The 58,603-nt window shown below is 40.4% G+C and overlaps 2 protein-coding genes across 8 annotated transcripts; one reads left to right on the top strand and one right to left on the bottom strand.

Annotated features, from left to right (window-relative positions):
* The first annotated feature begins 6,806 nt into the window (after positions 1 to 6,806).
* On the top strand, positions 6,807 to 29,432 carry znf408 (zinc finger protein 408). Of its 5 annotated transcripts, none has more exons than XM_043706254.2 (7): positions 6,807 to 6,910; positions 8,342 to 8,439; positions 9,243 to 9,517; positions 15,646 to 15,719; positions 21,596 to 21,792; positions 23,174 to 24,115; positions 24,899 to 29,432. In XM_043706254.2, exons 2-7 carry the CDS (start codon positions 8,358 to 8,360, stop codon positions 26,149 to 26,151), a joined length of 2,823 nt encoding a protein of 940 aa, XP_043562189.2. In that variant the 5' UTR covers positions 6,807 to 6,910; positions 8,342 to 8,357; the 3' UTR covers positions 26,152 to 29,432. The 5 variants fall into 5 exon arrangements, with proteins under 5 accessions (XP_043562189.2, XP_043562190.2, XP_043562188.2 ...); XM_043706255.2 differs by having other exon boundaries at positions 6,835 to 6,955; XM_043706253.2 differs by lacking the exon at positions 6,807 to 6,910 and adding an exon at positions 6,985 to 7,210.
* Positions 29,433 to 39,626: 10,194 nt separating this feature from the next.
* LOC122557960 (uncharacterized) lies at positions 39,627 to 53,679 on the bottom strand. 3 transcript variants are annotated; one of them, XM_043706239.2, is made up of 6 exons: positions 53,648 to 53,679; positions 50,160 to 50,256; positions 46,095 to 46,366; positions 44,154 to 44,209; positions 43,811 to 43,998; positions 39,627 to 41,396 (listed from the first exon to the last, which is right to left on the bottom strand). In XM_043706239.2, exons 2-6 carry the CDS (start codon positions 50,215 to 50,217, stop codon positions 40,378 to 40,380), a joined length of 1,593 nt encoding a protein of 530 aa, XP_043562174.2. In that variant the 5' UTR covers positions 50,218 to 50,256; positions 53,648 to 53,679; the 3' UTR covers positions 39,627 to 40,377. The 3 variants fall into 3 exon arrangements, with proteins under 3 accessions (XP_043562174.2, XP_043562175.2, XP_043562176.2); XM_043706240.2 differs by lacking the exon at positions 53,648 to 53,679 and adding an exon at positions 50,342 to 50,477; XM_043706241.2 differs by lacking the exon at positions 53,648 to 53,679 and adding an exon at positions 49,855 to 49,991 and having other exon boundaries at positions 50,160 to 50,237.
* Between the last annotated feature and the right edge of the window lie 4,924 nt (positions 53,680 to 58,603).

Here is a 58,603-nt window from a genome sequence, read left to right as displayed (position 1 = left end):
GAGGATCAAGAGTTATTTGGTTCATCATGTGTTGAAGATGATTCAACAACTTAACAGGGCGGATAGAAATAAAAATTCCTCCAGTAGTGAAGTCAACATCAATGAGGCATAAACTTAAACTTAGAACTAGGCCATTGAGGGTGATGTCAGAAAACACTTCTTCACACAGAGTGTTAGTGGAAATCTTCAACTCTTCATCCCAAAATGCTGTTGAGGCTAGTGGAATTTCAAAACCTGAGAATGATCGATTTTTATAATGCAAAAATATGAAGGGATTACAGATGAGCTGTGATCTAATGAGGTACTAAATGGCCCATTCTTGTTCCTATTAATGAAACACTGACCAGCAGCTCATCTGAGAATCAACAACTATCCACTCAAGAAAATAAGATCAGAACCTATTTTCCCCTGGCTGATTCCTATATCTCAATTACAGATGATCGTTATTTTTTAAAATGTTGTCTTTTTGTCTTTCTTGTTTTTTTTATTGCTGCTTTATAAATTCTTTTCCAGGGTTTCTTTCTCTACACTTGTGACTGCCATTTCACCTTTTACACTAAGTCATGTGTCTTAAGCATGTGCAAAAAGCTGTATTATTGAATCAGGCAAACTGTTTTATTTTCTTGTAACTATTTAGTAACTTAGTTCTGGTTTTGTAGAAATCGATACTCTATGCACTTCCCTTCGACACCATCCGCAATCACTTGCTAATAAGTGTGATTGTCCAACTTGGAAATTCCATGTCACTGGTAGTGGATTCTATGGGCCCTTGTTTCCTGAAGGTGGAATTGGACCTTGGTTTTGAGATCCCTGGCATTCCTTTCTATGATTTCTTTCTACGCACTTCCATGTCCCTCTGTTGAATCACCACAGTAATTCCCCCAAAATAGTAACAGTTAGCTATACTGCCTTTGTATGTTGTTTTTCCCAATCTACATCACTTTGCAATAATCCATATTAAATTGCACCTGCAACTAGGCTATTATGAGGTTATGTATGTTTTTTAAAGAAAGAGAATGTTACCTTTATTATTTAATGAACCAAGGAAGGAAGAGTGATACATTGAGATACAATGTTACAGTCCCCATTGTCCTCACCTACCATCCCACTAGCGTTCACATCCAAAGGATCATTAGCCGCCATTTCTGATACCTCCAGCAGCATGCCACTACTAGACACATATTCCACATCCCTCTCCTGTCAGCCTTCCACAAGGACCATTCCTTCCAGGATACCCTGGTCCACCCCTCCTTCATTCCCAACACCTGTCCCTGCCCCATAGCCCCATGACACCTTCTACTGCAACCTACCTGTTTACTTCCTCCCTCCCCAGTATCCACGGGCCCAAACACACCTTCCAGGTGAAAGCAGTGCTTTACCTGCACTTCACTCAAAAGTGACATCTCTCAGTCAAGTAAAAAATATTATTCTTCAAGTGAAGAATAGAAGTGATACCTCATTGGGATTCAGTGTCTGTAAGGGATATTGCTGGGGGAAAGACTGAATTCTTTAATTCTGCTCTTTCTGATAGAATCTTTAAACATGGTCTTATATATGTACATACCTTTAGCCCCCTGTTTTTGTGTAATAAACTTACATTCTTTTGTTAAAAGTACTCAGTTTTGATTATGTTCAATAACTAGCCACCACAGCGGGCGGCACGGTAGCACAGTGGTTAGCACTGCTGCCTCACAGCGCCAGAGACCCGGGTTCATTTCCTGCCTCAGGCAACTGTCTGTGTGGAGTTTGCACATTCTCCCCGTGTCTGTGTGGGTTTCCTCCGGTTGCTCCGGTTTCCTCCCACAGTCCAAAAATGTGCAGGTTAGGTGAATTGGCCACGCTAAAATTGCCCATAGTGTTAGGTGAAGAGATAATTGTCGGGGAATGGGTCTGGGTGGGTTGCTCTTCGGAGGGTCGGTGTGGACTTGTTGGGCCATTGGCCTGTTTCCACACTAAGTAATCTAATGAAATGGAAAGAATTAAGCTTATAGTCAAACACTCTGTGATTGGATTTGTCCAGTTTTACTATCAGCTAGAAACATAGCAAAATATGGGCTTTTGGCTGGATAGGGACATGTTGAAGTCAAGAGACATTCACCAATCTTTTAAAGAAACATGCATTTTGAAGAACCAAGCACAAAACAGGAAGAGTTGTTGAGAAGTATGACTGGAACAGAAACTAGACTAGGACTTAAAAATATCTTTGACTTTTGTTTTACTTTTCTGGGACTAGAAAATGTAACTGAATTATTTTAAAGTAGTGTTCATCTACACTTGCTCCTCAGCACCACCAAATGCAGCCTTATTTTAAATCATTGATTAAAGTTAGCAGATAGATTGAAAGTAGAAATAAAAGCAGGATCTTGGAACAATTAAATGGTTAGAGTAATTAGCCAGCATTTTACCAGTGAGTCAGGAAATCACAATCTCAAGTCTCCTGGTTATTAGGAAAATACAGGCTAAAATACTAGGACAATTTTATTGATCAAGGTTTCATGAAAGCATGATGAAATTTTGTTTAGCATGCCATACATTTGCTATTTATTTATTGACAGAGTGACGGTGTCACTGACTTGGCCAGCATTTTTTGCCCATCCCTAATTACCCAGAGGGCAGTTGGGAACCAACCATATTGCCATGGGTCTGAAGTCACATGCACGTCAGACCAGGTAAGGATGGCAGTTTTCTACCTTCAAGGATATTGGTGAATGGGGTTTTTTCCCAACAATTGACAATGGTTTCACGGTCATTATTAGACTCTTAATTGAGGTTTTTTGTTTGTTCTTGAAACCAGACTCCAACATCTGCCAGGATGTGATTTGAACGCAGGTCTCTAGATCATTACGTGGGTTCTATGGATTAATAGCTGAGCAGTAATCGCCCTAGGCCATTGTCTTCCCTTCCATGTCAGATAGTGGGGAAACACCAACTATCAATTAATCCTGTTCCATTAATTCTGATACCTGCCAAAGAACTATTTAGCAGCATCTTAATAGATTATGTTAGATTCCTAACTAACATCAAGACTGAGAATCAGTACCTTTTAACTATTTCAGATGTTTCAACAAGATTTCCTGAAGCAATGCCTTTGGTGAAAATTGTAGCAGAAAAATGAGTTTTTTTTTATTGGGTATGAATTATTGTCAAAGAAGTACAATCAGATTAAGGTCAAATTTTATATCACAAATATTCAAATAAATAATTCAAGCTTGGGAATAAAATATTTCAGGTCTTCAGCTTATCCTTTCTTTATTTCTTTAGTTTTTGACCTGTTCTATGAAGTAATGCTTAACGTTTTAATGAGAAAACTCTCATTTCTCTTACTACATTTTACCTCGGTTTTTTTGTACCTAGGTACCTTGGTACCTAAGATGGCACCATGTTTGGTGACATTATGCACTTTTCACGGTACTCCTGTACTTAAGTACACGTGACAACAAAATCTAAATCTAAAAAAAAATCTATCCACATTCTCAAAGAGCATTGGAAAAATGATGATGTTGAACTTGTTTAAGACCCTTGTTAGACTTCAGATGAAAAGTTGTGTTAAGTTCTAGGTGTCATGATTTAGGAAGAATGTAAACACATGGAAAGAGCTCAGAAGAGATTTGCAAGAATGGTTCCAGGGATGAGAAACTTCAGTTATAAGGATAGATTGAAGAAGTTGGGATTATTCTCTTTGGAGGGAAGAAGGCTAAGAGAAGATCTGATAGAGAGGTTTCAAAATCATGATTCTTTTTCTTCACTTGTGGGACTTGACTCTTGCTGGCAGGGCCAGCATTTATTGTCTGTCTCTAGTTGCCCTTGAAAAGGTGGTGGTGAGCTGCCTTCTTAACTGTTTCAGTCTACCTGCTGTAGGTTGACCCACAATGCCAACAGAAAGGGAATTTCAGGATTTTGCTTCTGCAACAGTGAAGTAACAGCAATATATTCCCACGTCATGATAGTGAGTGGCTTGGAGAGGTGGTGGTTGTGATGTATCTGCTGGTGGTGTCTCTCCCATGTATCTGCTGCTCTTGTCCTTCTAGATAGAAATGGTTGCAGCTTTGGAAGGTGCTGTCTAAGAATCTTTAGTGTGCTGGATAAGGTGGATAGGGAAGAACTGTTTCTGCTTGTAAACGATCAAGAATGAGAAGGTATAGATTTAAAGTAGGATTTGAAAGTGAAGCAAAGGTGATATAAGACAAATCTTGTTCATTCAGCGAGTAGTAAGGGTATGGAACACATTGCCTGGAAGTGTGTCGGAGGCAGGGTCAATTGAGACATTCAAAGGGCATTGGATGATTATTTGAATATACGTTGTGTGCAAGGATATGGGAAAAAAGCAGGAGGTTGACTCTAGATCGTGAAGCTCATTTGAAGAGCGAGTGCAGGCACGATGAGCCAATTGGCCTTCTTTTGTTCCATTAGGATTCTGTGACTTCTTAGGTGGCTTCAAGCTTTAAAGATAAAGATTAGACCTCATTGTCAAGAATGGCTGAATGTTTTGGATAAAGGAATAACCTTGTTACTGTTTTCCGTCCACAAAACTCAGTCATTTTTGATTGATATACAGATATGACTTGGGAGGATTCCCTAAATTAGTTAAAGAAAAAAACGTATAAACTAAAGCCTAGCTCTACAGTTTCAATCTAAGTTTTTGAGAAAAACTAACCAAATTATGTGAAATAGCCAAAAAACATTTGAGAAGTGTACAACAAACAATGAAAACTAGAGCAGATAAAAAGTCAAACCTCGGAATTCCGTTGCTGGAGACGTTATGTGACAAGATGTTATTTGTCTCAGGAGAATCACCAGAGGAGGTTGGAAGAGAGCTGGAGGCCAGTGAGAGGAAAACAAAAGGTAAGTCAGGGAACATTGGGAAAAGCAGGAAAGGCACCAGAGATAATTTATTAGAATTACTGGGGACAATTCATGGGAGCTGAAAATGTGTTGCTGGAAAAGCACAGCAGGTCACACAGCATCCAAGGAGCAGGAGAATCGACGTTTCGGGCATGAGCCCTTCTTCAGGAACCTTTTTCAGGAACAATTCATGGGAGATCATGATACAACTTAACCCCAGTGCACCTACTATTGACCCCCTGTTCTTACAAAATGCTGCCCTATTTTCCACTTCCATTCCTCTCCACAGAACTTACTGTGTTGTTTCCTTCTGAATCTGAACCTTCCTAACCTTTCTGAAATTACATTTTGAACTCCTCCAAATAGCATATTTTAAATGGGAACAGTTGTAAACCACGCAGCCTCTTGAACCTGCCTGTTATTCTGTACGATCATGCCTTAACATTGTTTTCCTGCCACTCTCCCATTTCCCCTGATTCTCTGAAAAAAAAACTGTTCATCTCTGCCTTAAATATGTTCAATGATAGAGTATCTATAACCCTCTAGGGTAGAGAGTTTCAAAGGTTTTTGAATGAATAATTTTCTCCTCATCTCAACCTAAATAAATTGGCTCCTTATCATAAAACTGTGTCCCCATGTTCTGGACTCCCCAACCATTGGAAACAACCTCTCATTGCACATTATGAAATTTGAATGTCTCAATGAGATCCACTTTCATTCTTCAAAACTCTAGACAGTATAGGTCCAATTTACTCAGCCTCTCCATATGCCAAATCTCTCATCCCATAAACCAATCCAGGGAACTTTTGTTGTACCACCTCCAGTGCAAGTATAATCTTCCTCAGATATTGAGATGAAAACTGAACATGGTACTCCAGTTGTGGTTTCACCAAAGCATGAGATAATTGTAGCAAAACTTCTTTGCATTTGTACTCCAGTCTTTATGCAATAGAGGTCAATTTGCCATTCACTTTCTATATGTGCATACACACTTTTTGAGTTCTTTGTACAAAGACACCCAAGTTCCATTTACCATTAACATTTACATGTTTCACACCTTATAAAAGTAATTTGCTTTTGTATTCTTGTTACCAAAGTCAAAAGTTTCACTCTATCTACCATCTTGTTATCCATCCACTTAATCTGTCTTTATCTCTTGGAGAGAGATGATGTGTTCAATCACATAAATGCTGGAGGTAAGTCAAGACGAATAAGGAGGGATGGTTGTCAATGATCACAGTTACACAGGACATTATTTGTGACTTTGATATTAAGGCCATTTTAGCGTTGTGGCAGTATAGAAATCATGTCTACATTTGTTGACATGCTAAATGAGAATGCAAGATGCGATAAGGCTTCAGAAAGACTGAAAATAGATACAGAATCAAAGAAGGAGCAATTCTTCTTCTGCTAAGAATTCTAAAAGACTTTGACATAGAGAAAGATTGATAGTTAGGGAGCTGTTTTCTTCAATGATCAGTACTGAGATTATAACAGGTAGATTTCAAGGAAATAGTGTTTCTTTCTAGACGAATGTTGAACATATCACATGTCAACCTGTTTTTTCAACTCAGAACACAATTCCAAATTTTCATCTCGGATTATTAATATAAGCACTCTTCTTTACATCCAGGAATATAAATACAAATTCAAGATTCCGGCCTTGTGACTTATTAGTTTCCTGAATGTTTTTAAAAAAAGTAAAACTGTCACTCACTAGCAACAAAACATGGTGGAAAATGATGAAGATATAATTTGTCTGACAAGTAGTCCTCATTATAACTGGTGCCGTTATTTATTTTGGTTTAAACCTTAGCAAGGATATAAAGCAGAAAGTGTGTATAAATGCTAATTCCAGGTGATCAGTGCACTTCACATTTGCCAGTTCTTGGGATAGAAGTGGGCAGGGGCCGGAACGTTTCTTTATGCGTCAGTGTTGTTGCAGGGAACCACAGCACGGTCGGTTCCATCTCGTCCGTTCAAATATGAAGTCCCGCGGCGGTTTGCCTGCTGATGTTGGTGAATTCAGTTTAGGGATGGAGCCTTATCGCCTTTGACAGCAAATCAGGTCAGATCGCGCTCTGAGGGGGAGGAAGAGGGAAGTGTCAGATTGGTGAGGACCAGCTGCGTTCGTCAAACTATCGTCCGGGTCGAGCAGCGGAGCACAGGCCGCATAACAAGCAACAGATACATAAAGAACCTGTTGTTCTTAGGGGAACAGGATTGCATTCTCACCGAGACTTGTGTATTGACTCCATGTTAATCTTGATTAATAGGATATCCGTCGAATTTGAATAGCTATTCGATGTTTAATAATGACTTCCTGTGTTACTCTTGGAAGACAATTAAAAACTATTTTTTTCCTTGGGTAACTCTCCGAAATTATTTGTCTTCTATCCTTGTTTTGTTTTATCCCCCCCTTACTGTCTCCAGTTGGATGCCGAACATTTTCTTCTGTACTCTTTATCTCTTTATGTACGTCTCCCACTTCGGGTGTCTTGCATTCTCTATCTTTTTGTGCATGCTGTACCTGGTGGCTGCAACTCACCAATTTTCCTCTTGCCTTTGTAAAGAGATTTGGTGACAGACTCGAGGGTCCATCCCTGTATTCCATATGGAGCTCGTGTTGTCTGTAAGCTGATACATTCATAGCTTTCTTCTTGGGTATTGGTATGCTTTAACTGCACCTTTCAAATGATGGCCATAGCAAACTGCACCTATACGTTTACATGCCTGACTGCATTTGAAGGGAATCAGATTGAAATATTCACATTATGTGTCATACATATGACTTTGTGTTTATGAGGGTCTGTGTGTGTAGGTATGTAAACAGTTTAGTTGTTTTGGATTTTATAGCATTTAAAGTGAGCACAGTATTAACATGTTACATGTAGAACATTACTGAAATCCATCATTAGAACTAAGTTTCTCAGATTTCTTTGAGTCGAAAGTCCACTCCGTCTGAGTGCAGTTTTGCTGACATTGTCAGTGATATCCATTCCTGTGAAATAATAAATAAAATTAGACTGTCCTCTTTTTCACTCATTTGTTTTTGGTACCTGCATGAAGAGATCCAGTTGACCATATATAACAACATATATACTCTGGGTAATTCCATCATGCAGCCTCTTTGCTTCCAGTAATAGGTTTCTAGTAACTTGTGCTGTGTGAGAAGTGAGGGGTAAGGGATGATGCTTGGTGTGTTGGACTATGATATTTTCCACCCAGGAAGCAGACATGTCCTCCACTTTAAAAAAATCTCAGTTTAACTCTTATCCGTTGCAGTGATTTAATGAGGGGGGCTTGGTTTGAGCTGAACTTTTTTTTATTTAAGTGTAGTTTCCTTTGACAGAAGTTAGAATTCACTAAATATGAGTCATTATGACTAGGGCAAGATTCAGTTAAGGTTTCAGGGAGGGGGGGCTGGGGGGAATGATATAGGCAGGATTTGTTCTGTTTGATTTTACTTGCTTTGAACTAACAGGAGTCCCCTTTATAGGTATGTTCCCAAAAAAATGCCACAAGTAAATGAAGAAAGTGTGGAGCTAGGGCTAACTGAAGAGGGCCTTATTCCACCAGGTCGCAAGCAGCAGTTATGTAAGTAAACACTTGTATGTGTTTTTTAAGAAAAAGCTATACCTTGTGTCATAACTGACTTCGATTATGGTGTCTAATTCACAATTTGTATGAAGTTAGTAGATCTCTGGTAAGGCAACAGTTGAAACTGCTATTGCATGTCTCAGTATCCCTAGGCTAAGAGGAAAGAGGGAATATAAACCAGTGTTCCCATTCTTGCCTGTGATCAAGCAACTGTGATGGAATGTCTCATACATGAACATTACTTGAGATTACGTCGCAAGATTTGAGCTCTACTACAACAGTATTGTGCATTCCTCCAATGCATTTAACACACATGAAACCTCCCAAGGCACTACATAAAGCACTCAAAACAAATGGAAATGAGTGTTGACAATGCAGTTTCTTAGTTATTTTCAGCATTCACTGTGTTGACGAAATGGAGCAGAAGAAACCAGGATATCATCCAGCAGCAGTATACAGCCTCACCAATGCTGCCGTTGAATAGTTGGAGCTACACAAAAGATAATGATCACAATAGATTTAAAATAGTGTTCTCCATGTTTGTTCCATTTTGGAGCTTTGTGTTATATATGCAAAGTTGTGCTGTAATCGGTTAGTGGGCAGGAAACTACACAACTTTCATTATTCTTGGTCTTTCAAGGCAGCATCGTCAATATCTGTATAAAGTGTCTTAGCACTAGCTACATTTGACATTTTAGCACCAAGACTGAGTTTGATGAGCTTTATGCACTAATCTTGGTTTTTGTCTTAAAATTTACACAACACTTAAAGTTTAATGTTTCTTTTTTCATTTTCTTTAGTCTGTGAAGAATGTCAGGAACTCTTTGAAAATACATGTCCAGTGCATGGCCTGCCACCTTTTATAAAAGATACGCCAGTCGACCTTGCGTCACCTTGCCGAGCCTTCTACACGCTCCCCCCTGGTCTGGCAGCAGGGCCTTCCCAGATTCAGAAGCAAAAGCTGGGTATCTGGTGTGTTTCTAAGGCACTTCCCAGAGGTGTTTTCTTTGGACCTCTCGAAGGAAAACTGGAATGTGATGATGTAAATGGAATAGCATCATTTATTTCAAAGGAGGTACAGAGTATGTTCGTAAATTCTACTTCCCTGAGACATTATAGATGGGGGATAATAAATCGTAACATTCATCAGTCCAAATTGGTACTTAAAGTTCAGAATGATGAATCTATAAGTTAAGGTAGAGATCTTTCATTCTCCAGCATATTGTTCATTGCCGTTTGTTCATTGACATCATTGTCTTTGCCTTGCTGCTTTCTTGTTTTTGCAGGTGCTTTGCAGTTATTTTAAAATAATGATCCAGAATCAAATCCCATTGTAATTGTCAGTATGTTAGAGTTATAGAGATGTACAGCATGGAAACAGATCCTTCAGTACAACTCATCTATACCGACCAGATATCCTAAATTAATCTAGTCCCATTTGCCAGCACTTGGCCCATATCCCTCTAAACCCTTCCTATTCATGTAACCATTCCGATACCTTTTAAATGTTGTAATTGTACCAGTCTCCACCACTTCTTCTGACAGCTCATTCCATACACACACCATCCTTTGCTTGCAAAAGTTGCCCCTGAGGTTCCTTTTTAAATCTTTTCCCCTCACCTTAAACCTATGCCCTCTAGTTATGGACTCCCCACCCCAGGGAAAGGTCCTTGTCTATTTACCCTACCCACGATTTTATAAACCTTTATAAGGTCACCCCTCCGCCTCCAACACCCCAGGAAAAATGGTCCCATCCTATTCAGCCTCCTCCTATAGCTCAAATCCTCCAACTTTGGCAACATCCTTGTAAATCTTTTCTGAACCCTTTCAAGTTTCACAACATCCTTCCTACAGGAGGGAGACCAGAAAGGCACACAATATTCCAAAAGTGGCCTAACCAATGTCCTGTACAACTGCTACATGACCTCCCAACTCCTGTTCACAGTGCTCTGACCAATAAAGGAAAATACACTAAATGCCATCTTCACTATCCTATCTACATGAGACTCCACTTTCACGGAACATAGAACATACTACAATACAGCGCAGAACAGGCCCTTTGGCCCTCAATGTTGCACCGACCTGTGAACTATTCTAAGCCCATCCCCCTACACTATCATATAATTATCCATGTGCTTATGCAAGGATTGTTTAAACCTCCCTAATGTGGCTGAGTTAACTACATTGGCAGGCAGGGCATTCCACACCCTTACCACTCTCTGAGTAAAGAACCTGCCTCTGACATTTTTAATTATATCCCCTCGTACAAGCTGACTTCATCATCCTAAGAAAAAGAGTTTCACTGTCTACCCTATCTAATCCTCTGATCATCTTGTATGTCTCTATTGAATCCCCTCTTAGCCTTCTTCTTTCCAAAGAGAACAGACCCATGTCTCTCAGCCTTTCCTCATAAGACCCTCCCTCCAGACCAGGCAACATCCTGGTAAATCTCCACTGCACCTTTTCCACTTCCTTCCTGTAATAGGGCGACCAGAACTGTACACAATATTCCAAGTGCGGCCACCCTAGAGGTTTTGTATAGTTGCAACATGACATTGCAGCTCCGGAATCAATCCCTCTACAAATGACAGCTGACACGCCGTACGCCTTCTTAACAGCACAATCAACCTGGGTGGCAACTTTCAGGGATCTATGTACGTGGACTCCAAGATCTCTCTGCACATCCACACTAGCTAGAATCTTTCCATTGACCCAGTACTCTGCCTTCCTGTTATTCTTCCCAAAGTGAATCACCTCACATTTAGCTGCATTGAATTCTATTTGCCCAACTCTCAGCCCAATTCTGCAGTTTATCCAAGTTCCCCTGCAACCTTCTTCCACATTGTCAACTACTCCACTGACTTTAGTGTCATCTGCAATCTTACTAACCCATCCATCTCTGCCTGCGTCAAAGTCATTTGTAAAAATGACAAACAGCAGTGGTCCCAAAAAAGATAATTGTGGCACACCACTAGTAACCGGACTCCAGGCTGAAAATTTTCTATCAACCACCACTCGCTGCCTTCTTTCAGAAAGCCAGTTTCTAATACAAACTGCTAAATCACCCTCAATCCCTTGCCTCCGCTTTTTCTCCAACAGCCTAATATGTGGAACCTTATCAAAGGCTTTTCTGAAGTCCATGTACACCACGTCAACTGCCCAACCCTCATCTACATGCTTGGTCACCTTCTCAAAATACTCAGTGAGGTTTGTGAGAAACGACCTACCCTTGACAAAACCATTTGGACTATCTGAAATCAAATTGTTGCTTGCCAGATGTTTATAAGTCCTATCTCTTATTATCCTTTCCAAAACCTTTCCCACAACAGAAGTAGGGCTCACTGGTCTATAATTACCTGGGTCATCTCTACTGCCCTTCTTGAACAAGGGCACAACATTTGCAATCCTCCAGTCCTCTGGTACAAAATCTGTAGACAATGACGATTCAAAGATCAAAGCCAAAGGCTCTGCCATCTCCTCTCTAGCTTCCCAGAGAATCTTCAGATAAACCCCATCTGGCCCAGGGGACTTGTCTATTTTCGTTCCTTCTAGAATTGATAACACCTCTTCGTAACTAACTTCGATCCTTTCTAGTCTAATATCTCAAATCTCCTCTACAAGGTTCTCCTTTTCCTGAGTGAAAACCGATGAGAAATGTTCATTTAGCACCTCTCTGATCTCCACAGGGTCCACACTCAACTTCCCACTTCTGTCTTCCTTTTAATCCTCACATACCTATAGAAAGCTTTAGGGTTCTCCTTTATTCTACCTGCTAAAGAGTGCTCATGTCCTCTCTTTGCTCTTCTTAACTCCTTTCTTTAAATCCTTCCTAGCTAATCTGTAACTCTCCATTGCCTCATCTGAACCATCTTGTCTCATCAACACATAAGCCTCCTTCTTCTGCTTAACAAGAGATTCAATTTCAGTAGTAAACCACGGTTCCCTTACCTTATGACTTTCTCCCTGCCTGACAGGGACATACCTATCAAGAACACGCAATATCTGTTCCTTAAACCAGCTCCACATTTCCATTGTTCCCATCCCTGCATTTTGCTACCCTATTCTATGCATCCTAATTCTTGCCTAATTGCATTTTAATTGCCCTTGCCCCATCGATAACTCTTGCCCTGTGGCATGTATCTATCCCTTTCCATCGCTAAACTAAACCTAACTGAATTATGGTCACTCTGTCCAAAGTGCTCACCTACAACTAAATCAAACACCTGGCCTGGATAATTACCAAGCACCAGATCCAGTGTGACTTCCTCTCTTGTCGGCCCTTCAACATACTGTGTCAGGAAACCCTCCTGCACGCATTGGACACAAATTGATCCATCTGATGTACTATAGTTATTAGCATTTCCAGTCAATGTTGGGGAAGTTAAAGTCCCCCATAATGACCACCCTGTTCACTCCTACCCAGAATTATTTTGCCAATCCTTTCCTCCATCTCCCTGGAACACTCCAGAGGCCTATTTTAAAAATTCCAAGCAGTGTGACTGCTCCTCTCCTATTTCTAACCTCAGCCCATACTACCTCAGTAGACGAGTCCTCGTCAAATGTTCTTTCAGCCACTGTTATACTGTCTTTGACTAACAAGGCCACACCTCCCCCTATTTTACCACCTTGCCTGTTCTTAATGAAAGATCCAAACCCTGGAACCTACAACATCCATTCCTCACCCTGCTCTATCCATGTCTCCGAAATGGCCACAACATTGAAGTTCCAGGTACCTATCCATGCTGCAAGCTCACCTACCTTATCTCAGATACTTCTGACATTGAAGTAGACACACTTCAAACCAGCTTGCTGTCGCCAGCACATTCCTGTGACTGTGAAATCCTGTCCATGTCCTCCCTACTCACATCCTCCTGTGCACTGCAACTACTCCTCAGGTTCCCAGCCCCTTGCTGAGCTAGTTTAACCCTACCCAAAAGATTTCCCACCTAGAACTATGAATCTGCACCCCAAGGTCTCTTTGTTCAGCAGGACTCCCCAGGACTTTAGTGCTAAGTGTATAAGTCCTGCCCTGATTTGCCTTTCCAAAATGCAGCACCTCATATTTATTTAAATTAAACTCCATCTGTCACTCCTCAGCCCATTGGCCCATCTGATTACTCTGATGTAACTCGCTGTCCACTCTACATCCAATTCTGGTATCATCTGCAAAACTACTGACTATACCTCCTATGTTGAGAAAATGAGGTCTGCAGATGCTGGAGATCAGAGCTGAAAATGTGTTGCTGGAAAAGCACAGCAGGTCAGGCAGCATCCAGGGAACAGGAGAATCGACGTTTCGGGCATAAGCCCTTCCTGAAGAAGGGCTTATGCACAATTCCTGAAGAAGGGCTTACGCCCGAAACGTCGATTCTCCTGTTCCCTGGATGCTGCCTGACCTGCTGTGCTTTTCCAGCAACACATTTTCAGCTCTATACCTCCTATGTTCACATCCAAATCATTTATATAATGATGAAAAGCAGTGGACCCAGCACCGATCCTTGTGGCACACTACTGGTTACAGGCCTCCAATGTGAAAAGCAACCCTCCACCACCACCCTCTGTCTTCTAACTTCGAGCCAGTTCTGTATAGAAATGGCTAGTTCTCCCTGTATTCCATGTGACCTAACCTTGCTAACCAGTCTACCGTGAGGAACCTTGTCGAATGCCTTACTGAAGTCCACCGCTCTGCCCTCATCAATGCACTTCATTACTACTTAAAAAAAAAACTCAATCAAATTTGTGAGACATGATTTCCCAGGCACAAAGCCATGTTGACTATCCCTAATCAGCCCTTGCCTATGCAAATACATGTAAATCCTGTCCCTCAGGATTCCCTCTAACAACTTAGCCACCACTGACATCAGGCTCACCCGTCTATAGTTCCCTGGCTTGTCCTTATCATCTTTCTTAAATAGTGGCACCATGTTAGACAGCCTCTAGTCTTCTGCTCATCAAGGGGCCCAGTAATCACTTCGCTAGCTTCTGACAGAGTTCTAGGGTACACCTGATCAGGTCCTGGGGATTTATCCACCATTATGCATTTCAAGACATCCAGCACCATCCTGTGATATGGACATTTTTCAAGATGTCAACGTCTACTTTCCCACATTCTCTATCTTTCATATCCCTCACCACAGTAAACATCGATGCAAAATATTCATTTAGTATCTCCCCCCATCTCCTGCGGTTCCATACATAGGCTGACTTGCTGCCTTCCTATTTATCCTTTTGTCCTTAATGTATTTGTATTTGTAAAATCCCTTTTGGATTCTCCTTAACCCTATTTACCAAAGCTATTCCATGTTCCATTTTTGCCCTCCTGATTTCCCTCTTAAGTATACTCCTACTGCCTTTATACTCTTCTAAGGATTCACTCGGAGTCCTTGGTGTTTAACATGGATTCCACAGTTTTAAGACTTGCCAAGTTGTTGCAGTAAGTTCAAATGAAGAAATTACTTGTCAAATTCATAACCACCCATCTCACATCAGATACTAGGTCCTGTCTGACAGTGACGAGTAAATCGAGATGTAGAGAAAACTACAAAAACTGTTCGGCAGGAGTGATTTTTGTCACTCCTGGTCGACTGCATCCTAATATTAGTTTGTTAGTATTTTGCAAGATTACTTCCATTCAAGTGAGCAAATTTAGGATGGATATCCAGCAGTAGCTTCTACATTGTAAAGGTGTTCTTGTATATGATGTTTTGTTAACAAATGGATATAGTTGAAATGGGTTGGATTTGTAGCATGTATTTGGGAGAAGTATTAGTTTTAATTTTGGCCTTTATTAAATAATCACAAGGGTCTTGACTTAACAAACCTGAATTATATAAATAATGTTAACATCCTTATTGAAATAAGTTGCACAAAGATGCAGTACGGTGTAAGTGCCAGGCAACTAGACTTTGTGTGATAACCCGTGCCCCAGAAGGCTGTGGAGACCAAGTCTCTGGATACTTTCAAGAAAGAGTTGGATAGAGCTCTTGAGGATAGTGGAATCAAGGGTTATGGGGATAAGGCAGGAACAAGATACTGATTGAGGATGATCAGCCATGATCATAATGAGTGGTGGTGCTGGCTCGAAGGGCAGAATGGCCTACTCCTGCACCTATTGTCTATTGACTGTGAATATACAATTAATCTGGGTGTTTTCATTCTTGCATCCACTGTGACTGACTGACTGACTTATCTTCATTACCACAGTTTAGAGAAAATGGTGACAAAGTAGAATTACCAGAATTACAGAGGGTCAACCAATCATTCTCAAATTGGATGAGGTAATATAGTCTTTATGTATGCATGTAATACACTCAGGCACATTGTTAGAGAATCATTATTATTACATTTTGCATTATCCTGAATACTAATTGTGTTGCTAATTGGTGAGGATTGAAATATCAAAGTCCTGTAAAGGTCTAAGAGGGTCACACCTGATCTTGGTGTAATATGTATGTTGGCACCTTATCCAGTACAGTGAGTCACTACCTCAAACTTGAAAGCATTCAACAGAGTAATTGTTTCTAGTTTGAGCACTCTCCTAACAATGGGAGCTTCCAATGTTTTTATCTGTTGAAATCATTTGTTCTGTCATCAACGTAATTTGATATTCATGATTTTAAAAATCACTGGACTATTAAGTTAAAAATCACACAACATCAGGTTATAGTCCAACAGGTTTATTTGGAAGCATTAGCTTTCGGAGCATTACTCCTTCATCAGATGAAGGAGCAGCACTCCGAAAGCTAGTGCTTCCAAATAAACCTGTTTGACTATAGTTCTGGATGTAGATTTGCTCGCTGAACTGGAAGGTTCATTTTCAGACATTTCGTCACCATACTCAGTAACATCTTCAGTGAGCCTTTGGACAAATCATTGCTGATGTTTTTTGCTTTCTACTTATATGTTTGGGTTTCTTTGGGTTTGTGATGTCATTTCCTCTGCCCTCATCAATCCTCTTTGCTACTTCTTCAAAAAACTCAATCAGGTTAGTGATACCCTGTACATAATTTCTCACACACAAAGGCCATGTTGACTACCCATAATCAGTCCTTGCCTATACAAATACATGTAAATGCTGTCCCTCAGGATTCCCCCTAACAGCTTGCACACCACCGATGTCAGGCTCACCAGTCTATAGTTCCCTGGCTTGTCCTTACCACCTTACTTAAATAGTGGCACTACGTTAGCCAGCCTCCAGTCTTCTGGCACTTCACCTATCGCTGATCTAACTATCTCAGCAAGGGGCCTGGCAATCACTTTCCTAGCTTCCCACAGAGTTCCAGGGTACACCTGATCAGGTCTTGGGGGCTTTATCAACTTTTCACACCTCCAGCACCACCTCCTCTGTAATATGGACATTCTTCAAGATGTCACCATCTATTTCCCCACATTCTATATCTTCCATGTCCTTCTCCACAGTAAACACTGATGTAAAATACTTGCTTGGTATCTTCCCCAATCTCCTGCAGTTCCACACATAGGCTGCTTTGCTGATCTTAGAGGGGCCCTATTCTCTCCCAAGTTACCCTTTTGTCCTTAATGTATATGTAAAATCCCTTTGGATTCTCCTTAACTCTGTTTGCCAAATCTATCTCATGTCCCGTTTTTGCTCCCCACTCTGATTTCCCTCTTAAGTGTATTCCTACTGCCTTTATACTCTTCTAAGGATTCACTCGATCTCTGCTATCTATATGCTTACTCCTTTTTCATTGCCTTCCTCAGCCAAGCACTCAGTGAGTCCCTTTCTCAATGTCACAGTGCCGTGAACTGTTCAGTCCTCCACTGCAGTTTTTATGTCTTTTTTTTTTGACTAAACCCTCAATTTCTCTAATCACCTAGCATTCCCTACACTTACCAGCCTTGCCTTTCACCTTAACAGGAACATAATGTCTCTGGACTTTCATTATCTCATTTTTGAAGGCTTCTCATTTTACAGCCATCCCTTTACCTGTAAAAATCTGCCCCCTGTCAACTATTGGAAGTTCTTGCCTAATACCGTCAAAATTGGCCTTCCTCCAATTTAGAACTTTAACTTTTAGATCCTGTCTATCCTTTTCCATCACTATTTTAAAATTAATAGAATTATGGTCACTGGCCCCAAAGCACTCCCCTACTGACACCTCAGTCACTTGTCAGCCTTATTACCCAAGAGTAGGTCAAGTTTTGTACCTTCTCTAGTAGATATGTCTACAGACTGAGAAAATTTTCTTGTAAACACTCAACAAATTCCTCTCCATTTAAACCCTTAATACTATGGCAGTCCTAGTCTATGCTTGGAAAGTTAAAATCCCCTACCATTTGTCTAGCTATCACGATTGTTAACAGCTAACCCGAGAATGCAACTTTAAAAAAAAAAGGGTTTTGTGATTTACACATAAAAGAAGTGAAACTATCACTGTATTCTAACCAATGAAAGGCTTAACAGACAATCAATTCTTCAATGTAGAATTTCAGTTACATCACACTGCAAATTTTTGCTATAAATTCTGTGTTACGATCGAGCCCTCCACAATCACCTGATGAAGGAGCGACGCTCCGAAAGCTAGTGTGCTTCCAATTAAACCTGTTGGACTATAACCTGGTGTTGTGTGATTTTTAACTTTGTACACCCCAGTCCAACACCAGCATCTCCGAATCATTACCATTACCAACGTATTATTCTTACAGATAATGGAGATCTTACAAACTTGTTTCTCAATTTCCTGCTGATTATTGGGGGATCTGGAATACAATCCAAATAAGATAATAATCCCTTTTCCTATTTCTCAGTTTCACCCAAATAACTCCCTGGTTGTATTCCTAGGAATATACTCCCTAAGTACAGCCATAATGTTATCCCTTATCAAAAATGCCACTCCCCCCTCCTCTCTTGCCCCCATTTCTATCCTCCTTATAATATTTATATCCTGGAACATTACACTGCCAGTCCTTCCATTCCTGAGCCACATCTCTAATTGTTCGGATATCCCAGTCCCATGTTCCTAACCATGCCCTGAGTTCATCTGCCTTCTCTATTAGGCCTCTTGCATTGAAATAAATGCAGTTTAATTTACATTGTTCCCTGTTTTGTTCCTGGCTGCCCTGACTGTTTGACTTGCTCCTTTTCCCAACTGTACCAGTCTCCAGATGAACCTTTTCCTCACTATCCTCTGGGTCCCACTCCTCCACCTTACTAGTTTAAATCCTCCCGAGCAGCTCTTGCAAATCTCCCTGCCAGTATATTATCACCTTCCAGTTTAGGTGCAATCCATCCTTTTTATACAGGTTACTTCTACCCCAGAAGAGATTCTAATAATCTAAAAATGTTAACCCTTCTCCCCTTAACCAGCTCCTCAACCATACATTCATCTGCTCTATCCTCCTCTTTCTGCCAAGGTGTACAACTGCCTCCTGTCGATCCCACTCCCCTTTGAGAATATTTTGCATTCTCTCTGAAATATCCTTGATCCTGGCACCAGGAAGGAAACACACCATTCTGATATATCACTGTTGGCTGCAGAAATATCTGCAGTGCCTCTGACTAGAGAGTCTCTTATCACCATCGATTGCCTGGAACCTGACGTATCCCTCGTTACGTTAGACACAGTCTCGGTCCAGGATCTTGCCTGTTTGTGCTACATTCCCCTGAGAGTCCATCACCCCCTACATTTTCCAAAACAGCATACTCGTTTGAAATGGGGATAGCTACAGGAGACTCCTGCACTATCTGCCTCCCTCTCCTAACTTTCCTCGTGGTAACCCATCTACCTGACTGTATCTGTAGGTTTTTTTCCTTTCCTATAACTGCCATCCATCACATCCCCTAGCTCCTGTGAATTTCTCATTGCCTGTAACTGCGCTCCAACCAATTCATGCGATCTGATAGGATTTGCAACCAAACACACTTACTGCTGACATAATCATAATCTCTGACATCAGGAAGAGCTGACATGACGAGCACATCACTCTACTAAAGGCCATCTTTGCACCTTAATCTACAGAAAATATCACAGTCTTACTACTCTTTTTAAAAAAAAACTGCTCCAGGCTAACTTAGTGCATATGTTTTATAGTTTTAAATTTTAATCAAAAGACAGATTTCAATAAAACATATAGCCAAAAATAACCCACTCTACTCACGATTAAGAAAAGACAGCAAGGTTACACTTAAAATCCATGCACTCCTGGGCTATGAGCTCTCCTACATGTGTTCCTCCAAGGTCAGGTGTGAATTTTGCTGTTTTTTAATTTTTCTTAGATGCAGTCTAATGCCCAGAAATACTTGAACTCAAACAGCAATATCAGGGGCTGTGCAGTTTCACTGCTGTGTCAGACAGCAGTGTAGGGCTCTCTCGCTCTCTTTCTCACTCACTCACTGACCATGTGGCCGTTGTCTTTTTTCTCTTCCTCCTTTTTTTAAAGTGCCATGGTTTTGATATTTTACTCCCCAAAGTGCCAACATACTGCAACAGCTTATAAAACAGTAATTACTGCTCCTGGAATTCGAGGATATCACCTCCAAGACCTAAAATACCTCAAAAAAGGAGCAGCTCTTAAAGCCAAAGTTTTTTCCTGACCTCCATCTTGGATTACCCAGAATGCTGGGCCGTTTCTTACTTTTTACTACTTTCACTTGAAAAGGTACTTTTGATTGATAGTGCTTTCTGAGAGATTTACTTTTGAGAGCCATTTTCAGATGACATGTGCTCTCATGCTCAATGGCCGTTGCTCTCCCTAATTTTCAAAATGAGAGAAAGTGAGGACTGCAGATGCCGGAGATCAGAGTTGAAAAATGTGGAGCTGGAAGAGCACGGCAGGTTGGGCAGCATCCAAGGAGCAGGAGAATCGACATTCCCTATGAAGGGCTTACGCACAAAGCGTCAATTCCCCTGCTCCTCGGATGCTGCCTAACCTGCTGAACTCTTCCAGCTCTAATTTTCAAAATGCCCTTCCATATTACATCTCTAACATCATACCCTCTCATTGGTCCAATGTTGTCAATACAATAAAATCAAATTCAATTGTTTTTTGGTAACCTAATTTAAAATAAATGGTTACGTTTCAATTGTGTCAACAGCAACCAAAACTCCGTTATGTTTTTAACAGTCAATTGTTACATGTATCTATTTTGGAACAGCCTTTCACAGACACCTGCTGTCACAATCTCTCAACTCAGAAATGCACTTTGTCTTGAAATGACTATACACTCTTGCGACTTCGTAACAACCTACATCAGCCTTTTAGCATGATCACACAGAATCTAAAGACTGGGTCCTTCCATGATTATTGTTGATGGTTCCAAGGCGCAATGAAGCAGCAAAAGGCTACTTGATTCTTTTTCCTTAATTATTTTTCCCTCACAAAAATGAGAAGCCAGTACAGTCACATTGTTTAGTCTGGCTGCTCAGTGAAGTGATAGAGCAAACTTTTATTTCAAACATTTTTAACTTAACTAGCCCACCTATGCATTGTGCATTGGAAATAATTTCTTTTGAGAGAGAGTGCAAGGATAAACAACTTAAGATGCATGGAGCTTGTAAGATAAAATCAACCTGAGGAAGCCCTGAAATGGTCAAATTGACTGTTTGTCACTCCTGACGCTTGTTTGTGACCATCTGGTCATCTTTTGAATAACATCATTTTAGTATTTTAATATACTTTTTAATAATTCAAATTTAAAAAGAGACTTCAGTACCTTTTTTGTAAACTGATGATTTATTCTTTTCTGCTGATTTACTCTCTCCAATCTACATGTTTCACCGTAAACAAATCTCAAATGGATTACATATGAACTAATTCTAGATGATGTCAAAGGTTCAGATGTATTAGAGGATACTGGAGAATTAGCATAGTCTGAATCTACTCGGAAGGTTCAGAAGGTGTTATAAACTGTGAAATTACTTTGATATTTTATTATAAAATGCCTTGTTTCTCTTCAGACCACATTCCTCTGTCCCTTCTCACCCCTGCCTCACCCTTCCTGCACTTCAAAGATGTCTCTATGCTTCTGCTTTGCGTAAGAATGAGAGTAGTGTGGGTATTTAAAATCAAATATTACACATTACTAAATAGTTCAGTAATCGAAGCTGTGAGTTGTTCAAATGGGCAACTGTTAGTGTCTACAGAAACCTGGCGTTAATTAAAGTTTGCTGATAAACTTGATTTTTTTTCTCAGATATGCAAACAAGGCGAAAACAAAAGAAGAAAGCAATGCAGTCATTTTCCAGTTTTATGGAAAAATCTACTACAGGGTTTCTAAAACTATTGAACTGGGTCAAGAACTTCTATTATGGCCAGAGGAGAATCAAGTTCAAGTCACGTGTGAAGTAAAAGATTCACATACGGATAAGGAGACAGTCAAAGTTCACACTGGTAAATGTGATATGCAATCTGTTTTCAAACTTTGTTGTAAAAACCATGCATGATGGTTTCCGTAATTCAACAAAGAGGGAGTTCATTTTGTTTCTGAAGTTCCACTTGGATACAATGTGGAATCATCATTCATATTTCCATGTGGATGCTGCTATTTTGAATTAAAGCTTACTGTGAGGTGGATACTGGTGTTGTTTACTTTGGAGTACTTCTACAGGGACTGGCCCATGTGACTGTATACATGCTGCATTGAACCATAGTGTGTGGTTCATTCACTCCTTGTCAATTGAACATGCTGTCTGTTTCCACCACTCTTCTGGTCATTGAATTGCAGTGTTCCTCCATTCCCTGTAGATAGAATAAATTCTCTGTTTCTGCCACTCCCAGTAAATAAGAAGAAGTTTTGTTTTTGGTTCCCCTCTAGATAGGACACAGTCTCCGGTTCAACCACTCTTAGTAAGTAAATCTCAGTCTCTGGTTTTGCCTTTTATTTTCAAGGATTAAATAATGGGGACTGATTGCTTAAATTTGGGCTTATTTGATTGAGTTCAGAAGTTAGAGGAATAATTCATCTGCGGTGTTTAAAATGATGGCAGGATTCAATTCGGCCAACATAAAGAACCATTTCTTCTAGTGGAGGATTCCAGAGCATAATATTAAAACTAGAGCCAGATGAATCAGCATGGAAGTCAGGAGCTGGTCAAAATCTGGAACTCTGTCCTGAAAAAGAAACCTTGGTTACTGGGTCAGTTGTAACTTTCAAGACTGGTATCAATACATTCTTGATGGATAAAAGTTATCAAGGGATATGGATCAAAAATCGTTAATGGAGCTGATGTACAGAATAGTCATGATTTGATTTAATTGACTGGATAGGGGTGGAGGGGTTAATGCCTATACTTATACTTGTATTCCATTCCTGCTAGAAAGGAAACCGTCTCTTCCTCAGCCATGTAGAATAATACCTTTTGGTATCATCAAACCCAGCAGATGAATGTTCAATGTCTACTTTTAAAACTCATATCTTTGCTATGTGAACCCATGAATGGAGATGTTCAGATATGGTCAATTAATCTTCAAGATATTCAGCTTATACAAATGTGTTCTGACAGTGTCTCTAGGCACTATTTTAAGAAATGACTGTCACTAAGAACAAGTTAACATAAAACAGCTGATTTCAGCTTCACACATTGTGTTGTGTATCAATACTTGAGTATACTTCCACTTTAACTATTAATTATGCTTAGATAATAGCTTCAGTCTAGAGTTACTGTGGAGACGTTTGTTACTTTATAACCTTTTGCTTGAGTTAGCTAGGTGATCTCCGATCATTACATTCTGCCATGTTTGTATGTTGAATGCTGTGACTCTTCGTTAACAGATGTCCTGAATGAAGAGTCCAAGGACAGTACATCTGACGTGCCAACTGAATCTCCTCTGTCTATGCCATTATGCACCAAGTCACCAATAGCTGAAAAACAGCCAGGGACCAAGAACATAGTGAAAACAGATCAGCCAGTAAAGAGATCACAGCGGCTTCAGATCAAACATAAAGCAAAGAACACATCATCAGAGAACAGAGTGAGCTGGGTTGCTTTGAGACGACAATCAAAATTAAATGGGGCCACTAATGGTGAAAACTTGCAGCTCCCAGCCCCTCTCTCCAAACAGGGTAATAATACTAAGAAACAGCATGACCCTGGAAATGACAAATTGATACAAGATATTGAAGAAATTAAGTCCAAAAGACAGAAGAAAATTAATCAGCGTGGACTTGGTGAGAGGACCTTGAGGTCATCAACGTGTAGCAAGGCCCTTGGACTCTATGCAGCTGGGAAAGTTCAAACGGTACAAACTGGACTCCATTCACAATTGCTGAACCAGCAGCTACCAAAACAAGGCAAGGAAAAGAAAACAATATTGAGAGACAAACAGGAAAATCTTGAAGCAAAAGAGAAATGTTGCACTCAAAACACCGAAGCTAAATCTCCAGGGAGTCATGGAGCAAAAGAGAAATCTGATGGTGATTTGGTCACACCACACCAAGAGGTAGAGGGGCTCAAGCTTCCTGCTGAAAATGGAGAACCGCATCGAGCTGTTGGCAAACGTAAGCCAAAGACTAAATCTGGGAGCAGGCGAAAGTTCTGCAGGCGTGACAGTTCCCAGATCGACCCCAGTGAGAGGAGGTACAGGTGTGACGACTGTGGAAAGGGTTTCATCCAGTTGTGCCATCTGAAGAAGCATCGGTTCACTCATACTGGACACAAACCTTACCTGTGCACTGAATGCGGGAAGAGCTACAGCTCTGAGGAGAGTTTCAGAGGTAAATGGAAGGGGCTACCCGAAATTACTGTGGTAATTTTCAACCAGATAGGAGTTAAACTCTGGACTTTTTTTTTAATGCATTGTCATTCTCTGTGTTATCTGTTATGGTAGACCAGTGAACTTTATGAAGGAAAAGCAAGGGAATGCTTCTAGTTTTACATAGGAAAGTATTATCTATTGATGCTGACTGAAACTATTTTAAAAATACTTCTTTGTGCATTTCAGTGTCGTATTGTAATTAATTTTATGTCAAATGAGATGATGTACAGAATTCACCAAGGATATTATTTCATAAGCAGCCATTTGGATTTGCTTGAGTCGAATCCAGCAATCCTTTTGCATGACTGACACCTTTCCATCTGAATCAGGCTGGTAGTCTTATATCCTTTGTGAACAGCAGGTAGCATGTATTTCTCACAGGTTACATGGTGAGCGGCACAGCTCACTGTAAAATGTATCAGCACTTTGGCATAGTTGATGTAGCCATGACATGAACACATACCATGCCCCAAAGAAGATTTTTCCCACCATTGTAGAGCTTAAGCAGCACCTACTGCACCTCCCAATGTGCTGCAGCACTATATTTCCCCGCAGAAGGTAATGAATCAGTTAAAGGAAAATTGAGGGCTAAAGTAAACCAAAGTCATGCTCCTATTTCCTTAGGTAAGATACATTAATCACAACAGTTGTGACCAAGAAATGACTGACATGCATGTTTTGCTAGATTTTTCTGCACTGTCTGCTTGTTTTTTATTTGTTAACCCCCTTTTTGTTTGAAAAGCCCACCAGATGCTACACAGAGGCGAGCGGCCATTCAAATGTCAACAGTGCGACAAGGCCTACGCATTGAAGCGGGATCTCCGAGAACATGAGCGGGTGCATTCAGGGGAACGCCCGTTCGTATGCAATGAATGTGGAAAGGCATTTGCCAGGCCTCCATCCCTCCGGATTCACAAGAAGCTCCACCGCCTGAAGGCCATGAACCTCGGTAACCCAAAAGCCTGCCGCTGCAGTGTGTGCGACAAGGAACTGGCCAACCCAGGCTCACTGAAGAACCACATGAGGCTACACACAGGTGAAAAACCATTCACTTGCACATACTGTGGCAAAGCCTTCAGGCAGATTGGCAATCTTCGGGGCCACCAACGAATCCACACGGGGGAGAAACCGTATAAATGTGAAGACTGCGGAGAGTTCTTCTCTCAGTTGCCTGAGTTGCGGAGGCACCGGATTTCTCACACTGGGGAGGTTTATCTCTGTACAATATGTGGAAAAACATTGAGAGATCCACACACATTCAGAGCACACGAGCGCCTGCATACAGGTGAGAGACCCTTTAAGTGTAATGAATGTGGGAAGGCATATACCCTTGCTACTAAGCTTCGCAGGCACCAGAGAATCCATTTGACCGAGAAACCATTTAAATGTGATGTATGTGGAAAGGGGTACACCATGACCCAAAGCTTAAAGAGGCACAGGGCGACCCACAAGAAAAATGATACACAGAGTTTAGGAGAAGTTGCAGAAGCTATTGCCTCTTTGGAAAAAGAAAGCCCCGAAGGCAAAACTATCGCTTTGACAGCAAAGCAGGTTAAGAAGGACGGCTTAAGTACCGTCAACCAAGAGACTGTTGATTCGAGTGGAAATGAAAGTGTTGTTTTAAACCTTTATGTGCACACCTTTGAAATGGTGGAAGTCCCAAATACAGAACACAAGGAGAATGCAATGCCAAGTTCTGAAAACCAGAACTCTGGTGAATCCACTGTTACATTCCAGCAAGTGAATAGCACTGAAGGAGTGGATGGTGACCCCTCTCAAGATGTTGTTGCACAGGCTTTGGTAGGAAGTCAGCAACCTTTCAATGAAGATATAATAGAAATAATTATTCCGGACACTGAGGATTATGGAGAACGAGTTACTACTAGAGGTGTTGTTGTAGAGCAGGAGAAATTGGCCAACAATGCTGTGGTTATTGAGGAGGATATTGGATTTAATACTGTTGCTGAGATTATAGAGATATCAACTGGCAGTTGAACTCCAATACCATTGTCTTTGTTAGTGTATCTGACTTTGTATTAAAATGCATTTGTGAATATGGAATGTTACATTTTTAGATCAATTTCACAGCGTATGACTCGTTTGTTTGCCTAAAACTACCCATGTCTGGATAGACATGACAGTGAAGATCCTGGAAGTTGTATCTTTGCACTCAACTCCCATTAATCACTTTGCAAGTGAAACTACTCATACTTTTTTTTTAAAAATGATTTATAAAACACTTTTTTTTCTAATGGATTTCCTTAAAATTCATTTTAAAAGTTAAGCATTGTACTTAATAATGAGCATGCAAAAGAACAGATTCGGAATGGTGTTAGTAGGGTTTATCAAAACTATACCATTCCACTTCAATTTCTTTGCGTAGTTATAAATGTTAAGTGAATAGCCAAGAGTGTAAAAGCAAAATGTTGCAAAACAATCACAAGTAGCTAACTTAGCCGAATGAGGCCAGCTGTCAGGGCAAATGCAAGGTCAAATACCAAAGCGAGCAATAATTCACACTGCATCAGAAAAAAGTGGGTACTAATTGATTGGTAAATGGATTCTGATCCATATGGAATGTCCCAGGAAAGAAGTGACCCCATGCATTTTGTAAAGGTGCAAGACCCAGACATGTTTTTGTTTACAGAGGTTATGCCCTCTAAATGTATGATCTTTTAGAAATGCAAATGAACTGCATTGCAAGCCCAACTGATAAACTACATGAGTTGTTAGTGTAATTTTTCTTATGCCTGATTATTGAGTCATGTTAGCAAGTTGTAGACTAACATTTAATGTAGGACCCGCTTTCTGAGTTTTGTAACTCAGTTTTGTAAAGGCAGTATCCTGTTGGTGGAGATACTGCTTGTGCAATGTTAATTGATGCTAAGTGCAAGTCATAAAACTTTCAACATCATGTCTCCTTACTTCAGCTATAATCAAGTTCTGTACTACCAAGCAATTAAGTAGCTGATTGTTAAATATAATAAATGCTGGAGTTATTCCCTGGTTATGACCTAAAAATAGTTGGTCTGCACTTGTATCAGATGTGTCATAATTTGTTAACAATTCAGTGTGAAAATCATTGTTGTTTGCAAGGTATGTGTGGATTGGTCATCTGTTTCTTCCATGACACTGACAAAACCTGGGTGACTGCAACTCCAAATGTACTCCACAGTGTAGATTTATGGAAATGTGCTGCTGAAATGATTCCAAAATGAGTCCAGTAACAACTATCAGTTAATTTAAATTAATACTACCACTTGATTGGAGAAGACGCTGAATGATCATCACAGGCTGAGCGTTCCAATCCCAACAAGGCAGTTTGCAAATTTTGAAATTGGGTCAAATGTTATGGAAATAAAAACATGGTATCAATAAAAGAGACAACATTGATATAAAAATCCATTAGTTCGCTCATCTTCTAGAAAACAAAAACCTATATTTGGCTGCAGGCCCATGACAATGGATGACTTTCTTAACTGTCCTCTGAAGTGGCAGAGTGAAATGTGGTTTGTACCGGACCATTTGTAGTGTTCCAGAGGGTCTGGCTATCACTTAAGATAACTAAGACCAGTAAATGCCAGCTGTGCAAGTGACATTCACATCCCCAGAATTATCTTTGTTAAAGGTTATCTTGAGGTTATTAGTTGCTCATTAGAGATACCAATATTTTTTTGAAATACTGAGGCATAATCATGTCAGAACATTAAAACAATGGCGCGGAAACAGGAATGATTGAAATTACTTTCCATGCTGTCTAGAAATTAAGATGCAATATATCCTAATTGAAACACACAGCACTCTTTTCACCACTGTGTTTCTTTGCACTGATATGGCTATATATATCAAAAATAATTATCAAATAAAAAGGAACTTGAATCGGGTGTTGCAATACAAGTCTTTTGGAACTCCTGATGGGTGAACAAAATATGATAGCTAATTATTATTGAGCGCTTGGTAAGGCCTCTGAAAATTCAGTGTTTTTTTATTATATTTTGTGTCATTGAAAGATTTAGCAACAGAGCTCAGAATTTTAGTTTCTGTCAGAATTTCCTAATGTGACAACCCAACAACTGATAGCTGTCACACACAATTGGTTAGTTACAGAGAGAAGCAGTATTGACAGAGGAATTCATTCATCTCCAGCCCACAGCACCACAAGTACCACACAGCTCAGGCAAGATGACATATCCTACCAGACAGAACAGAGATTGAACCCCGTGCTGTAGGTGGCACCAGTTTGATCCAAATTGGTTGTTCGGTCAACTTACTCCATAAGGAGTCTGAGATGCTAATGAGAACATGTACTTTAATTTGCATGTCGTGTTCAGGAGTTATGGTCAAGGCTCCAATTTAATTTCCATCATATGGCTGACCAGGAATCTCTTCCTCTTATCTACAGCCTACCATTGGCACATGTTAGAAGGTTTTATAGATGGGTATGAAACCTGTTTGGCCCCATTATGAACCCATTCTTTGACCACCAAGTCTTGAAATGTGACTAAGTCCTCCAAAAGCAGGGATGTCACCATTGTGTGAGCAGATCTGGGGGATCATTAGGGCTATCAAATCTGTGCTAATGCTTTGTGCACATGACCTGACCTAATTCCAATCTACTGATCATTCCTTTTACCTTTTTAAAGGATTTTCCTTTGTGAAAAAGTCTATATTCTAACTGCCCTCTATAAAGATTGGTTTTCTAAACTCCTATTTAATTTTATTCTTTATGATTTCAAAAGATGTTCTTTTTGTTACAGTCCAGTAAAAATAAGCTATCAACGTTTGCCTAATAATAACCCTTCTTAATCTTGAAGCACTCTGGCATGTCAATACTCAGATCCAAGAGAACAGTTTAAAGTCTTCCCATTACTGTAACCCTTCATCCCCCAGTAACATTCAAGTGAATTTGTTCTGTTGATTTTCCTTTAATGTGATTCGTAAAACTATTCATTACCTTCCCAACTGTGTCCCAATTTTTTGAACTAATTCAAATTTACTTAATTGCTTTTGCATTCCATGCCTGTAGGCACTATCCATGTGAATAAATTTGCCTTTTTTATTACATTAGTTAGTTCTGCTATAACTCGTGTTTCTTCAAAATGGATTGGTTTAACGCGATTGAAGAATTAATGACCGTCATTTGTACAACACAAACTTTCCTGACCTGTATCGGTTATAATGTGATTCCAGCCCCACTGGTTTAAATGGCGCGACTATTGCATGATTTTCTAATAAACGAGATTGCACAAGAATGGAACTATCGTGTTATATCAGAATCAACTGTATTGATTTGTTCTTCCACCTTTTCACCTGTTCCTTTTATTTGTAAAAATTCTTGTATTTCAGAAGTACTTTCTTATTCTCCTCATTCCCTCAGGCTCATTAATTTCTCCAAGTGCTTACTCATTTCATTCTTTATTTTAAGTCCAATAGTTTATAAGGTGAGCTGTTCCACTCAATAGTTTCCCAGCTTGAATTGGCCCTCCCTTCAGGTGGTGGAAGGAGGCACTTGTCAACCTCCAGTTCTTCGGTAGAGTTTTGAAGAAAATCCAGTGAGAGTCTCCTGTCAATCTGAAGCAGGTTGTTCAGTAATAATTCACATGGTATAATTCTAATGTTGTAAAGGATATTTTGGCTTATGAGGGAACATGGCATGAATCTATCGGAATTCTACCTGGGCTCCATGGTTAAGCTACAGAAAAAGATTATGTAAAGATATTTCCCATTATTGACAGTGCTTTTCAGACTGAAGGATATGAACAGCAAGCATGAGTGCACCACATTTGCAAAATTCCATTCAAGCCATCCTGTCTTAGAACTATATCACCATTCCTTCAGTCATTGGGTCAAAGTCCTGGAATTTCTTGACAGATGGTATTTCCAATCTTGAATCACTGCAACAAATTCTAGCCTAGTCAAAGATGTCCACATCCTTTGAGTGAATGAGGTTATCTAGTGATTTGACCAAAGTTTTCAAGATAGTGAGGGGAACGTATAGGAGAAATTACATCTGGTTTGGAAATCTAGGACAGTGATTTTAAAGCAGTGTGATACACATTTTCAAAAATATATATTAAGAGGTCTGAAGGTAAGACATTGAGATAACAATTAAGGTTTTAATTGTTTTTAACATATACATATGTGTTACTCAGTTGTCAGTAAGTGGGTGCAAGGATGTTTTTGACAGAGGGAGTTCAGATCGCGGCATTTCTGAGAAAGTTAGGTGGTCTACAGGCTTAGGAGAAAAAGCTAGATATTTTAATGATGCATTACTGCCATTAGTATGGAGCTGCAACACCACAGCTTCTCCAGGTAAGATTTTCCTTTTGCTTTTCCTATGTAAATTCTAGGTTGCCCCAGCTTTGTGAATATGCCATGATTTTGCGCACATCAGCCACACTGAAACTTCAACTTATAAAGAAATAGCTACTAGTATCTCATGTAAGCTCTTTCCTTCACAGCAATAAAAATGTTTTTTTCAATCCACCCTATGATCATCATCATGGTATATTATCTGAACTCATACTTTCTCTCCCCATGTTATCTTCCATTACATGCACTAGCCTAACCACATTAAGTTAATTATAGCCTCTGTACTGGCTAATTTTAGTGAGCTAGGGGCCTCTCTAGCCCGAGGCACAGACAGACATTTCTGTGGCCAGCAGTGAAAAATCAGAGTGGTGTATTGCTTCCCTGGTGCCAGAACCAAGGATGTCTCGGAGAGGGTGCAGAATATTCTCAAGAGGGAGAGGGGCCCAGCAGGAGGTCATTGTACACATTGAAACCAACGACATAGGAAGGGAAAAGGTTGAGATTCTGAAGGGAGAATATAGGGAGTTAGGCAGGAATTTAAAAAGGAGATCCTCAAGAGTAGTAATATCTGGATTACTCCCAGTGCTACAAGCTAGTGAGGGCAGGAATAGGAGGACAGGGTAGATGAATGCATAGCTGAGGAGCTGGTGTATGGGAGAAGGATTCACATTTTTGAATCTTTGGAATCTCTTCTGGGGTAGAAGTGACCTGTACAAGAAGGACGGATTGCACCTAAATTGGAAGGGGACTAATATACTGACAGGGAGATTTCCCAGAGCAGCTCGGGAGGATTTAAACTAATACGGTCAGGGTGGGGTGGACTCGCAGATAATGAGAAAAGAGATCAATCTGGGACCGGTACAGTTGAGAAAAGAAGCGAGTCAAACAATCAGGACAGGCAGGGACAAAGTAGGACTGATAAATTAAATTGCATTTGTTTCAATGCAAGGGGCCTAACAGGGAAGGCAGATGAACTCAAGGCATGGTGAGGAACATGGGACTGGGATATCATAGCAATTACAGAAACATGGCTCAAGGATGGACAGGACTGGCAGCTTAATGTTCCGGGATACAAATGCCACAGGAAGGACTGAAAGGGAGGCAAGAGAGGAGAGGGAGTGGCGTTTTTCATCAGGGATGTCATTACAGCTGTGCTGAGGGAGGATATTCCCGGGAATACATTCAGGGAAGTTATTTGGGTGGAACTGAGAAATAAGAAAGAGATTATCACCTTTTTGGGATTGTATTATAGACCCCCCAATAGTCAGAGGGAAATTGAGAAACAAACTTGTAAAGAGATCTCCGTTATCTGTAAGAACAATAGGGTGGTTGCGGGAGGAGATTTTAACTTCCCAAACATAGACTGGGACTGCCATAGTATTAAGGGTTTAGATGGAGAGGAATTTGTTAAGCATGTACAAGAAAACTTTCCAATTCAGTATGTGGATGTACCTACTAGAGAAGGTGCAAAACTTGACCAACTCTTGGGAAATAAGGCAGGGCAGGTGACTGAATTGTCAGTGGGAGAGCACTTTGTGGCCAGAGACCATAATTTTATTAGTTTTAAAATAGTGATGGAGAAAGATAAACCAGATCTGAAAGTTGAAGTGCTAAATTGGAGAAAGGCCAATTTTGACGGTATTAGGCAAGAACTTTCAAAAGTTGATTGGGGGTAGATGTTTATTGTACAGATAAAGGGACAGCTGGAAAATAGGAAGCCTTCAGAAATGAGATAATCACAATGCAGAGACCCTGTTAGGGTGAAAGGAAAGGCTGGTAGATGTAGAGAATGCTGGATGACTAAAGAAATTGAAGGTTTGGTTAAGAAAAACAAGGAAGCATATGTCAGGACAGGATAGATCAAGTGAATCCTTAGAAGAGTTTAAAGGCAGTAGGAGTATACTTAAGAGGGAAATCAGGAGGGCAAAAAGGGGACATGAGATAGCTTTGGCAAATAGAATCAAGGAGAATCCAAAGGGTTTTTACAGATACATTAAAGACAAAAGGGTAACTAGGGAGAGAATACAGCCCCTCAAAGATCAGCAAGGTGGCCTTTGCGTGGAACCGCAGGAAATGGGGGAGATACTAAATGAGTATTTTGTAGCAGTTTTTACTGTGGAAAAGGACATGGAAGATATGGAATGGTGACATCTTGAAAAATGTCCATATTATAGAGGAGGAGGTACTAGGTGTCTTGCAACGCATAAACGTGGATAAATCCCCAGGACCTGATCAGGTGTTACGTAGAACTCTGTGGGAAGCTAGGGAAGTGATTCCTGGGGGTCTTGCTGAGATATTTGTATCACTGATAAGTCACAGGTGAGGTGCCGGAAGACCAGAGTTTGGCTAATGTGGTGCCACTATTTAAGAAAGCTGGTAAAGACAAGCCAGGAAATGGAAGACCAGTGAGCTGACATCGGTGGTGGGCAAGCTGTTGGAGGGAACCCTGAGGAACAGGATGTACATGTGTTTGAAAAGACAAGGATTGATTAGAGATGGCTTTGTGCGTGGGAAATCATGTCTCACAAACTTGCTTGAGTTTTTTGAAGTAACAAAGAGGATTGATGAGGGCAGAACAGTAGACGTGATCTATATGGACTTTGTTAAAAATCACACAACACCAGGTTATAGTCCAACAGGTTTAAATGGAAGCACACTAGCTTTCGGAGCAACGCTCCTTCATCAGGTGATTGTCAACATATGGACTTCAGTAAGGTGTTCAACAAGGTTCCCCATGGAAGACTGGTTAGCAAGGTTAGATCTCACGGAATACAAGGAGAACTAGCCATTTGAATACATAATTGGCTCAAAGGTAGAAGACAGAGGGAGTTGTTTTTCAGATTGGAGTCCTGTGACCAGTGAAGTGCCACAAGGTTCAGTGCTTGGTCCACTACTTTTCGTCATTTATATAAATGATTTGGATGTGAGCTTCAGAGGTATAGTTAGTAAGTTTGCAGATGACACCAAAATTGGAGGTATATTGGACAGCAAAGAAGGTTACCTCAGATTACAACGGGATCTCGATCAGATGAGCCAGTGGACTGAGGAGTGGCAGATGGAGTTAAATTTCGATAAATGTGAGGTGCTGCATTTTGGGAAAACAAATCTTAGCAGGACTTATACACTTAATGGTAAGGTCCTCAGGAGTGTTGCTGAACAAAGAGACCTTGGCTTGCAGGTTTGTAGCTCCTTGAAAGTGGAGTTACAGGTAGATAGGACAGTGAAGAAGGCATTTGGTATGCTTTCCTTTATTGGTCAGAGTATTGAGTACAGGAGTTGGGAGGTCATGTTGCAACTGTACAGATCATTGGTTAGGCCACTTTTGGAATATTGTGTGCAATTCTAGTCTCCTTCCTATTGGAAAGATGTTGTGAAACTTGAAAGGGTTCAGAAAAGATTTACAAAGCTCTTGCCCGGGTTGGAGGATTTGAGCTATAGGGAGAGGTTGAACATGCTAGGGCCGTTTTCCCTGGAGCACCGAAGGCTGAGGAGTGACCTTATTGAGGTTTATAAAATGAAGAGGGGCATGGATAGGGTAAATAGACAAGGTCTTTTCCCTGGGGTGGGGGAGTCCAGAACTACAGGGAATAGGTTTAGGGTGAGAGGGGAAAGATATAAAAGAGATTTAAGGGGCAACATTTTCATGCAGAGGGTGGTACGTGTGTGGAATGGGCTGCCATAGGAAGTGGTGGAGGCTGGTACAATGCAACATTTAAAAAGCATCTGGATGGGTATATGAAGAAAAAGGGTTTAGAGGGATATGGGCTGGGTGCTGGCAGGTGGGACTAGATTGGATTGGGATATCTGGTTGGCATGGATGAGTTGGACTGAAGGGTCTGTTTCTATGCTGTACATCTCTCTGACTATGAGTATGAATTCCATTTAACCATCTTACACCAAATCAAAATAAAACAGAAAGCTGTGGCACCACATATGAGTGAACATAGACATTTTCTTGTGAGTAGAAAACAAAATAACAGGGACTAGTATATTCAGCTAGGGGAGGTTAAAGTGAACCAAGTGATTAGTTTATCATAGGTTGTTTTAAAGACATTGCTGCTTTATCTGAGAGTAACTGTTTTGGTGGAATATCTTGATTTGCATTTTTTTATTTTGAACTACAAATAAGATCATTCCTATATTTGTTTCAATGGAATTCTCTATATTTACAAAAAATTTTTCATGGATCAATGGTATTGTTCCACACGAGCATTTTATGATAATATATATGAAGAGCACCTTCAGGTGTAATGTCCTATGCCCATTAAAATTAAGGTATTTTATGTGAAATCGTTTATATTATAATACTCCAAGCTATTATACAAGATCAGTTGAAATGCTCGTGCGGAATAATGCCTTCACTCATTTTTTTATAACTGATGTGTACATTCTTTCTTGTTCCAAGTCCTCAAAAAGAAAGAAAATTAAGAATTTCTTGTTTCACATGAAATTAAACAAGCAAACGTTATTCAACAACACTGACTGGATTTCCAAATTGGTATGCATAGCTGATATATTTGCAACCAAGGTTTCAAAAATAAATTGTTTGTTTGGGAAAAAAACAGAATTGGTGAGGGGTTACGTAACGTTTCACTGATTTGCAGAATTAGCAGTGAACACCATATGTGACATCTGTAATAATCTGTATAAGCTTGAGACCAAATATAATGAATATTTTCCACCTGAAAATGATCCTCAAATTGGATTTTTGTAGGCGATAGATCTAGTCACTCTGACAATGAAATATACAAGATGTCACTTTCAGTGTTAGAGGTGGACAGTCTCAAAAAGATTAGCAAGCGATCTGACAATGAAAGATTTAGTCAAGAATCTACCTTTGGATACTTTCTGGCTTCAAGTGAAGACAGAATATGTATAACTTAGTGAAAAATGATTATAAAATTACTACCTTTTTCTTTGTGAACAAGCATTGTCTGTCATGGCAACTATAAAAGTGAAGCAAATAAGTCATTTTTAACTCAGAGCAGCTCTTTGTGATGTTATTTCAAGTATCACCCCTAGAACTGACATACGTGCTAATGAAATGCAGCCAAATACATTAGCTTCTCACTAATGATTAATGATCTAATTTTGTTTTAAAATTTTGCAATAAGATTTATTCTCAGCAAAATCATTACAAATTTTAATGTACAATTATTATTTTAATGTACTTAAAAATGTCAATAATTGATTGTATAATATTAAAATTCATTTGCAGGTAAAAATGCAATTTTTAGAAAAATGTGGGTGATTGTATTTATCTTGGTGGAACAGGGTTTTTGACAAAATAATGGGGAGCATGCAAATGCAAAAGCCTGAAAACCATTGTAGGTACCTCTTGAAAGGTTAGGTCTTCAGATAAGAGTCCAAGTGTTGGTGATAGTATATTGCAAGGATACAGAACTCACCAATGGGCAGGAAACAGCAAGTGGGGATAAGAGATTCTTTTACAGGTTGGTGACCTCCTCTCCGACCTATCACCTTCTCCCTCACCTTCATCTACCTATTGCATTCCCAGCTCCCTTCCCCCCAGCCCCACCCTCACCCCCCTCCCACTTATCTCTCAGCCCCCTGGCCCACAAGCCTCATTGCTGACGAAGGGCTTTAGTCCAAAACGTCAATTCTCCTGCTCCTCGAAAGCTGCCTGACCTGCTGTGCTTTTCCAGCACCGCACTCTTGACTCAGAATTAAGCAGTGGCAATTTAAGACTGGGATGGGGACGATTTTCATCTCTGAGGGTTGTGTGTCTTTGGAACTCATTGACAAGAGAGCCATGGGGGTAGGGTCCTTGTGTATTCTGAAATAGATAGATTCTTGATTAGACAGGGAATTAAGGGTTATGGGGAAGGGCAGGAAAGTGGACATTAGAAATGTCAGTACAGCCATGACCCTATTGAATGGTAGAGCAGAATCAACAGGCTGAATAGACTACCACTGTTCCTATTTTTATGGTCTTACAGTCTTATGGTTGATGTAGGATAAAGGATATGATTTAATAAAATGAGAGATTTTTGAGTGGAATTAGGAAACAATGTATATAGCCTCTATTCTATGAATTCTACACATGCAGTGAAGTGCAAGTTTGGAACCATCAAATAGCAATTAATGCTGGATCAGTTATTAATTTTAAAACGGAGATTAATATATTCCAGGCATCGTGTGGTGAGGGAGCGGCGGTGGAGGCGGCCCAGGACCTCCATGTCCGCGGCTGAGTGTGAGGGGAGTTGAAATGTTGGGCCACAGGGCGGTGTGGTTGATTGGTGCGGGTGTCCCATGTGTTGAGTGAATCCTGCAATTTTTGTCTGTGCAATTTCCGTACAAGAACAAAATATGCTCAGGAGTATATGCTCTTTTGAAAGAGACTTAGCTGACTGTAAATTATTGGATAATTAGGTTCCAAGAACTGTCTATGTCATCTAGACTGCCACATGAAAAACTAGGGAGCAAAGGGTAAATAGCTCATTTCAGTGAGATTGAATTTCAATTATTTTGTTTGGCAGTTTAGAGTACTGGGAATTCGTGCACAATAAAAGGAATAGACAAGACTCTCTCTGAATGGAACAGTTTTCTATTTGGCAGAATAGAAATTGCTGTTGAATTGCAGAATAGTGTTACCATGTGTTATACAGTTGGAAAGGACAGAATGGTGATGACAAGTATAAACTTGTAAAGTTGTGGATGAGACAACACTGCAAGGACAGATTTTATTTGAAATATAAGCAGGAAAATATAACTTGGATTATTGCTTTTTTTTAAAAATATAACTCAGAAGTGAAACTGGTGTTCATTTGTCGGAACTGTATTTGATACTTCTGAGGTACAACATTATCAGCTGTACTGAAAAAAAAAGGCCCATCATCAGGTTTTGGATCGATTTAAATATGGTTCAACACAGACCTCCAAAAAGCCTATAATCAATCCTTTCTTCTTTGTTGAAAAGTTTTGAGAACTGCAAAAAAAGGGAAGAAAACTTTTAATTCAAGATCTAACACCAACTAACCAGCTATCAAATTGAGGATTACCACAGTCAACACCATGCTATCATCACCAAAAATGAAAAAGAAAACTGAGAGAAATATCATCTCATTCATTCTCTTTGGCTTGGACTTTGATTGACAAATATTGTACCTATAATATTCCTAAAAAAAGCTTTCTGTCTCATTGGTTTGACTGTGTTATGTCTAAATAAATGTGTTCAGATTTAAAAAGGAGGTACACTAAGTTAGGGTAATAGAATCCGTCAGCACAGAGACAGGCCCTTTAGCCAAAACTGGTCCATGCCAACCGAAATGTCCTTCCATGTTAACCTCATTTCCCTGCACTTGGCCCATATCCTTCCAAACCTTTCCTATCCATGTATTTTCCAAATGCCTTTTAAATGTTATTAATGTACCCACCTCAACCACTTCCATTAGCAGCCCATTCCTTAGTTAAGTTACCCATCTGTTAGAGGATAATTTTTAAAAGATTTTGGTTTTCTCATTCATTGATGAAAATCGGTATGAGTTTCTTTCACATGATGGTCACAATCAGGCATTGACCATCTAGAGATTAAACTGGTCATATTTCACATTTGCGTTGACTTCTAGACTCGTGGGGCTTGATTTGCAGTGCACTATTCCCACCACTGTTGTCATGACAAAACTGATCGCAACTGTTTTTTTAAAAATTAATTTGTATATTCAACAGGAGTATGCTGGCTGGGCCGGCATTTATTGCCATTTAGTTGGTCTCAAATAAGGTGGTGGCAAGCTGCTTCTTGAACCATTCCAGACCATTTGCGGTCAGTAGACCCACTCAAGCTCTACACTATCCAACGCAAAGCATCTCACTTGAACAGTACCTCATTCGGTATTCACTCCCTCTGCCACTGGCACATAGTTTGCACCATCTTTAGGATGCAATACAGTTACACCAAGGCTCTTTCAATAGCACCTTCCAAATTTTTACCAGCTTGAAGAATTAGGGCAGCAAACACTAGGAAACATGAGAACCTGCAAGCTTCTCTCCAAGCCACGTGATATACTTCTTTGGAACTATATTGTTATTCTTTCACAAATCACCAGATCAAAATCTTGAAATCTCTCTCTAATAGGACTGTGGGTCAACCTCCACCCCACCCCAAAGGACTACAGCAGTTCAAGAAGATGACCTACCACCACTTTCTGAAAGGCATTTACTGGAGGGCGACTTGAGTGCTGGCCCAGCCAAGGATGTTAATATCCCAATCAAAAAATAAAAATTATTCCCTTTAGCATACAAATTCCCTTCATCATCTTACATTCTGGGATAAGGGAAAATTGTCTCCATTCAATGCCAATCTCATGCAGGATCGATACAAGAGTAACATTGTACCAAATTTCTATGGAATTCACTTGCCCTTCCAAAGACACTATTCAGTCTCCATTCAGAAGGTCCTCACAGATAGAACTTACATTTCTACTTGTACCTTTCAAGCTATCAATATACACCAAACTATTCTGCAGCCAACTAAATGCTTTTGAAACGTAGACCTTGTTTCAGATGTTACCTATGACAGAACTGTTGCCAAGGGCACTAAGAAGAACTGCCACACTGGTTCTCAAATGGGGCCATAGGATCATTTTATGTGTATTCAAGAGGCCAGACTCATTGGTCACCCATTTAGGATGAGATGTTGCACTGACAGTTCCATGTATGCTGCATTGAAGTGTGAGCTTAGATTTCTGTGCTCAAGTCAGAGCTATCAATTAAGCCATGGGTGATAATAATGATCATTAGTAATTCAGTATTGGATTAAGGTTGTGTTAAAATCACATCCAAGACTGCACATTGTATGAAATGTGTTGGCATGCCAAACAAGACTTTAGTTTGTTTTTAAAAGCACAATATATTGTTTCTCATATCGTCCGTTCTTGTCCTCTCCAACAAGCCTGGCAAATGGATAGAATAATACTGCCCAAAAGAAGGCTATATGCCCATCATATAGCCAGTGAAAAGATAGACTATCCAAAAAGTTTCATTCCTTCTACTATTTTCCCCACAGTCCTCCAAACTTCTCTTTTTCAAAGTTTACCCTTTCGAAAGTCACTACTGAATCTACTTCCACCATCGTTTCAGCCCATACATTCTAGATCATAATTTGCTGCTTTAAAATAAAATCTCCATCTTCCCAGCAATTGTTTTTGCCAGTTCTTGAAATTTAATGGCATTTATTATTACACTTCACACATACATCAGAAGAAGATAAACCGTCAGTTTCTTAGACTAATGTCTCGGGAAGCATGCTGGCTGCTAGGCAACTAACACCTCATTCCAACATAACACTCTCCAAGCCTACTACCTGTGGATAGCAGCAGCTCAGTTTCAGAAGATGCTGGGTTGATCTATGGAGTTCAGCAAGTGTCCCATCTGCATTCTTCAGAAGAACATAAACAATAAATCACACAGCATGGAGATGTGCAACCTCAATGAAGAGAGAACTTTAGACAAGATGCTGTGGTTCAGTGGAGAGCTACAGTGGCCAATGAAGAGGGAGGGTGGAAGACACAAAGAAAATTCTGAAGAATTTTAAACCAAAAGCTTCAAAATTAAAATTCATTTAAAAAAAAATTCTTTACATGCCATTCATGCATCACAATTTAATAATTCTAAGTCGGTTGCCAAGTGCACAAATATCAATTATTGCTGCCTTTTCCTCTTGGTTGACAGTGGACTGTGTGGGATTGTAGATGGATATCTGTGACACCATGTCTCCCAGACACTGGCCCTGAAGTGAAACATGAAAGATCCCCAGTCACAATAATTTACAGGTAGAAAACTTCAGGGAACAACTTGCAGCTACATTTTTTTTCCTCAGCTGCTTTAAGGGCACAAGATTCTGGGTAGTTGAAATAGAAGGGGTATGGTTAAAATGCCTCTGAAGTTATACTAGGTTTCTTGTACATTGAGCTCTATTTCTGAGCATAGCTGTACTTTGGCATCTCTCTTCCTGTGGACATTGAGATGCTTCCTTAGGTGCTGAGAGACCCTGAAGGTCTTTCCACATTTGCTGCAAGCAAAGGGCCGCTCTCCAGTGTGAATTCGTTGATGTTTTTTCATCTCCTTCAGCAAGGTGTAGCCCTTATTGCAGTAACTGCAGGCATATGGTTTCTCACCTCTGTGAGCCCTCAGGTGTGCCTGGAAGCAGGCAAAGTCATTGAAGCCCTTTCCGCACTCACTGCACAAGTACTGCTTGACCCCTGTGTGGGTATAGCGGTGGGTATCCAGGTAAGCTGCCCGAGTGAATGATTTACTGCAGTCTGGGCACTTATAGGGCCTTTCACCCGTGTGAACTCGCAAGTGTCGGTGCAGCTCACCACTACCTTTGAACTGCTTGCCACATTCAGGGCACTCCAAACCCCCAAGGCCCTGGTGTGTCTGGAGATGGAGCTGGAGGCCAGAGGGCTGTTTGTACGACTTGTTGCACATCACGCAAACATGAGTTCTTCCTTTCAGGTGGATCTTCTGGTGTGCCCGAAGGTTGGCAATCTGAGCAAAACGCTTTGCACAGACCAGGCACACATGGGGTTTCTCCCCGCTGTGGATGCGTACGTGGGTGCGGAGATCCCCTGGTTGCACAAAGGCCTTCTCACACTCTGCACACTTGTGGGGCCGCTCATTTCGGTGGTAGTCCATGTGCAGCTTGAGGTGTTGGAGCCGCTTGAAGGACTTACCACAAAGCTCGCATGTGAAGGGTCGCATTGAGGTGTGGGTCCGGCAATGGTCAAAGAAATGGCCCCGGCGGTTCGTACTGTAAGGGCACTGTCCGCATTTGTACGCCATCTTACCACCATGTGGCTGTGAATCTTCTCCTCGGCTCATCACACTCCCAGGTTCATGTGCAAGGGCAATCGCTGTCTCCTCCTCTTGAACTTCTTCACCGACATCCAACACCAAAACATTCAGATCTGGACACACAGCAAACAAAAAAAAAGTTGTTTTAAAGTATAATTTTCATAGGAACATAGGAGCAGATGTCAACCTCTCATCCCCTTCACCCCATTTTTTTCCAGAAATCATATCTGATCAATAGTTCTTCCTCACTCACTGCCTTTGTTCCACGTGCCTTGATACCTTTGCTCTCAGTCTCAGCCTTGCAAATTTCAACTATCTCAGCAATCCACCTTTTTTAGAGAAAGAATCCAAGATTTCCATTACCCTCAGTGAAAAATTACTTTCAGGTTTCCCTCCTGACTCTATCATTTAAACTACTTTCATGTCTGGGGAATCAAGAATATCTAAACCTGCCCTATCAAATCATTCTATTATTTTTAATAACTGGATTAGGTTACTTCTCAATTATCTGTTCCTTTATTCAGTTTCAGAAACACATCAGGAAATGTTTCTGCAGATTTTCTCTCTTTAAATGGATATCTGCTGGTACTCACATGTTTGGGAATGCTGTGGAGGAATTATTGTAAATTGAATTTGCACTGTTTGGGACCAGAAAGCTACAATACAGAGGAGAAACAAGGAATATACAGATAACTGGAAGAGACAAATAGCACAACAGAAATAAACACATTCAAAAGTGGAAGGGATCAGACATAGGGTAAATTCAAGATAGTCTAAGGTTCGTACTACACTTACACAAATGCATATAGCATGACAAATAGACTAGCTTGCTGTCTTTACAGCAGAGAACCTTTGGAGGAGATTTGTCAAAGTTATGAGAATCATTCAGGGTTTTAATGGATTAAATAGGAAAAATCTGTTCTAGTAGCAGAGGGTTGATATTCAGAAAACACAGATTGGCAAAAGACCCAGAAGTATCTGGACGAAACACCTTTTTAAATCAGTGTCTTTTTTACTGTGTTATGTTGATCTGGAATGCACTTCCCAAAATAGTATAAAGAGAAGATTCAATAGTATGTTTTAAAAGTGAACTATATTATTAATTGAAGGGGAATAATGAACAGGGCCAAGGGAAAGAGCTGGTGAGTGGAATAATCCAGATACGTAGTGAAAAATCTTGCACAGGCATGAAGACCAGATTACTGAGTCACTACATCATGGGGTGTAGACAAAAACTGCACAGAATAATGCACACACAACAGATTGATTCCACAAAGCATTAAAATCAGGCCCAACCACCTGCCAGTTTCCCTGTAAGTCACTCAATGTCCTGACTTGGAAATAGATTGTCATTCCTTTACTGTCACTGGGTCAAAGTCCTTGACTTCCCTCCCTAAGAGCAGTGCGGGTCAACCTACAGCACAGGGACTACAAATGATCAAGAAGGCAATTTATCACTGTCTTTTCAAGAGGCAACTAGGGACAGGTAATAAATGCTGGCCCAGCCAGTGAAGCCCACATCCCATGAGAGGTCAAAAAGAAAAGCCATTATAGCCTGGTTGAAAAAGTTAACATATTCACCACTTCAGCGAAAACCAAAGGGTTTACATTTATACAGTACTTCAGCACATCACAAAACACTTCAAAACCAATGAAATAATTTAAATATAGTCAGTGATGTAATGTGGAGAAATCCAGCAGCCAATTTGCATATAAGGTCCCACAAAAAGGAACATTGACCTGATAATGAGTTTCAGTGATGTTGGCTGAGGAATGGATTCTGGCCAAGACAATGGCCAACACCTTTCTGATCTTCTTTGTTATAGTATTGTGGAATGTTCTATATACTTTTGAGAGAGCAGACAGGAAAACCAACACTGCCCCACTCCCTTGGTACTGCAGTGAAGAGTGTTTAAATTTCTGCAGTGGGACTTTCATCCACAAAACACTGCCACTGAGACAAGGCTGACACTTTGCCTCATTCCAAATGCAATATCAGAAGGCAGTAAATGCCAGATGTCAGATAACATTGCAAATTTGACATACAGAAGACACCAAATTTAAATTACAGCATGGAAGAAGTTTAAGTCATCAACATTTTGTGTTAGCTACCTTGGCCTAACTGTCTTTGTTAATATGTAGACAAAAGAAATGAATCTCCCAAACAATTTTGATCGCAGAAAACACTTTCACCAAGCCTTTCCCCTCCACATCTATTCATGGAAGAGAATCATAGAATCCCCACAGTGTGATCATTTGGCCCATCGAGTAAACACCCACCCTCCAAACAGCATCCCACCTACTAATCCTGTCCCTGTAACCCTGTATTTCCCATGGCTAATCCACCTAACCCTAGGCATCTTTGGAGTGTGGGAAGAAACTGGAGGAAACCCATGCAGACATGGGGTGAATGTGCAAACTCCACACAGACAAGTCACCCAAGGCTGGAATCGAACCACTGAGAGGCAGCAGTGCTAACCACTAAGCCACCGTATTGCTCAAAATTCCATTAAAACCATTTACTTACTGCCCTCCACTTTGGAATCCCTGGTCTTTGATACACTCTCCAAGGCCTCATTTTTCCCAACATCATCAAACCACACCAGCAATGCCGATCCCGGCTCTATAGACTTGCATACACGGAGGTACACCAGATCCTTGTACAAGAAGGGAACTGCATTTTGCTCAGTACTATTCCTTGCAGAGTTGGTATATCTGAAAAGTCAAAGATTACAATCACTGAAAATGCAGAAAAGGTTTCAGTACAAATATGTCAAAGAGAGGAGGAAACTAACACCAAGAGACTGCAGTCTGACAAAGCTGAATACATGCAATGCACAAAATATCATAAAATGTTCTCCACATCATACCTCATCCAGTTTGATTCAGACTCCTTAATCTTACATTTTGACACAAGGTGGTGCTTCTACATTAAAGAAAATAATATAGATAAGTTAGATAATATAGATAAATAATATAGAAAAGTAAAAATACCTGGAGTAGCATCATGATGCAATATGGTAAAAACAAGGACTACAGATGCTGGAAACCAGAGTCTAGATTAGTGTGGTGCTGGAAAAGCACAGCAGGTCAGGCAGCATCTGAGGAGCAGGCAAATTGACGTTTCGGGCAAAAGCCCTTCATCAGGAATAGGGCTGATGAAGGGCTTTTGCCCGAAACGTCAATTTTCCTGCTCCTCGGATGCTACCTGAACTGCTGTGCTTTTCCAGCATCACTCTAATCAAGATGCAATATTCCAACATAATGGAACTCTGAATGTGCTTTAGTTGGAGCATAACATAGAACATGCTTCTCTGGATAGTGAGGTCCTGTTCTCAACAATGCCATGATAGGGCTGAAGCCACGCAATTTCCACACTGAAGGATTATTGGGAATACTCTAAAACAAATATGCATTTGGGAAACAGTGGACCGTTGTATTTGGATAGTTGTACTTGCTGTTTTTTTTTTAAAAAAGTCATTTGATTTTAGAGAACCTGCTAAGCAAAGTTCACCGAGATAAGAAATGCAATTTACTTTCATAAGTATTGTTAAAAGAAATATAACTTTTGGAGAACTAGGCAGTTGGTTGTCAAGCAGCTCTCTGTGGTTCAGAATTCTGTTTTTCAGGCCTAGCAGTCAATGAAGAGACACCCCAGAAGCTGTAGTCTCTGTCCTAAAATCCTGTTTCCTAGAATTTCTTGGGAATTTGCCCAGAGTTTCCAAATACTAATGTTTCTGCCGCCCAGGTAAAAGTTGAAGGAGCAGACTATGATCAATTCTAAACAATTCTAATCATAGTCAATTAGATCAAAACTGGCCAATTGTCATTAATCCAGCTACCTGCAGTCAGTTTTGATGAGCAAAGGTGAGAGATCAAAGCATTTTATCTTTTATTTCCAGACCTTTGGCTCACAGGAGTTCCCTTTTTGTCTTTTCCGATAATTTCTACAGACTTGTCTGATTTGGTTGCACGTGCATGAGACTAAGTGGACATGGTTTTAATTCTGAATCATAGCTTAGGTGTGAACCAGAGTTCATCACTTGCTTGAAGAAGAAATTGTTTTTCATAAAAAAATTGATTACTTTCAGTTCATGAAAGAAGCCTGGTGGACATTTTTTTTAAAAATGTTGGTAGTTTTACTAAGGAGAAGCAATTGGCCATTTTGCTAAACAGATCAGCAAAATTATATCAATAGTGCGACTACTGATATAAGTAGTAGGACTTGATCATCAGTGCATGCTGCTATAACAGCATGGAATATTTCTAGGACAATCACTTATTTTGCTCTTCTTGGGGGCCTATTCAACAGTAACACTGAAAGTGCTGTCTCCTTACATACAGAAGAAAGACAGACATTCTTAAATTGAGTAGGATACACCATTTTCCCCACTAAGGGATTTTTAAATCCCACACGCATCAAAGCAAATAATGTGAGAGACACTTGCCCATTGTTCACCCAAAGGAAGAAGGAAAATCATAAGATGACTAGTCTCTGGGCAACTCTTACACAACTCCAAGTGGTAAAAACAATGACTGCAGATGCTGGAAACCAGAGTCTAGATTAGAGTGGTGCTGGAAAAGCACAGCAGTTCAGGCAGCATCCTAGGAACAGTAAAATCGACGTTTCAGGCAAAAGCCCTTCATCAGACACAACTCCAAGAGCCCATCATTGGCAAAGGCACAACAGCAGTACACCTGTACTCGAGTCAAAAAGAGGTGAATGGATCAGTGATGCCCAGATGAAATGTGAACACATTTGTTTGCTAGGTAAGAAAAAATTCATGTTTCTACATCATCAAAAAACTTACTAGCCAAGAATGCAGAGCAGATCCTTTAGATTCATTATCAAAACCACCTCCTCGCATAGGACCAAAGATAGCTCCTTTAGGTATTGTCTTCATGGTGCACCAAACTCCTAGTCCTTGGTTGGGATCCTCAGAAGGGCCCAATGCCAATCCATATGGAAGTGAATTCAGTGTCTGATAAGGTATTCCATGGGCCATGGGGCAATCTTTGATAAACAATGGAGATGCATGTACAGGACATGTACTGACAAAGTACTCCTGACAGTCTTCACAAACTAGAAGACAGAAAAAATAAAATGCATTTTTACAAGCAAACAACCTTCACAGTAAAGTGTAGAATTTTCATAAATGAACTTCTAATAAAGAAATAGCGCTCATATATTCAGTCTTTTGAAATAAAAACTATTCTTTCAGTTTATCCAATGACTATATAATTGGAGCAATGACTGTGAATCATTTCATTCATGTGAATCCGCCAACCATCTCCCTAACGGACAACAGCAACCAACCTACCTATAATACCATTTCACCCAATGACAATAGACCTTCCATTATATTACCAATGAGTCACCGTTTATATCCTTATACAGCCTTGGTTCAAATATGGACAAAAGAGCTGAATTCCAGAGGTGAGGTGAGAGTGACAGCCTTGACATCAAGGCTGCATTTGACCAAGTGTGACATCAAGGAGTCCTATCAAAATTAGAATCAATGGGTATCAAGGGGCAAACTCTCCAGTAATTAGAGTCATACCTGGCATATAGGAAATGGTCACAGTGTTGGAGGTCATTCATCACAGCTCGATGACATCTCTGCAGGAGTTCCTCAGAGTAGGGTTGCAGGCTCAACCATTTTCTTCTGTGTCATCAATGACCTTCCCTCCATCATAAAGTCAGAAGTGGGGGTATTCGCCAATGATTGCACAATGTTCAGCACCGTTTGCGACTTCTCAGATACTGAAGCAGTCCATGCTCAAATCCAGCAGGATCTGGCCAATATCCAGGCTTGGGCTAACAAGTAGCAAGTAACATTTGCATCACACAAATGCCAGTCTACGAACATCACTAATAAAGAGATAATCTAACCACTGCCCCTTGACATTCAAATGATGTTACCATCACTGAATTCCCCACAATCAAGATCCTGGGAGTTATCATTCACCAGAAACTGAACTGGACTCACCACATAAACAAAGTGGCAACAGGAGAAGGTCAGAAGCTAGGAATATTGTGGCAAGTAACTCATCCTGACTCCCCAAAACCTGTACACCATGTACAAAGCATAAGTCAGGAGTGTGATGAATAATCCCCACTTGCCTGAATGAATGCAATTCCAACAACACTCAAGAAGCTTAGCAGCATCAAGGACAAAGCAGACCATTGATTGGCACTACTTCTACAGGCATCCACTCCCTCCTTCACTGACGCTCAGTAGCAACATTGTGTACTATCTACAGGATGCACTGCAGAAATTCACACAAGACCTTTAGACAGCACCTTCCAAACCCACGGCCACTTCCATCTAGATGGACAAGGGCAGCAGATAAATAGGAACACCACCACCTGCAAGTTCCTTCCAAGCTATTCACCATCTTAACTTGTAAATACCTGTATATCACCATTCTTTCACTGTCGCTGGGTCAAATTCCTGGAATTCCCTAATGGCATTGTGGGTCAACCCACAGCAGCAGGTGGACTGCAGCAGTTCAAGGCAGCGGCTCACTACCACCTTCTCAAAGGAAACTAGGGACAGGCAATAAATGCTGGCCCAGTCAGCAATGGCCACATCTCACAAATGGATAAAACAACATGAAGGCATGAGCCTCCAGCGCAGATATCAATAAAGTACAGAGTATGATTCTGCTCTTACACAAACCATACACTAAATCATAGAATTGGTACCACATAAAGGCAGCCACTGAATGCACTGTGGCTCTCTCAGAGTAAGAGTTTCGCACCTCACACCATTCCTCTGATTTTCTCCATAACCTTGCACATCCTTTAATTTCAAACCATCTATTCCCTTTCAAATGTCTCAATTGAACCTGCCTGGCAGTGAATTCCAGACCCTAACCAATCAGGGTGTGAAAAGGTTTCTCTTCCAATTACTTTTGCTTCTTTTACTAATCAGCTTAAATCTATGCCATCTTAGTTAAATGCAAACCTTTTCTCTCTGTTTATGTTGTCCAGATCTCTCTTGATTTTGAATACATCAATCAGATTTCCTGTTGGCCTTCTTTTGTCAAAGAAAGACACTCTCAACTTCTCTATTGATTTTTATAAGTAAATACTTTATTCATAAAACCATTCTTCTAAGTATCTTCTACATTCTCTCCAATACCTTCACATCCTTACTCAAGTGCAGCGCCCAGAAGTGGATACAATGTTTTAACTGAAGCCAAACTAGTATATTATGGGCGGCACGGTGGCTAGCACTGCTGCCTCACAGCGCCAGAGACCCGGTTTCAATTTCCACCTCAAGCAACTGTCTGTGTGGAGTTTGCACATTCTCCCCATGTCTGCGTGGGTTTCCTCCGGGTGCTCCCATTCCAAAAATGTGCAGGTTAGGTGAATTGGCCATGCTAAATTGCCTGTAGTATTAGGTGAAGGGGGTAAATGTTGAGGAATGGGTCTGGGCGGGTTGCTCTTCAAAGGGTCAGTGTGGACTTGTTGGGCCGAAGGGCCTGTTTCCACACTGTAAGTAATCTAATCTAATTACCCAAGTTCATCCAATCCTCCTTTCTCTTGTACTCTATAGCCCTATTACTAAAGCTGAGGATGCTGTGTGCTTTATTAACTGCTGCCTCTAACTTGCCACATTTATGCACATCTACACCCAGGTCCCTCTGCTCCTGTACACCTTTTAGAGTTGTACCTTTTATCTTAGGTGGTCTCTGTGTTCTTTCCAAAATCTTCACACTTCTCTGCATTGAATTACTTCTACCAACTATCCTCCAACCTGACTAAATCCTTTCGAAATTCTATACCATTCACATCACAATTTACAATGCTTCCATATTACATAGTTTGAAACTGTGCCCTGTTGCCCAAGGTCTACATAATTAATATCATCAGAAAAGGCAGGGGTGTCCACATTGGCCCCAGGAATCTCCACTACAAATCTTCCCCAAGCTACACTCTTTCCCAGCACACAGCCAACTTCCTGTTCATGTTACTATTGCCCCTTTTGTTCCATGAGCTCTGACTTTGCTCCAGTCTTTTGCGCAGTTCTGTTTCAAATGCCACTTGGAAGATCATCAACAGCAATGCCCTGATTAACCCTTTCTGTTTACATCCATGGTGGTTCTCCTTAATTAACTTGCATTTATTCACAAATTCTGTCACAAATCATTGATTCTTGAAGTCTCCCAATCACTGAAGTTAAATTGATGATCTGAATTGCTATCAGATGTTGACCATGACTGCTATCTGTTCACCCTTTACTCTCATGAGATTCTACTCTGCAGTCAAAGAAATGCCCGTCTGTTCCCACATGAACCAAATTCACTGCCACACTCAGTCTACGTCTCATTCAGGTGTAGTTGGCTGACTATGCGCCCTTATGAAGTGGATGCACTTTTCAAAAGAGAATCACTAGCTAATGTTGTGGAGAGGTAATCCCAATTAGAATTCCCTTTTCCTTTCTCCATATCAGGTTGCTGACACTAACAGTGGTGTTTCTACATTCAACAAAGTTGATATAATCTAGCGCAAAGACCATAGACAAAACCTGGATTTTCCACGTACAACAAGCAGTTCAATACCTCATTGAGTCTCAAAGTTAGGTTATTTGAACTGAAGAAATCTGAAGAATGATTTTGCATTCTATTGTTGATCAGTAGTATATTGGTACTGCTGGATGTTGGTCCAGAATTAAAGCCAGTGGTCTAGCTTGAATTGTCTGTAGCAAGAGATAAACCGTTGCATTTGACTCACAGGCTGGAATGCTAACACTAAGCCCAAAGCTCACTCCAGGTTTACTGATGTTAAAAAGCAATGCGAGTAAAGTCTACAATTCTGAGATCTCAGCACACCAGATCCTGAAAGAGAAGTCACTATTGATACATACACAGCTGTTCCTTCTCTGGCTTTGATGTTTCAGTATGTACTTCTATTTCCTTTGACATGACGTAGGCTTATCTTTTTAGAAACTGGAGCATGAGAACCTGTAGAAAATAAAAGATTTGAATCTTCTAATAACCATAAACATTTCGCAGAAAAGCACTGAAGGAACACTGAGAAACAACCAACCTGCTTTCCACCATTGAATGTTGACCTGTGACTTCCGTTTGCTACAGAGGATTATATCCAAGCTTGCAAACAAGGTGAATCCCAGTCAGCTACTTTCCTAAATACACAGCTCGATGAAAAAACCATGGTCCGAAGATCCCAGCCAACAATCCTCTCTTTTCCCATATTATGCAATATAACTGGTCATTCACTGAATGCTCTTCAGCTTTTTATCTAATTTCTATGTGTCCTCCTCTTAGTCTGGCTCATCCATTTTTAACTTTATTTCTCACTTTTTCCACTTTTACACTAAAAAAGACTGTAGTGCTGAACTGTTTAAACGTATTTTTTATTTATTTTTCTACTTCTGTAACTAAGATTTTATACCTTGGTACTTTGTACCCAAGATGGTGCCATGTGTGGTGGCATTGCACAGTTTTCACTGTACTCTTGTACTCTGCACTTGAGTATGCGTGATAATAAAACCTAAATCTAAATCTACATTAGCCACTCACTGAAATGTTGTTTCAGCAAAGTTTTCACAGGACAGAGAGAGGGATCAAACCAATCAGTTCAAATGCAGTTTGTTTCAATATGCACTTGATTCGCAGAATCAGTTTCTGGAAAGTATTTCTCAGCTTAACTGATTCAAAGTGGAGAATTTGTATGATGCCTCCTGCTAGACACGGTCAAACCAGACATGGATACAAGGAAAGGATGCAAACATCACATAAAAAAGATTGGTATAGTTTAGTGTCGCAGCCACAGCTTTTCATTAAAAAAGTAGTAAAACAATGAGAAAATTTGAAATAAAAAAATAAATACTGGAAGTATTCAGCAAGGAAGGCTGCATCTCTAATATTTCAAGTTGATGATCCTTCATCAGACCATAGATGCTGCCTGAACTGTTCAGTATTTCCAGTTTTTCTAATTTATTACAGCTATTTATTATTCACTTCTTACTCATAAGTTAAACTTGATAACTAAACGTGGCATCATTGCTATTTATGATTTATTATTATTTATTGTTTTGCATGTTTGGCAGTTAAGAGGCCAAGTCATAGTGTATTGCAGAGGTATTCCAGTGACTAAAGACAAGGAAGATTACACTAGGACAACTGTTAAAACCAATAAGCCAGCTTAAAATGTAGAATAACAAGATTCATTTAAATAAGTGTTCCAACATTCTGTACCATAAAAATGTCTTCAATTAATTAAATATCAATGAAATTGTACCCGATCACTTTGTGAGCCTATGCGCTTGTCACAGAGAAAAGCTGCAGTGGACTGTGAATTTAAAAGGAACAACAGCCCTCTGACTTTTATTATTTTTCTTCCTAAGTGTCTGATTGCCATCAGTTCTCTTCCTCCTGCTTACATTCTTAATGACTCTACAGAATACTTCCAACTCCAGCTCAAAATTGTGGACCTCTCACTGTCCTTCCATCCTCATAGATACTGCAAGGTTTTTTTAAAAAATCCACATTGGAGTCAATTACCGCTCCTTTATCTCTGCTAATCCTTCCATTTATCTATTTCAATCTTACTGCCCTGCCGAGCAAGTTCTACTTAGCGCATACTTTAGCAGTGCGACAGGAGCGAGGATATTAAAACCTGAAAAAAACTAAAATAAACAAATACATCTCAAAAGGAAGCAGTGGCAACAGAACACAAGCTGGGAATAGTGAAACAACCACCAGCAAATACCGCAACATCATAAGATATAAAAGCAGAATCAGGCCATCTGGACTATCAAGTACGCTCGATCATGGCGGTAATGTTTCTCAACCCTATTCTCATGCCTTCTTCCCATAACCATTGATCCCCTTACTAATCAAGCTCCAATCTATGTTTGTCTCCACAGATTCTTCATCTTCTAGCTGAAGAAATTCCTCCTCATCTCAGTCACTCTGAGGCAGTGCCCTTGGGTCCTAGTCTTTCCTACGAGTGGAAACATCTTCTCCAGATCCACGCTATCCAGGCCTCTCAGCATTCTGTAAGTTTCAAATCAGACTCCCCCCGCCCCCCAATTTTTCTAAACTCAATCAAGTACAGACCCTTCCTCAAAAGACAAGACCTTCATTCTCAGGATCATTCTCGTAAACCTCCTCTGGACCTCCTCCAAGGCCAGCTCATCCTTTTTTAGATACTAGCCCAACACTGCTCTCAATATTCCAAATGTCGTCTGATCAGAGCCTTACATTGTCTCAGCAGTACATCCCTGCTCCTGTATTCTAGACTTCTTGAAATGAATGCTGACATTGCATTTGCCTTCCTAACTGCCATTGAATCTACATGTTAACCTTAAGGGAATCCTGAACTAGGGGTCCCAAGTCCTTTTGCGCCTCAGATGTCCAAAGCCTTTCCCTATTTAGAAAATGGTCTACATGTCTATTCTTCTGACCAAAGTGCATAAACTTACACTTTCCCACACTGCATTTCAAATGCCACTTCTTTGCTGACTCTCCTAGCCTGTCCCAGCCCTTCTGCAGCCTCCCTGCTTCCTCAACACTACTTGAGCTTCCACCTATCTTTGTGTCCTGTGCAAACTTAGCAACAGTGTCCCTAGTGCCTTCATCCAAATCATTCATGTATAATGCAAATAATTGTGGTCACAACACTGGCCCCTGCAGAATAAGCAAGGGCTTATGCCCGAAACGTCGATTCTCCTGTTCCCTGCATGCTGCCTGACCTGCTGCGCTTCTCCAGCAACACATTTTCAGCTCTGATCTCCAGCATCTGCAGACCTCACTTTCTCCTCCCTGCAGAATAACACCAGTCACCGGCTACCTTTTTGAAAAAAAACTTTTTCGCCACTCTCTGCATTCTGCCAGTCAGCCGAATCCTCTATCCATGCCAATGCCTTGCCCTTAGCACCATGGGCTCAACTTATTGTGGAAATCCAAACTGGTCACATCTACTGGCTCTCCTCTGTCTAGCTTGCTCGTTACCTTCTCCAACAGATTTGTCAGGCATTTATACAAACCCTGAACGACAGAATGTGAAGGATATATTACAGTAAAATATTTGTTTCCACCCTCAGAATGTATTTGAATTTATAAGCACGAGTGTTTGGTAATCATGTGCATTGTACTGCGTCCATTCTGTGCATCCCTCGATAACACATTCAGCCAACGGGCTTCACACCAAAACAATGCACAGCTGCATTGATAGTGTCAGATTCACTGCCGGGAATCATCTATTATTATTTACTTAAACATTATTTCAAGGATGCCTTCTAAAGAGATAAAATAATCTTCTTCTCCAGGCTTGATACAAATCAATATTCAACATTTACATTAAAACATCTCCGAAGAACAAGCTCACCTCTCCCACACTTCGGCTCCAAAGGCCTCCCGTCACGGAAGCTTCCCCGCGGAGCATTTTGAGGATTGTAGTCCTCCCCAGCGGGATGTTACATTCCGCGGATACGTTAGGGCACGGAAGCGAAACTACAATTCCCAGAAGGCAGCGCGGCACATCGCCACCTGCGCTTGCGCATTGAATATTGTGCGTGATGAAGTCAGTGGTTGTTAATTTGGATGTGGGAAATTCATATCATTCCTATCATTGAAGATAGGACTTTCACCTGATTTCACATTCGCTCCGAAATAAATTCACATCTGGTAATGTCTTTAAATTTGGAGGTGTATCTGAATACAAATTCATTTTGAGAAAGAGTGGGAGCCCAAGATTATTTTTAAACTTAAATAAGAGAAATTATAATGACATGAAAGCTGAGCTGGCTAAAGTGAACTGGGAAGTTAGCTTCAACGAATAGGTCAATAGAGATGCAGTGGTGGACGTATTCAGGGGATATATCTCAGAACCTATAGAATTCAGATGACAAAGAAAAAATCCAAGTGAAGGAATCATTGTTCACACTTAACTAGAAAGTAAAAATATCAAAGATAGGCATATAATGCAAAGATGGTTGGCAGGTTAGCGGATCGGACAGAATGTTGAACAAAAAACTGAATGGTTAAAGGAGTTTGAGAGAAAACTAGCTAAAATATAAAAATAGTATTTGCATTTTGGTAAAACAAACCAGGACAGCAATTACACAGTTAATGGTGGGGCTCTGGGGAGTGTTGTCGATTGGAAAGAGACCAAGGGGTGCAGGTACATAATTCCTTGAAAGTGGCGTCACAGGTGTACAGGATAGTGAAGAAGGCATTTGATACGCTTGCCTTCATCGTACTATTTTTATATTTTAGCTAGTTTTCTCTCATACTCCTTTAGCCATTCAGTGTTTTGTTCAACATTCTGTCCGATCCGCTAACCTGCCAACCATCTTTGCATTATATGCCTATTTTAATATTTTTACTTTCTACTTAAGTGTGAACAGTGATTCCTTCACTTGGATTTTTTCTTTGTCATCTGAATTCTGTATGTTCTGAGATATATCCCCTGAGTATGTTATGAGGACGGCATGTTATGGCTGTACAAGGTGTTGGTAAAGCCACATTTGGAATACTGCATTCAATTTTGGCAGTCCTGCTATAGGACGGATGTTATTAAACTGGAATGGGTGCAAAACATATTTACATGTTCACTGAGACTGGAAGTTTGAGTTATATAGAGATGCTGGGACACTTTTCCCTAAGTGTAGGAGATTGAGGGATAAACCTTACAGAGATTTATAAAATCATGAGGAGCATAGATAAGGTGAATAGCCAAGGTCTTTTCCCCAGGATAGGGGAATCCAAAACTAGAGGGCATAGGTTCAAGGTCAGAGGGGATTTAAAAGGAACCCAAGGGACAACCTTTTCACACACATATATGTGTGTATATGGAACAACCATAAACATATATGTGTGTATATGGAATAACCTGCCGGGGAACTGGGATAAAGTAAGGAGTGCGGATACTGGAATTCCTGCTGAAGGGCATATGCCCGAAATGTCGATTCTCCTGGTCCTCAGATGCTGCCTGACCTGATGTGCTTTTCCAGAATATTTTTTGACTCTGCCAGAGTACATGCTAGAGACAAGTACACTTATAGCCTTTAAAAGACAGATGTTACATTTTGGTAGGGCAAACCAGGACAGAACTTATACTGTTAATGGTAGGGCCCTGGTGAGTGTTGCTGAACAAAAAGACTTAGGGGTTGAAGTGTGTAGTTCCTTGAAAGTAGAGTCACAGTCTGGCAGTGAGGTGAAGAAGGCATTTGGCATGTTTGCCTTCACTGGTCAGTGCACTGAGTATAGGAATTGGGACATCATGTTATGGCTGTACAGGACATTGACGAGGCCACTTTTGGAATATTGCATACAATTCTAGTTGTAGTGAGGTTTAAGAAGATTTGTAGGTTGAGGTTCTGGATGTAGGTTTGCTCACTGAGCTGGAAGGTTCATTTCCAGATGTTTCGTTACTCTACTAGGTAACATCTTCAGTGGACACTGAGTGAAGCACTGCTGATGATTCCTGCTTTCTATTTATATGTTTGGGTTTCTTTGGATCGGTGATGTCATTTCCTGTGGTGATGTCATTTCCGTTTTTTTTCTCAGGGGTGATAGATGGGGTCTAACTCGATGTGTTTGTTGATAGTTCCGGTTGGAATGACATGCTTCTAGGAATTCTTGTGTGTGTCTCTGTTTGGCTTGTCCTAGGATGAACATGTTGTCCCAGTCGAAGTGATGTCCTTCGTTATCTGTATGTAAGGATACTAGTGACAGAGGGTCATGTCGTTTTGTGGCTAGTTGGCAAATTTACAAAGGAGTTTTACAAATTCCTTGGATCCTGATGGATTTTATCCATGTTACTAAAATAAATGGCTAGTGAGATGCAAAAACAGAAATTGATGGAAAAGCTCAGCAGCTCTGGCAGCATCTTTGGAGAGAAATCAAGTTAACATTTTGGGTCCAGTAACCCTTCCTCAGAACTTCCTCTACTCTGAGGAAGGGTCACTAGACCATAAGACACAGGAGCAGAAACTAGGCTATGAAGCCCATCGAGTCTGCTCTGCCATTCAACTATGGCTGATAAGTTTCTCATTCTCCTGCTTCCTCCCTATAATCCTTGATCCCCTTGATACTCAATAACCTGGCCTCCATAGCCATCTGTGGCAAAGAATTCCATAAATTTACCACTCTTTGGCTGAAGAAGTTTCTCCGTATCACCTTTCTAAAAGGTCTTCCCATTAGTTTACGCCTATGCCCTCAGGTTCTAGTCTTTCCTATCAATAGAAACATATTCCCAACATCCACTCTGTCCAGGCTATGTTTCAATTAGATCTCTCCTCATCCTTCTAAACTCCATAGAGTTTAAACCCAGAGTCCTCAAACATTCCGCATATGTTAAGTTTTTCATTACTGGGACCATTATTGTGAACATCCTCTGAACATGTTCCAAGGCCAGGACATCCTTCCTGAGATATAGGGCCCAAAACTCTGCACAGTACTCCAAATTTGATCTGACCACAGCCTTATAGAGTCTCAAAAGTACATCACTGCTTTTATATTCAAGTCCTCTCAAAATAAATACCATCATTGCATTTGCTTTCCTAACTACTGACTCAACTTGCAAATTTACCTTGAGAGAATCCTGGACTAGAACTCCCAAGTCTCTTTGCACTACAGATTTCTGAATTTTCTCCCTATTTAGAAAATAGTCTGTGCTTCTATTCTTCCTACCAGCATGTATGACCTTGCACTTTCCCACATTGTACTCTATCCGTTGTAGACCTGAAACATTAACTCTGATTTCTCTCTATAGATGCTGTCAGACCTGCTGAGCTTTTCCAGCACTTTCTGTTTTTGTTTCTGATTTCAAGCATCTGCAGTTCCTTCAATTTTTACTTGGTTAGTGACATGCTTTTCCAGACTTCCCTAACTGGGGAAATTTCCATCAGATTGGAAATTAGCACATGTAAATCTTTTATTCAATGTGGTAAGAGACAGAAAGCAGTAAACTGCAGACCAGTTAACACTTGTCATAGGGAAGTTATTAGAAGCTGTTATTAAAGATGATAGTGCAGGGTACTTAAAACATTCAAGGTTATCAGGCAGCGTCAACGTGTTTTATGAAAGGAAAGTCACATTTAACTAAGTTATCGGAGTTATTTAAGAAAGTAAAATGCTACTGGTAAGAGGAACTATACATGATTTTTCAGAAGGTATTTGATAAAGTGTCGAGTCAAAGGTTATTGCAGAAAATAAAATCTCAATGTATACAAAGAAACATTGCATGAATAGAAGTTGGGTTAGCTAACAGGAAACAAGACAGTTGGCAGAATATGATCATATTTTGGTTGACAAAATATAACAAGTATACATAAATGATCTGGTGGAAAGTATAGGTAGTCTGATTAGCAAGTTTGCAGATGACACTAACATTGGTGGAGTAGCAGATAGTAAAGGGGATTGTCAGAGTGCAGCAGAATATGGATAGTTTGGAGAGTTGGGCAGAGAAATGGCAGATGGAGTTCAATCCAGGCAAATGCGAAGTGATGCATTTTGGAAGATCAAATTCAAGATGAACTATACAGCAAAGGGAAATGTCCTGGGGAAAATTGACATACAGAGAAACTGGGTGTTCAGGTCCATTGTACCCTGAAGGTGGCAACGCAGGTTAATAGAATGGTCAAGAAGGCATACGGCATTCTTTCATTCATCAGACAGAGTACTGAGTACAGGGTTGGCAGGTCATGTTACAGTTGTACAGGACTTTGGTTCGGCCACATTTAGAATACTGCATACAGTTCTGGTTGCCACATTACCAAAAGGATGTGGATGCTTTGGAGAGGGTGCAGAGAAGATTCACCAGGATGTTGCCTGGTATGGAGGGTGCTAGCTATGAGGACAGATTGAGTAGATTAGGATTATTTTCATTAGAAAGATGGAGGTTGAGGGGGTACCAGATTGAGATCTACAAAATTATGATAGGTATAGACAGGGTGGATAGCAAGAAGCTTTTTTCCCAGAGCATGGTTTCAATTACTAGGGGTCACGAGTTCAAGGTCAGAGGGGAAAAGTTTGAGATATGCCTGGAAAGTTCTTAATGCTGAGGGTGGTGGGTGCCTGGAATGTGCTGCCAGTGGAGATGGTAGAGGAGGGCCCAATAGTATCATTTAAAATGTATCTAGACAGATACGAATGGGCGTGGGGCAGAGGGATACAGACCCCGAAAACAGGCGACAGGTTAACATAAAGGATTTGGATCGGCGCAGGCTTGGAGGGCTGAAGGGCCTGTTCCTGTGCTGTAATTTTCTTTGTTCTTAAGTGGTGTGCCACAGAGATCAGAGCTGGGCCTCAAGTTTTTACAATTTTTATAAATGAGTTG

Source organism: Chiloscyllium plagiosum, unplaced genomic scaffold, assembly GCF_037043375.1.
Source record: "Chiloscyllium plagiosum isolate Xiang-an unplaced genomic scaffold, Cpla_swu_hap1 HiC_scaffold_18, whole genome shotgun sequence".
Lineage (NCBI taxonomy): Eukaryota > Metazoa > Chordata > Chondrichthyes > Orectolobiformes > Hemiscylliidae > Chiloscyllium > Chiloscyllium plagiosum.
This window is presented reverse-complemented; position numbering and strand designations above follow the sequence as displayed.

Excerpts from the sequence above, each read along its gene's own strand:
- LOC122557960 (XM_043706239.2), bottom strand. The coding sequence starts at position 50,217 with ATGTCAAAGGAAATAGAAGTACATACTGAAACATCAAAGCCAGAGAAG. Across the intron at positions 46,367-50,159 it reads GCCAGAGAAGGAACAGCTGT|TTTGTGAAGACTGTCAGGAG; the intron begins GTATGTATCAAT and ends TCTGTCTTCTAG. Across the intron at positions 43,999-44,153 it reads TCTGAATCAAACTGGATGAG|ATATACCAACTCTGCAAGGA; the intron begins GTATGATGTGGA and ends TTGACTTTTCAG.
- znf408 (XM_043706253.2), top strand. The coding sequence starts at position 7,158 with ATGACTTCCTGTGTTACTCTTGGAAGACAATTAAAAACTATTTTTTTC. Across the intron at positions 9,518-15,645 it reads CATCATTTATTTCAAAGGAG|TTTAGAGAAAATGGTGACAA; the intron begins GTACAGAGTATG and ends TCATTACCACAG. Across the intron at positions 21,793-23,173 it reads GACAGTCAAAGTTCACACTG|ATGTCCTGAATGAAGAGTCC; the intron begins GTAAATGTGATA and ends CTTCGTTAACAG.